A 72,089-nucleotide genomic window follows, 5' to 3' on the forward strand; every position below is an offset into this window, starting at 1 on the left:
TATATATATATATATATATATATATATATATATATATATATAAATAAAGTATCTTCAGTACTAATGCACCAACTATTAGTAATAACTAGTACAGAAAATAGCAAATTGGGAAATTGCTTACTTATGAAATTCACTTATTGCAAGAGTTTTGTTTTTTCCATCACAACTCCATGAGTTTGTTGATTGATATTCCTTTTCATTAAATTGCCTTTAGGACTTCTCATAGTTTGAATGTCATGAAAAGAAACATTCAGAGTTCCTAGTCTGAAATGTGTTTGGCTGTTTTCTAGCAAGACATGTTGCTGACAAAGCTGCAATTAGTGTCATTAGCACTTTGTGCAGCGCCAACGGGACAGCCAATTCTCTAGGAGAAAAATATAGCTTAGATTGAAACCAGCAGCACTGACATGTGAATTAATAAAACCTATCTATGGCATACAGTATCCTGTAAACAGCATGATATAAGACAAGAAGAGGAGTCGCTTACAATCTGGATTAAAGGAGTATTTCTATTTATTAACATAGATCTATAGAAATATACACTATAGGCATATGTGTTTTGAGGAGCAAATAGAGTACATAAATTCATGTTACTTATGAAAGTTTTAATTTATTCATGATATTCAGTATCTAAGTCCAAAACAATTTGACTTGCTGAGTAAATTTGAGTAGGTTTCACCAATAATCTGAGAAGTTCTTCTGATGAGTGGTAAAATATTGTTAAGGTTGCCACTTACTCACTAATAGATACTTTGCATGTTGCCTTTTTTAAAAATAAAATCTGATAGACTTCAACACTGTTTCTCAGCCAGTTTAACTTGATGATAGGGCACTAAGAGTTACACAAAGTTTTAAAAACAAACAAGGGCTCTCTATGTTTATTATGTCCTGCTCCTACTTTTAGGAACACTAATCTTTCCCATTGACAAAAACATCTGCAACAAATACACCTTAACCTGGACAACATTTTTTAATACCACTTATGAATATATTAAGTCACCAGTGGCAGTGGCATAACTAGAGTGCTCTACAGAGATTAACTGGCCCTTGCAATGTTTAATCAAATTCAGACTGTAATCCCACCTGCATTGTTCACACTCGTGACACCTCTATTGTTCACACCCTAAAGCCCTGTACTGTTAACACCTGAGACCCAGACTGAAACTGCCCATATTGTTCACCTGTTCACACCTTATACAAAATGCTAATGGGGCACCAGCATTGTGTCACTGTATGTAGTACATCTTAATGTGGTCCTGATGGGTTTCCCTGTCTCCTGCTCTGTTCTGCCTGCCATAAACTCCTTGTGTGTGTGCTATACTCTACCTGCCCTATGCTCCCTGTTTGTGCCATACACTGCCTGTGGCACATAAGAATGGTATTTGTTCTGGGGGTTTGTTAGCATTTGAAAATTATTGTTAGGGGCCCCTAAGGTGTTTAATCATGTGCTGGGGGTGCTGTGTTATCCACAGGGTAGGAGGCATATGGATTTAAGGGTAGATCTTAAAGGAACAGTTCAATGTAAAAATAAGAACCAAAAGACCAAATGATTGGTGCTCACTGCAGGGATATCATTTATCACTCATATGTGAAAAAAATTAAGTCAAAGGAACAGTTCAGTATAAAAATAAAAACTGGGTAAATAGATAGGCTGTACAAAATAAATGTTTCTAATATATTAAGTTATCCACAAATGTAATGTATAAAGGCTGGAGTGAGCGGATAACTATCAAAAGAGAAAAGAACACTACTTCCTGCTTTTCAGCTCTCTAACTTTGAGTGGAAACCAAGAGAGCAGCAGAAGTAGTGTTCTGTACTGTTATGTTAGATAGAGAGGTGTAGATTGTGTGTTTATTGTGATTGTTATGTTAGATAGAGATGTAGATTGTGTGGCACAATGCAATGCTTTTTATCACAAACACCAGTGGATGGTCTGGGTGATCGATATGAATGGAAATTTGACACTGATGATACTCTTTAAGAGAATAACAGTACACACATAGAGCGTTACATTGCAACAAGATACCAATGATAAGGATCAGGGGAAATCACTGGATATGTGAACACAATGGTGACAGATGGGATGTGTTTATTCGCGCACTATATAAGAAAAGATAAACAGTTCACTATATGGGAGGAGGTTGGGGTGGTGCAGGGTGACGTCACGCAGGGGTGGAAATTTTGAACTACCCACCAAACATTCAGAATATAAAGGCTGATTAGTCAGACATGATGTTTAACCCCTTAGTCAGACATGATGTCTGACGTAGGGGTCCGCCCCCGAAACGTTACATCACTGACGTGAATAAACACGCAGGGGTTTGCCCCACTTTACAAGCCTTCAAGTGTTCAAGTAATTCTTTGTATACTGAATACTCTTTAAAACATACACCGATCCTTAAATAGACATTAAGAGCTGAGAATTGAGGGAAGAGTTGAGGAACACACAAACAAGCACTCTAGTATAATCTCTAAAGGGTGGGGGGGTTCACCTTTATGTTAATTTGTATATGTTATAGAATGGCCGATTCTAAGCACCTTTGCAATTGGTCTGTATTTAATTTTGATAGTTTTTTTTTAATTATTTGCCTTCTTCTTCCAACTCTCCAGCTTTAAAATGGGGGTCACTGACTCCATCTAAAAAACAAATATTCTATAAGACTACAAATATATTTTTTTTGCTACTTTTGATTACTCAACTTTCTGTTCAGGCCTCTCCTATTCATATTCCAGTCTCTTAAATGTTGTCTACTTCACAGAAGGGAATCAGCTTCAATCTGTTATAGTTGTATCCCAATCAGTTACAATGATAGAACTTGCCTCCTAACTTCAAAGTCTGGATAATGAGCTAATGGGCTTGATTACAATGACAATTAGAGCAGCAGTCACAGAGCTGGAAACAGAAATTGCTTCTTTGGATGAGAGGACAGATAATCTGGAAGCAGTGTCAGGCAAGTTATTATAAAGGCAGGCAGTCCTGGAAGATGAAAACACTGCCTTGAGAGGGGAGGAGGCAGAAAGATCTGGAGAATAGAGAAAGAAGGCAAAATGCCCACAGGCTTGTACACCTACAGAATCTTAAAACTATATATAGAATTCTATCTGAAAATGTGATTTACTTGGAATATAAGATAAACCATGGCAAATCAGAGGCTCTCTGAATAAAGATATCCCCCCAGAATCAAAAAAAAAAGTATTAAAATAAACTTCCCTCCCATTATTCCATCCCAATTAGGGAGTAAATACAAAACCGCTAACCTTAACATGGCTAAGAAGGTTAAGATAAATCAAAACTACTATATGTATTTGACTCTGAACAGAAAAAAGACATAGGATCACAATTCACACATTGTACATAAGGAGGTCTAGGATTTCCCAGCTGTGTAAAATATATATTATCAATAATAATAATAACAATAAAAATGTACAACAGCACAAGGTAGCTGCTGTATATTAAGGTAGCTAAAGGGTGCTATACACAAAAAAGGGATATACACAAGAGAGACTGATTAAAAATTGCTACAATATATTTCCCAACCCTGTAGAATAAGTCAGAAAGACAAAAATTATTTGAACTCAACTAAAACATCTTTATGCACAGCTACAAGGAAGGACATATTTAGAATAATGATGTGTTGGTAAAATTCCTCCCTTATGCACAATTTCCCCCCCAAATAGCCAATGCAGGGCTTTTGGAGGTGCAAATATGCTGAGGAAATAAACCATATTCTAATATCTTCTGTGTAGCTAAGCAAACAAAGCCTTGTATTCAAAAGATACACTTATAGAAAATATGACTGATTCCATTCCTAGAACCTAGGGATGAAGAAAAAGCTTATATGAGAAAACAATAACAGATCTCATTTAACAGCTACACTAGTTGGAAATCTGAACATTAATGAGGTATCATTATCATTATTATCATTATGTTAAATTTATGTAGCTTTAAGCATTAATTGATCTTTGTGTATAACCTTAGAAACATTGCCCAAATTTATTTAGCCATAGCTTAAATCGCTGATTAATATTATCTCTAACTAGTAGGCTGGTTTAGCTTATCCGACTTCAGTAGGAATAGACCAAACTAGAATTTTGATCACATAACTCAGATCCACTCTGCAGAGAATGACATCCATTTTAGAATTTGAGAGATGGTAATTGCTTGTGTTCAGCTTGGCTATATCTGATTTGTACTCCTTCCTGCCATTTTGTCAGATAGTCTTAGTCAGCTTCTTTTTGTATCTCCAAAGGCTCCCATAAAAAGGCTGAAGCAATAGGATTTACTGGCCAGTAACCTAATGGAAGCTTTTTTTGCAACAGGGCTGTTTGTCATAGTCTGTGACACAACACACAGTTTTAGAAAAGTAACTTAGATGCCTTTACTGCTTTAATGCTATCATGCTAATACTTATTTGGATGGTGCAGAGTTCTCTGTCTTTAGACATTGTTGAGTCTCTGTTCTGTAGCCTAAAAGGAGTCCTGTAGTCAGGCCCAGATTTGTGGAGAGGCCACCAAGGCCCGGGCCTAGGGTGGCAGGCTGCCCAACCACACCCACATTGGTTCAGAAGCATTGGTCATATGCATGAGATCGGGTGAAACCTCCGAAAAAATGTAATAATAAATAAGCGTTAAAAACCAGAGTGGCTTAGATTGGAGTTTGTAGCAGCCAATATTGAGATATGTTTGGACCTTGATAACTAACCCCCTTAGTGTCGGCATTGATACTGGAAGAGAATGTGAAGGAGCAGAAGATGGTGCCCAGAACTCTGTTGCGCTGCTCTGCATTGTATGGTCAGGTTTATTTTCAGGGGCTTCTTTTTGACTAATGCACAGTGCAGGGAGGAAGAGGGGTCGAGGCGATGGGGGGGGGTTGTTACTGGGGGTTAAGTTCTCGTTTAAAGGAAAATAAGTAGGTTAAAAGTGTTGTACATAATGTTTTGGGCTACTGTACCAGCCCAAGGGAACCACAGCCCTTTGACAATAAAGATATGTGCCTTAAAAGATGCCCAGTAGCTCCCCATCTTCTTTTCTGCTGATTCGCTGCACATGCTCTGTGCTGCTGTCACTTACTGAGCTTAGGGACCCACTCACAATATACAGTAACATAGAATATAAATGTCACAGTATAAGGCTGATTAGTAATTAATACAGTTAATTACTATGTCATCTCAGAAATCAGTACAACTAGCATCAGAATCTAAAAATGAGCCCTGTAGCATCAGCTTATATTACAGACAAACCTCATTTAATGCTTGTAAATTTACAACAACGCCAAAGCTTATTTTCTCAACAGCTTCTCGGAGCAATATGGCATTTTTTAGGGTTTATTTTTCCTTTAATAATCGGATGAGCTGAATTTGACCACGTGGGTGGCAAATTCAGACAAAGATCTACATTGGTAAACTTGCCAAAGGAGCGCATTTATTCTAGGATGGACAGATTTAATATTCTTTTTTCATTGGCCTTACCATACAATAAACAGAAATGTCATGTTGAATATTTTAAAAAGAAAATATAAAAAAAATAAAAGATAAAATATATGTATCAAATTGTTCTGAAATGTGTGACTGTTCACAATGTCAAATATTTGAGTACTGTCTAAACCAGGAGATTGGAATTTATAAAATACCTTGTTTGTCAATGTTCTACAAGTATAAAGGTTCTACAAGTATAAAGGCCATAATCTGGTAAACCGCTCTCTCATAGTATCCTCAGAGCTGTATTTTCTAGAGTAGCAGAAATGAAGTGTTGTTTAGAGTAGATTTTGAAAAGGTACCTCTGTTGTCTGGTGTTTCCAAATTGATTTCTTAAGTGGATGAAAGCAATTTTTTAAAACTGCAATTTAGCAATCTATATAAAGCCAAACATAGATCGATGATGATAGTGTAGATGGAAAGAGATCCAAACTAGTTTATCAGTTTATGATCAAAAAGACATTGAAGGACTGCAGAAAGACATGGTGGAGAGAGAACCTTTAGTAAAGTAAATAGAGCTCTACATCTACTATAAATGCTACATAGCCTGGTACAAATCACCTGGGATGTTTCTTAGAGTTCATCCTGGATAAGATTATCTAAGAGCTATTTGTCGCAATAAATAGAGTTGGAACCTCTAAAACTGTGTGTGAGGAAATGGGCATAGAACCAACCTATAATATGTATATATATATATATATATATATATATATATATATATATATATATATATATATATATATATATATATATATATATATATATATATATATATATATATATACAGTACTGCTGAAAATCACAGAAATAAGAACTTGTGCCATAGTGAAAAGACATAAAACATTCCCATTTATGAGCAAATACTGAAAAGAAAGGTGCTTAGGATTTGTTGGCATTCTCCATACTGAAGCCAGTAATATGCAAACCATATGGAGAATGTCAAAGCTTAACATAAGAATAACTCTATTGTCAGAACATTTTGCAATAAAATAATGCATATCATGGCATATAACATCAGTTGCATGTTAACTCAGAATGGTAAACAAATAACCAAAGACCTGAAGTAGTCATTTCAAAGGAGTCAAGTTTCACATTTTGTCAAGTAGCAAGAGAAACAGGTTGTACAGCCTGTTGGCCATAAATTTAGAATTTGTGGGTTACCTACAGACAATTATGTATATATGTATAATTTTATGTGTAATCACTGTACAGCAGAACAATAAAATAGTAGAACAAACAGGGGGTCATTGCAATAATGAGTACAAATGAGTAGAAAAATACAAGACACAAAGGTAAAGTATAGTTAAATACATATTAAACTCATATTGTCAAGGAGACAAAAGGATGGAGGTCCCTGCCCATAGAGTTAACAGTCTACATGGGAGGGTAACAGATACAGATCGGTGGGATATTAAGTGCTGTAGGTTACAGTGGGTGACACTGCCATAAAAGTGCCAGTTACCAGTTCACATGTTATGCAAGTGCTCCAAGAGGTAGTCTTTGAGTTTAGTTCTGAAGATAATAAGGGAGGATTCTCTCCTGAGAAACTCAGGAATGGTATTCCAAATATAAGGAGTAGCTAGAGAGAAGGGATTGATGTGGGAAACAGCAGTAGTAGTGGGGGGGGGTACAACCAAGCGGTTGCTCTGAGAGGAGCGGAGGATTTGTCCAGGAGCATATAAAGAGACAAGAGATGAGATGTAGTTAAGTGCAGATGAGTGAACGGCTTTGAAGGTTATGTGTAGGAGTAAGTTATTTTTCTATGGGAAGCCATGATAAGGACTTCAGCAGGGGAGTGGCCTGTACCTTTTTGGAATAATTCTGGCAGCAGTATTTACTACAGACTGTAGAGGGAAGAGATGGGAATTAGGGAGCCCAGTTAGTTTAATCTTACAGCAGTCTGCTCAGGATAGGATGAGAGCAGGCACAAGTGTCTTGGTCGTAGCAGGTGAAAGAAAGGGACAGATTTTGGCAATAGTGCATAAGAAAGTGACAGGTATTGACAGTGATGTTAATATGATCAGAGAAAGAGAGTGAAGATTCAAAGATTATCACCAGACAGTGTACTAAATTGACAGGATTAATGAGCATGCCATCAATAGAGATAGTAAATGGTGAAGTAGGACCAGGCTTAAGTGCAAAGATGATTAGTTCCATTTTTGTTAGGTTGAGTTTAAGGTGGTGCTGGTTCATACAGCTGGAGATTGCTAGGAGGCAGTTTGAGCATCAGTTTGAGCTGTTAAGGAGTGGATTAATTTATTTGGGTATCATCAGCATACAGATGATAATTAAAGCCAAATGAGTGGATGAGACCTCCCAAAGATCGAGTGTACATGTCGAACAACAACAGGCCAAGCAGAGCCTTGAGGCATTACTATGGGTGACTTCAATTATCCAGACATTGACTGGGGTAATGGGGTTGCCAAGACAGAAGGTTTGTAAATATGCTGAATGACAACTTTTTATTCCAGCTCGTTTAAGAACCTACTAGGAATAACTTTCTTTTGGATCTTGTGGATCTTGTAATAACTAATAATACTGAATTAATCTCTAGAATTATATCTCTGTGTGGGTGAGCAATTAGGGAATAGTGATCATAACATGGTCTCCTTTGCGATTATGTTGCAGAGGCAATTCTATAAGGGAGTAACTAAAACACTAAGTTTCAGCCATGCAAACTTTGACAGTATAAGGGCATCTCTGCAACATGGGAAATGCTTTTTACACGGTTAAACACAGAACAAAAATTGGAAGCCTTTAAAATGCTTCTTAAAAGCAAAACCTTTTTGGTTCAATAGAAGTGTTGGTGTTGTGGTGGGTAAGAAAAAATGTGCTTTTAAGGCTTTCAAGCTAGCTGGTCAAGCCAAATCATTTATAAGGAGGCCAATAAATCATGCAAAAATAAATCAGGCAAGCGAAAATTGATATGGAAAAGGATATTGCAGCAAGCAGTAAAAAGAAACCAAAATTATTTTTTATTTATGTTAATAGTAATACATGAATCAGGAAGGGCCTTAATATCAGAGGGGGTTCAGCTGGTCGATGAAAACAAAAATAAAAGCGCAGATTCTGAACTCATATTTTTCATCTGTCTACACAATTGAGGAACCAGTAAATGAAGGTTTCCTTCTTAATAGTCACAATTCTAGCAATACAACTAATGATGCATGGTTCACACATGAGGAAATTCAAAAGAGACTAGAAACTTTTTTTCAGAATTTATTAAACCCCTAGGCTGGAAAACTCCCGGCATCTCAGACCTGTCGAGGTTGCATATAAGTCAATGGGAGAAGTCCCAAAGATTTTATTGATGTGCACTGGGTCTCATGCCATACCCCGAAGTTTTCGTGGTATTGTGATAAACAGAGTTTTTACCGCAAAGCACATTTTCTGGAAAATGTAATAATAAATAAGTGTTAAAAACCCGAGCGGCTTAGATCGGAGTTTGTAGCAGCCAATATTGAGATAAGTTCCGACCTTGATAATTAACTCCCTATGAGTTTGTGCCAGCATGGTTTTATGCGTAATAGATCTTGCCAAACTAACTTAATTTCTTTTTATGAGAAGGTAGGCAGGGACCTCGATTCTAGGATGGCAGTGGATGTGATTTACTTAGACTTTGCTAAAGCATTTGATACAGGGCCACACAGAAGGTTACTGGTTAAATTAAGGAATGTTGGCCTGGAACATAGTATTTGTACCTGGATAGAGAACTGGCCAAGAATTAGATTACAAAGAGTGGCGGTAAATGGAACATTTTCTAATTGGACCAGTGTTGTTAGTGGAGTACCGCACTCTGTACTAGGTCCCTTGCTTTTCAACTTGTTTATTAATGACCTGGAGGTGGGCATTGAAAGTACTGTTCCTATTTTTTCAGATGATATTAAATTGTGCAGAACTATAGGTTCTATGCAGGATACAGACACTTTGCAGAGTGATTGTCTAATGTTGATTAATGCAAAGTTATGCACTTTGGCAAAAATATTATAAATGCAAGTTATACTTTAAATGGCAGTGTGTTGGGAGTTTCCTTAAATGAAAAGGATCTAGGGGTCTTTGTGTCATTCTGTGGCTACTAAAGCAAATCAAGTTCTGTCTTGCATAAAAAGGGCATTAACTCAAGGGTTGAAAACATAATTATGCCTCTTTATAGGCTCCTGGTAAGGGACTTAAATTATGAGAGTAGACTGTGAAGGTTGGGGTTGTTTTCTCTGGAAAAAAGGCACTTGCGAGGGGACATGATTACACTTTACAAGTACGTTAGAGGACATTATAGACAACGTAGGTGAGGACAGTGAGGACAGTGAGGTTGTGGAATGCACTGCCAGCTGATGTTGTGATGGATGATTCTGTTAATGCCTTTAAGAGTGGCTTGGATGATTTCTTGGACAGACATAATATCAAAGGCTATTGTGATACTAAATTCTATAGTTAGTATAGATATGGGTATATATAATTTATGTGAAAGTATGGGGTGTGTGTATGGATGCTGGGTTTTCATTTGGAGGAGTTGAACTTGATCTTTGTCTTTTTTTAAGCCGATTTAACTATGCAACCCCTACATTGAGGAACTGAAGATGAGGTTTTGTTAGCATAAGAGTCAGTGAATGAATGGTAAGAGACATAAGAAGAAAGCCGAGATGCAACTTGGTTATGTTAACCAAGCCAATATAGAATTTGCATCAGGAGAGAGTGGTCAATGCAGATGATAGGTCAAGGAGGATGAGGATAGAGATTTGAACTTTTAGCTTTGGAAACCTGAAGATCATTTGTAACTCTGCACATGCAGTCTCAGTAGAGTGTGCAGGTCAGAAACCAGATTGCAGAGCGTCCTTCAGATTATTGTTGTGTAGAAAGTAATATGGGAGAACACTAAACATTCTAGGAGTTTAGAGGCAAGTGTTAGAAGTGAAACAGGATGGTAATTCAACAGGCAAGAAGGGTCAAATGTGGCCTTTTTAAGAATAGGCTTTACACAGGCTTGTTTGAAAGGAGAGGGGGTGTTCTAGAAGCCAGAGAAGAACTGAAGTTCTGTGTAAGTGCTGGAGTAAGCTGAGCAGCACAATGTTTAAGCAGAGAAGAAGACATAGGGTCAAGGGAACAAGCTATGAGTGAGGAGGACAAGAGAAGATTAGAGACTTCAGACATTACCGGAGGGAAGGAATTAAGACAGAAAGAGGGTGGAAGATCTGAATGGCATGCACCTCAAAAGAGTTGAATGAGAAGGCTTAAGTATTAGGAATATGTTTTAATAGACAGCAAGAAGAGAGGAGGATTCCAACGCCCCCACAGCGTCCAATGCTATGGGGGGGTAAGAGAGACCACCATGAAAAAGTGGAGCCTCAATGACGGTATCATTCTGTGAAAGCCAGGTTTCCTTTAGTGCAAGAAGACTATATGATTTAGAGCAATCCTTTACCCCTCAGTTATCAGTCAGCATCTACATTTGTGGTCAGTTAGGGGTATAATAATAAAAACATTTATTAAATGTTACTTGGCATATTTTAACGAAGACTGTTTTAACCAAGAAACATTAACTAAATATATGGTTCATAACAATTAGTGTACCATGACAGTCTGTTCTAGTACAAATACAACATCACCTGCATCCAAAGGTTAATTTCACAGTCACATTCATGTGCTCCTTATACTCCATGACAGAAGAGAAACATCCTTTTTCTTTATCGTTGTTGTGCATGCCATGAGTACTATCCTCCAGAAGGACGGTGAAATGGAATAGTATATATTAGAGGCCTTGTATGATACATGTTTACCTACTGTACCAAACATACTGCATATTTTTGTGGTCTACACATAATGAAGTAATCCATTTTTTTTCACACGATTATTGCACTCTTACTTTACCTTAGCTTTGGTGTTTTTTTGAGAAGGGAAATCATTGCCCATTTAACAAATCCAGAAAAACTGTATTCTCGTTTAGATCTGCTAGCTACTAAAATGCTGACATTCTATAGGGAAGGCAAAAAAAGTGCCTAACTCATTTTGTTAAAACAGATTAAACTACTGTATACAAAAAATATTAAAAATAACAAATCTATTTGCAAAAGGCTGATATTTATAGCCAACAGTTAAAAATACATGTTAAGATAGCATTCATCTACCCAAATTTATATCATAACCCCAGAGAATTCTTCCTCTGTACTTCTTTTATTGTAGACGTTTGAGATATTCAGGGAACAAAAGCACTTAAATATTAAAGTGTCCAAATGGGATTATTTTCTAAATCTGTAAAACTATCAGGTGCTTGGTGAGTGAAAGCACTTGGTTCAGGGCCAGGGAATTATTAGGCCTTATCAAAAAAAATTCCATTTACAAAGTCAATTTTCTTGCATATTACCTGTACTTGATTTTGAACACTTGACATAATTTTCTACAAAACTGTGCTGGAACATTGAGCAATTTGTTTTCAAAATTGTTTGGTGCAGTACGCATTTTTTCTCTTTTTTAATATAAAATGCTAGTTTCTAAACATTCACAGCTGAAGATAGTTCAATGAAATAGTTCCTTATCACTTGTGTAATATGCATCCAAATGTACACTAGTAAAAAGACACATGGCTATTAAAACTAGATTTACAAAAGCATTTGATACTTTTTTACATGACAAATTGATGCATGAAGTACCTACCTCTCACTACCTCTCAGTGTGTCCACAGTGTACACAGTGCCATGGGTTTGCCATAATGTTCATAATGCTAACATAAATATGTTGTGACTTTATTTAAGAGTTGCACAAGATAAGTAACAGTTTTTAAGCATTGAGCATTTCTACATCAATTTTGTAAATAGGGTACCACATGGAATAGTACTGGTGTTAGTCCTTTTCAATATTAGTATTCAGTCATTCATTCATTTGTATTCATAGTATTTTATAAATTGCTGACTATTGCACATGACACAAAGGGGGTTGTTTATTAAAGCCCATTTTTTTCTAGTCGGAATTTTTAAGGGGAAAAACACACAACAAATTTTTAGAGATTTATTAAACCCAGATGGTGTTAAAAGTCAGAATAAAAAGTGCTCAAATTTGGACCTGCCAAATTTATGTAGAAGTCAATTGCAGATGTCCACTTGACATTTTGAAGATATCCTGATCTGCTCTGGGTTTCATTCAATAATCAGATTTTGCGGTTTCGGGTATCAAATCTGAAAAAGATTAAGGTTTTAGGTGTCAAATCTGAAAGTCTCAGTTTTCGGCAACAAATCTTTAATAATCATATGATTCAAATGTTTTCACGATTTTATCAAGTCTTTTCCTGTACAATAATTTTTTTAGAAATTGTATTGATAATTAGGGAGGAAAAGTCTGTGCAGATTTGGTCAGAGTGGTTTTTAGAAAATAGTGAGAATATTTTCAGATTTTACTAAATAACCCCCGAAGTAGGATTTAAAGGTATTCAAAAGGTATTCAAAAGGAAAACTAAAGCTTAACTAAAGAATGTTTTACATTTAGGGGCCCATTTATTAAACCATCTTCTTTTCTTGCTGATTCACTGAACATGCTCTGTGCTGCTATCAGTAACTGATCTTAAAGGATCAATACACAAAATACTGAATATATACAATCTCAATCTCACAGTGTAAGGCTGATTAGTAAATAAATAAGATTATTGACCAGCACAATGGGCATCAGAATTTAATAATCAGCTGGCCCGGATTTGTAGCAAGGCCACAAAGGCCTAGGGAGACAAAATTGTAGGGGCGGCATGACACATAGCAGCATCCTTAAAGAGCACTGGAGACACAAAGCTCTAGAAGACAAGTTTAGAGGCATACAGACCAGATTACTGCCAAACAGAGCCTCCTTTAGTTTGTCAGTCCACATAGGGGCTACCAAATAACCAATTGCAATCCTAGGAATCTTGTTCATGCTTGCATTGCTCTCCAACTTTTTCATATTTAAATATGGCTCACGGGTTAGAAGGCTGGGGACCACTGCCCTAGATCTATTTAAATTTGGTTCTGCTTAAAAGTTAGTCAACAAGAATTGTATATTTTTATGTTTCTAATTCAAGTTAATTTCTGTGTTTCACTGATCAACAGATCATCTCTTACTATAGGTTAGGTTATGTATTGTATTACCTTTGTTACAAAAATGTTTGCTAATGGCATCAGATTATCTAATCTAACAGTGTAAATTCTGTTTGCAAAATAACCTCCTCCTCCACTTCCAATACCTAATATAATTTCCAGGTAAAAGAAGTCAGCTAATGGACATGATCAATAGTGTAATGGGTTTGCTATTCTTCTGCAAAGTGGTAGCATGTCAGTGGTGGGAAGATTATGACATATTAGAGCTATAAGTACTTCAATGAATATTGATGGACAAAGACATTGATATAATTACTTGGTGTGATTTTTAGTTCACTAAACACAGAGACAGAAGATGGAAATAACTACAGTTGTGACACCTTTTGATAACAGAAAATAAGTATGTTCTCATGAAGAACATTGTGGGGTTTTAATACTAGCAATTTTTATGTTCCACATTCAAATGTAAAAAAAGTCAGGGAGCAACACAAGCATGAAAAAGTCCCTTGTGGTTCCAAATAAGGGCTGTGATTGGCCATTTGGTAGCACCTATGTGGACTGGCAGCCTACAGGAGACTCTACTTAGCACTATACTTAGTTTTTACGCAATTAAAACTTGCCTCCAATACTGGAACTCAAAAATAAGCACCTGCATTTAGGCCACTGAGAGCAACATCCAAGGTATTGGATGTTGCTAACGGGCTACTGGTTGGGGATCCCTGTTCTAGAACATCCTGTGATTATCTATTTAGATTGAGTTTTGTGTGGACTGACATATTTAATTCCTATAGTTCACTAATGCAGGACCTCACTATTGGCCACTTCCTTTTGGTTTATCTAATTAGATTTTACTAAAAATATACAAGGGCATTGAGAATGTACTACTTAGATACAATTATAACCACACCAGAAACATTGGATTGGATAGTAAGAATCAGCAAAGTTTTTGGCCCGGTATAGTTTTGCAGCACAATTTGCATTTTTGCTAGCAGTGGAAATGTGAAAATACACACTAAACTTTCACCATGCATTTTGTTTTCCTGGAAAAAAGTGGGGTTTGCACTGAAAAAAATACTCAAAGAAAAGGTCATTGACATTATTATGCGTCCTTTGTCTTCCACATCAACCAGATTAGAGCCTCCCTCCATCTGTCTAAAGGTGGCCATATATGGACCTATGAAAAAGCTGCTTAATCGCCTTTGTATGGGGCCCTCCGATGGGCTTCCCCGATCGATATCTGGCCAAAAGTCAGGCCAGATGTCGATCAGATGGGACTAAAAATCCAGTTGGATTGCGGTCGCATCTGTTCGTTGATGCGGTTCCACGATCCGACCGCCCGTTACCCATCGTTAGGATCCGATCGTTGGGCCCTAGGGCCCACGATTGGATCAGCCCGATATTGCCCACCTCAGGGTGGGCATATCGGGAAGAGATCCGCTCATTTGGCGACATTGCCAAACGAGCGGATCTCTCCGTGTATGGCCACCTTAAGAAGCTGTCCAGGCACAGCATTTGGAAAATGGCAACATGGGAGTCTTTTTTTTCTGTAAAGAACATTTGTAACATAATGGAAAGGAGCTTCTCCGCAATGATGTCTTAATAGCTGTGTAATTTTACCTTCCCTAATTTAAATGCAGTTGGTGGAATTTCACTGTCTGTTTTTTTTGCTATTTTTTTAGCAACACTAACTGAGCCAGTTTTGTTCATCTCTATTGGACCTTCAATAACTTTTCTTCTATTTAAAACCCTTACATTCTTGACCCAAAGTCTGCACATCGTTTACCAATAGGGATATAGATATATAGATATACAGCTTTGGGCATTTACTATACTGTTTCATATCATTTTTACCATTAGCGCAGTTGGAGCAAACTCAGTAGGATAAAAAAGATTAAAGAGAAGTCCCACATTCTCTCTTCTGATTTAAGCTGAATATTTGTCTGAATGTTTTTCCCTGTTTAAAATAAATATTAGATTTAAGCAGAAATGAGTTCTAAGAGAACCACGTCTATTGGCACAAGATTTTCCAATGATAACATTGAGGAATAAGCTCCTTTATATTTTTCCTTGCTTTGGACAATCTAGAATGGTCCAGACACAGATAAGCAAATCTCTCACAGTAGTAAATTCCACATTTGTATACATTTCTCTGTGAATATCATTAATATTTTTTTCATTAACTCTTGGAAATAATTATGAATAATGCTTCATTAACTCTTGGGGTGCCCATCAAAACCAAGTGCTGCAGTTAATAATGATTGAGTCGTATATCAATGGCCATTTTTTCTTGCAAAATACCTTGAAGTCAATGGGTGTTTTTTCTTAGGGAATTCTTCCGAGAAATTTCATTGGACATTTCAAAGTTCTCTAAAATATATGGTAAATATTCTGTATATAACCACTGCAATAAATGCGTGTTTATATTTCAACACAAAGTAAATTGAAACAGAAAAAAACCTGCTTGGAGTTACTTTGGCAGAACAGAAAATCAGATTTATGTTTTACCTGAACTATTTTATTTTGTAACATGGAAATGGAATGTTTCCCTTGACTGCTTGTCCTCTGTGACACATCAGTCTAGATAATCCATGAGTAGGAACGAATATCAAGGTCAGTGTAACATTGTAAAGTCTCCATACAAAATGCAAAGCCCGGCATTTAATAACACATTGTTTTATCATTCCTTGTTTCTTAAATGTCAAAAGCCGTCGCTAGATCCACATCAGACCTTTTGGAAATATCTATGCCGCACACTGTTGGTAGACCTTATTCACCAATCAATATTGAGAACATAAGTCTTACAAAGCTGGATTTCTGGTTTTTATGATAATTATGTTTTTTCTTTCAATGTTTGCTCTCTGTTGTTCTGTTTCAGTAAGAATAAAGGCAAAACAGTACAAATACGGCCAGCCAAAGGATTCCTTGCAAAATGGCACAAGTGAGAACTTAAAGGAATTGTTCAGTATAAAAATAAAAACTGGGTAAATAGATAGGCTGTGCAACATAAAAAATGTTAGTTTGGCAAAAATGTAATGTATAAAGGCTGGAGTGACTGCATGTCTAACAAAACAAAACGCTACTTTCTGCTTTTCAGCTCTCTTGGTTTCCATTGACTGGTTACGCTGGTGACCAAGCAGTAACCTGGGGGGGCACATGGGCCATAACTGTTGCTTTTGAATCTGAGCTGCATGATAAGGATCAATTGCAAACTCACTGAACAGTTGTGTTCCATGTGGTCCTCCTTCAAGTCACTGAAGTCACTGACTAACTCAGAGTTAGAGAGCTAAAAATCAGGAAGCAGTGTTCTGTTCTGTTAGACATCCAGTCATTCTAGCCTTTATACATTACATTTTTGCCTAACTATATGAGAATATGTTTTTTTTTATTTCGCACAGCCTATCTATTTACCCAGTTTTTATTTTTCACTTAACTGTTCCTTTAAAGAAGGCAAATATAAATAATAGAGGCAAGAGGGCAGGATTAAATGAAGCAGCTGGCTCTTCTCCTACATTTAATAACTGACTTCATAATTAGTCTTCAAAATAACAACAAGAATCAACCTTAACAAATAAACTATCATAGAGGAGTCTTGTTAAGTTAAGAAATGCACTTTTTTTATTTGGCGTGAGACTAGATTTAATACAAAGTATAAGTGAGCCCTCTGGTGTATCTGTCAAACTCATATAGTATACCTATTATAGTATTAGCTGTATTCTGTATGTGTTCCTAGTACAGCATTACCTGCATAATTCACTGTTAAATATGTTAACCCTGTTCTTCTGAAAGTGTTCTTGGCAAGTATTATTTACTACACTTTAACATTGTCTCCTTGGATTTTATTAGACATGCACTGGCTCTGCCATTCATCATGTGTTGCAGCCTGTGCATGCTCTGTATTCAGCACTAAAGCACATTCATTTTAACTTAGTGTACAGTTCATTGTTATGCATAACATGCCTTATCAGGATTTATTCATACATCAGTACCAGTCACCCTGTAGCTCACCCTGTGGTACACTGAGGTGCTTATAAAGTGCAGAGCTGTATAAAAAAAAGTGACCCCAGTTTTTAAGGAATACGAACATTAAAACGTGTCTTAAAATATTACTAAAATATTAATCTATATTAGTAATTCAATGCTTTCTGGATAACGGGTTTATGGATAACAGATCCTATACCTGTAATAATAAATTTGTAGCTTTACAGAGCACTTTGATGGGATCATTGAAAACTTTAAGCCAAAAGCAACTGGACCAAGAAAACCACACAATCAACGCTCAGACTAGGTAATGCAGTCTCCTGTAACCCACTCCCCCCACAGACTCTAGTCTATTAAATTGCTTGCATATTGGGTTGGCTACTTCTACTTCTTTGAAGTGCTGGAGAGAATCCATAGAAAAATAGTATCGCTATTTTTTTCAACTCCCTTTTTCGTCACTTTTCTTTTTTTTTTTCCTTTTCCCCATCTGCTATTTTATGTTGATTAGTGACTGTATATTATGTAGATTACAGGTGTCTTTCTAATTTAAATTCTAAATTAAAATACAATAAAAAGTGGCTTGAAGTGAAGAATAAAAATAACACTTAAAAAGGGATAGACTACTTCTGGCTATCCATCTGTTGCTGAATGGAAACCAGGCTGAAGAGATGTCTCCCCCCACTGCAAAGTTATTTAATTAAACACACCATGTAAAGATAGCCGAAAATTCATCGATTTCACCATTGTTCCAAATATTATACCAGCTCTTTTTTACAAATTGAAAACACTTTCCAAATGTTAATTTACTTACACAAACAAAGTATGCTCTTCTGAACTTCAGTAATTTTTTGATGGGACATTCACCATTGCTTTATTGTTAAATGGGTCTTTCATCTTTGAGTTAACTTTTAGTTTGATGTAGAGAGTGATATTCTAAGACAGTTTGCAATTGGTTTTCATGTGTTATATGCGGGGTTTGGGTTATTTAGCAGCTGTCAATTTTAGCAATCTAGTTGCTAGGGTCCAAATTACCTTAACAACCATGCTTTGATTTGAATAAGGGACAGGTAAATGAATAGGAGAGGGAGTGAGTAAAAAGATGAGTAATAAAAAGTACCAATAACAATAAGGGACAGATTTATCAATGGTCGAATTTCGAAGTGGAAAATACTTCGAAATTCGAGCATGGAATTGGATACTACGAAATTCTAAGTCAAATTCATAGGATTTTTTGCATCGTACGATCGTATTCCGATCGTATTCCAATCGTACCTATCGTACTTCGATTCGTACGATTTGAACGATTTTATCGTATGATTTTTCTTCGAATACAAAAAAATTTGAAATATATTCTGGAAGGTCCCCATAGGCTAACATAGCACTTCGGCAGGTTTAAGTTGGTGAAGTATTGAAGTTGAAGTTTTTTTAAAGAGACAGTACTTCGATTATCGAATGGTCGAATAGTCGAACGATTTTACTTCGAATCGAAGTCGAAGTCGTAGTAGCCTATTCGATGGTCGAAAGTATCCAAAAATTACATTAAATTTCGAATTTTTTAACTTCGAAAATTCCTTTGATTTCACTTCGATCCTTGATAAATCTGCCCCTAAATGTGTAGCCTTACAGAACAATTGTGTTTTTGAAGAGTTAAGGGACCCCTGTTTAACAGCTGGAAAGCATCAGAAGTAGAAGGTAAATCATTAATAAAACTATTAAAATATAAATGAAGACCAATTGAAAAGTTGCTTAGAATTGGCCATTCTAGAACATACTAAAAGTTAGCGTAAAAGCTACCCGCGATGTTATATGTGTATTTATTCTATGCCTATATAAAGGTGACATTTTATGGGCATGTATATTTTTTCCTATAGAATTGTGCTAGCCTGAAGAATAAATGTAACAATTGAATTCAGTAGCAGTTTCACCATACACTGGCAGGTGCGATGCCAACAGATAAGATCTTCCAACATGGCAGATCCCTGAACCAAGGATATTGATATTAAGGGTTATACATGTAATCAAAATCATAAAAAACTTAAATTTGTATGATATTATTATATAAATATATAAGCAAAAAAAAAAAAAAGAAGGCAATTTGAAACCATGCAATAGAAATCAGCCTATTTTCCCAGTAGGATGTTTTGAATGGGGTTTTAATTTTTTTTTTATTATTACAGTATGAATGTCTTTAACCCTTTCCATGCTTGTGGTTGACTCTGACCTATGTCACACAAATGACATCAAAAATAAATGACTGGACCATATTATGGCAAAAAACTGCAAAAACTTGTATTTTAGGAAAAGATAATTTGAAGACTATATATATATATATATATATATATATATATATATATATATATATATATATATATATATATATATATATATATATATATATTTTTTTTTTTTTTTAAAACCTCCTTTAAAAGAGGTTGAAAGTTTTAAAAGGTCAAAACTGCAAAAAAAAATTTGAAGAACCATTTCTTTATACTGTATATATATATATATATAAATCCTCTCATCTACAAAACCACTTTTTCCTAATTATCACTCTCTACATTCATGCCAGCTGTCCGTTTTAACTTCAGAATTACTTTTTTTAAATGAATAACTGAAAAAGGTTTTTATATATCCCGAGGGCTCAGTCTTCAAGGTGATAATGAGTTACAGAAAGGAAATGTGCAAAACAAACAGAGCATTTAACAAACCAAGAAGTAAGCTTCACCTGCAGAACACAGCAAACAGCAAGCATATGGACAGGTGTTTACTACACACACTATTTTATTTAGTAAAATCCTTTTCCCTAATTGGACAGTAAACATGTCAAAATGAAACAACAAGCCACTATTTGGTCTATATTTTATTTCCCATTAGAAACTTTAACAGGATTGTGTAGCATTCCTTTTGCTCTATCATAATCTCCTTATTAATCATCAGAATAGGGGGGTCACATTATCACATCCCCAAATATACTTATCAATGAAAGATATTGGAAGTATTTTACTGGAATATTAATTTTTTTCCATTTACCTGGTAACTGTAATGATAATTGTTGTGACAGACGCAACATTATGAAGAAAAACAGGTGCATTTTTTTCACGTTTTTTTTTCTTCTTAGAACGACTTCTACCAGAACTAAGTTACAAAGGTGTGAAGTAGTGTAAAGTTGTAAACCTGTCATATTGACACATTTCAGGTCACTCTTTTAACAGGAATAGGACACAGAGATAGGACATTCATTTGCTTTTATTGTGAATATGGGAAATTGCTGTATAGGCAACAGGTTATTTGCACTTTGATGGTGTTATCAAGTGCCTATTTCTTAAGCTTCCTCCATATTATTGCACCACTGCCAAACACAATGTGTATGAACTTCAGAGGTCCAAATTAAATATATTTTTATATTTTATCAATGTAAAAGCTCAAGAGGATTTTACAGTCCCTTCCATTCAACTTCCATTTCAACTGAACCTCAAAGAACATCATGTTTGGTTTCAGCTGACACAATCTTTACTTTATATAGAAAAATACATTTTGCTGGAAGTATTCAAAACTTCACACACTTTAATAGGTACAATATGTGACACTGGGACTCCACTTAAAAACTGACAAGTCAATGGGCGCCTATTTAGGGGCACATTTACTTAGGGTCGAATTTCGAGGGTTAATTAAACCTCGATATTTGACCGTCTAAGTAAAATCCTTCGACTTTGAATATCGAAGTCAAAGGATTTACCGCATTTCCTTTGTTCGTCCATCGATCGAACGATTTTTCTTCGATCAAAAAAAGCTAGGAAAGCCTATGGGGACCTTCCCCATAGGCTAACATTGATGCTCGGTAGGTTTTAGGTGGCAAAGTAGGTGGTCGAAGTTTTTAAAGAGACAGTACTTCGACTATCGAATGGTCGAATAGTCGAACGATTTTTAGTTTGAATCGTTAGATTCGAAGTCGTAGTCGAAGGTCGAAGTAGCCTATTGATGGTCGAAGTAGCCAAAAAAAGACTTCGAAATTCGAAGTATTTTTTATTCTATTCCTTCACTCGAGCTAAGTAAATGTGCCCCTAACTGTTGCTGGCATCTAAATTGTTGTTGGCATTGGAATTGTCAAAATTCACATTTCACGTATTTTTCGCCGTTTCGCGGATTTTTCGGGGAATTACTATTGCTGAGAGAGAAATTTTCATGCCAATTTTGCGAATATATTTGCTGGCGAATTGCAGAAATTTGCAGCGAATTCGCGCCTGTTGAGTAAATTTGCCCATCACTACTCAGCATCTGTTTTTCTTCATTCTGTCTTTATGCAGGAGTCTAATTTTGATTAACAGTTGGTGGAAGATTTATCAAGGGTCGAATTTCGAAGTGGAAAATACTTTGAAATTCAACCATCGAATAGAATCCTCTGAAATTCAAATTCAAAGTCGGAGGATTTTATCCATCGTACGTTCGTACACCGATCATACTTCGAATCGTACGATTCAAACGTATGATCGTACGATTTTCCTTTGAATATAAAAAACTTAGAAAATTGCTCTGGAAGGTCCCCATAGGCTAACATAGCCCTTCGGCAGGTTGAAGTAAATTCGAAGTCGTAGTATCCTATTCGATGGTCGAAGTATTCAAAAAATCACTTCGAAGTGACTGTCAACTCCTGCCTGAGGTGAGAATGAAGAGAGACAGATGAGGGATGGTGAAGCGTAACTTGCTTATTTAAAAAATGGTACATAAAATTTAAATTAATTATATTTAAAATGTTTTCTATTTCAGTATGATGAAGCTTTTTTCATTTAGTAACAGTTGCCCTTTCAGCCACATCACCCTTTACTCTAGCAAGGGCTCCGTTGTGTAAGAAGGTTGCGCCAGTTCTACTAGTAAAACAGCTGTGTCAGTAAGGGATTCATTTGAGCACTCTTTCCATAGGGTTACACATTTAATAGATAAATTACTTAGATATATTAGTCATTTGCTCTTCATATAACAATATCAATAATACAATGTAATCTATGTGAATGCTGTCAGTTTAAAGCTAACTGCCTTTTTGTTGAAATATTTGTAGTCTACTTACCTTTGGCTGTTTACACCTTTATCATTCCTACTTGTCCTGTCATGTTCTGCTTTGGTTAAGAACTCAACTCGTCTCCAGTAGAGTTCAGAAGGGACGTCTGGTGAACCACATTAACTATAGAAAATTGTCAAACAGCACTTTTACTATTCATATATCTGAACACAAATATATCATTAGTTGGTATTGTTTATTAGAGCTGGGCATGCAGTGCACATTGTGGTGTTTATACAAATGGCCTGTAGATGTCACTGTGCTCAGACTTATCTGTGCATACTTCCTGTTAGCTTAAAAGTGAAAGCTTGCTGTTGTGTAATGCCTGCATGACTCCGCAAATAAAGCACTGTTATACTCTACTCATCTTCGGCTACCCAAAACATTACAAATGGCAACAAGGATAGCTCTTCTACCTCTGCAGCAGCCTGCACCTTTTCTTCCGAACCCTGGTGAGCCTACCATACCTTTTACTGCTTGAATCCGTATGTTTGAAAATGACATTATTGCTGCTGACCAAGGGGTGATTTCTGCTGCTAGAAAGTGTGCTTTACTTATTCACTGCCTGGGAGCAGAGGGACAGCGTATATTCTATACATTACCATTACCTGATGAGACTTATGAAACTGCACTTACTGCTATAAAGAACTTTTTCGTGCCAAGAGTAAATGTGGTTGTTGAAAGAAATAAATTCCGCCAACGTGGACAGCATAATGGCGAATCCACAGAACAATTTGTAGCAGCTTTGAGAGAGCTGGTTGTTACCTGTGAGTTTGAAACTCTAACAGATGAAATGCTAAGAGACCAAATAGTGGAAAAAACAAACTCACCTCACATTAGAGAGAGACTGCTCCTAGAGCAGGATTTAAGCCTTGCAAAGGCTGTTCCAGTTGCTAGCCAAATTGAAACAGCAGTGGCAGAGGCTGAAACTCTCAGTCAGGGAACTGCTGGGAATGTACACAGACTGTGAATTCAACACTGTGGCCTAATAATGCACAGTCACAGGCAAAATACAGTGCTAAGGAAAGGGATTCACCTACACTGCAAAATCGTGCAGCAAATACAAATAGAAAATACTGCTTTCGCTGTGGTTCAACACAACACACTGCAAATTCTTACATGTCCTGCAAAAGCTTTACACAACTGCACAAAAGTAGGACATTTTGCTAAGATCTGCCATAGTTCTGCTAAAGATGTTCATGAAGTCACTACTACAAATGTTACAGTATTAAGTGTGGATAAAGCTGGTACATTTATTCCAGACAAGTTTATATGCACTGTCAGTGTCAGTACTGCTTCTGCCTGACAAGGGACACTCCATTAACCTGATGTTTGATACAGGTTCAGCTGTTTCTATACTACCAAAGGATATTTTCTTGAAATACTTTGCAAAAGATCCGCTTGTTGCACCTGCCCTGAAACTGGTCAGTTACTTAAAGGATCCAATCCCTGTGCCTGGTTGCTTGCCACTGACTGTACAATTTGAATCAAATACTGCAAAATGTGACTTTTACATTGTGAATAAGGGTACTGCTATACTTGGAAGGGATCTCTTTGCTGCATTAAACCTACAATGAATTGATTGTCTCATTACTACAGCACCAGTGCCTGCCCACACAGCCAGTGTCTAAAATTTCACCACAAAGCAACACTTCACTGGGCTGGGCAAAGAACTTTGTACATAAAATTTAGTTGAGACCAGATGTAAAACCAGTACCATTTCCTGATTCAGCATGGGAAAAACTTGCTAAACTTGCTATTGATATTGTCGGTCTTTTTGCAGATGCTCTGCAGATTTGCTATAACCTTGATGGACTATTACAGTAAATGGCCTGAAATTGCATTTGTTTCTCATATAACATCAGCTATAGTAATAACATTTCTGTCATTTCTGTCTTCAGCAGAGAAGGTAATCCAAAGGATTTAATATCAGACGGACTACAGTTTGTCTCATCCGAGTTTGAATTCTATCTGAGAGACAGGAATATTGTGCATAGGAATTCTTCAGTGTATTACCCACAAGCAAATGGAGAAATTGAGTGATTCAACAGAAGTCTGAAAAAAGCACTACAGACAGCAAATCTTACTGGGAAATCTTGGAAAGTATTTACAACACAGTTCCTACATAACTACAGAGCAACGTGCCATGCAACAACCCAATCATCTCCTGCTGAATTATTACATGGCAGACAGATGCGCACTAAGTTACATGTTGCAGACATCAAACTTCCACAAAATAATGTGCCTACAAAATCATCTACTGCTGACATTGTGAAACGTCAACAAGCCAAATGTAAGGCTTATACTTACAGAAAACCTGGTGCAAGAGAAGTACACTTTCAGCCTGGATCTTTAGTCAGAATTAAGAAACCAGGAATACTGAAACAAGGACAATCTAAATTTACTGCACCACTTGAAGTGAGACGCCAGCGAGGACCATACACACGAACTGTCTGATGGGCGCATATGGAATGAAAGTCGTCTTGCTCCTGTTAGATATGACTTTGGAGAAGCTCCATTTGATGAAGGACATTTTCCTACTCCTGTTGCCAACTGCAATAGGCCTGAAGAAAGTGAACCTATAAAGTGTACTGAGAGAATCAGAAAACTACCTGCATGGACCCAGGACTATGTGATGTGAATAATGTATATTATTGCTTTAAGATGCATTGTTGTTGTTTATTATAGTTGTCCAAATGCTTTCCTACTATAGGGGGAATATGTGGTGTTTATACAAATGGCCTGTAGATGTCACTGTGCTCAGACTTATCTGTTCATACTTCCTGTTAGCTTAAAAGTGAAAGTTACTGTTGTGTAATGCCTGCATGACTCTGCTAATAAAGCACTGTTATACTCTACTCATCCTCGGCTACCCATAACATAACACACATTTTATTAAACTACTCTATTAGAACTCTATTAGAATTCCACCCAGGAACTAGAAAATGACCAAAGTCATATTAGCGGACCCTTCAGTACTGAACATATTCTTTATTTTCAGGGATGCAAGTACACATGGCAATATGAAGGTCACACTATAAAATTAACCTCTATTTGACAAAATCAAATACATGTAATTTTGCCCACTACTTTTGTTTTCCACTGAATCTAGGCCCCTGTACCATTTTATACCCACCTCCCAAGACTTCCAATTGGTTTTCTTGAATTGTAATTTTTTTACCATTACAATTCATTCTGTTCAAGTAATAATTGGATCAATATTGCTTTTAACGACAGTGATATTATAAAATTGGATTTAGCAGCTTGATGAGAAATAGATAATAATAACAAAGTTTGAAGCAAAATTGCTTTATGCTCCAGTTTTCCAGTAGAAGCAGCCCATCAATACCATACAATTAAGATGATATATTGTTGGATTCATTGAAGTTTGTCTTTTGCAAAATATTGGCATTATACTGTATTTTGTTTTGCTTTATTTGTACAGTGGCACAGAGCAGCTTTTTTTATTACCTTCTCTTGAGCTATATCTTAGCAGTTCACTGGATTGTCCTTGACTTATATAAAAGATACAAGTAATTGATCATGAGCTTTCTTTTTCCATCTGCAGAAGCAACTGTAACACTAACCTGGAGCTTCTTCTGAACATGATATACATTGGTCTTACCATTTGACAAAATTTTTTTGCAAATGATCTGTCTGGTTCACAAGAGAACAAGGGAATATTTCTCCAACTGCTGAGATATGACAGTGGTTTGGGATGATTAAAATGTTAACAGTGATGCAGTAGCTTTTGTATTCTCATTGTTTCTCATGGTTAGAGACTTAAAAAAAGATTCAGCCGAATACTAAAATTTAAATGCATCCCTAGTTGCAACCAAAAAAAAAAGTCACCCCCACTTAGCTTGTAACCTTAAGATACGAGATATGAAAGACTTTCTCTTAACAGTCGACGTTTATTGTTGTGATTCCTTCATAATGTAGACAGCAACACAACCTTTTCTGCTTACCTCTCCCTAACAAAAACTGCTGTCCCTTCCTCTATCACTGCTATCATGGCCACCCTATTTCCTTTTCCTGTTTTCTTTTATTCACTTTTCATTACCAACAACTTTCACAGTTCAACTTAGGAAGCACGGCACCATAGTGGACAAACTAATTATATATTAACTATTTAATAATTCACATTTTGCCTTCTTACAAGCTCATAAGTGGATTATAGATGTTTCACATCATTACTGTATCAGCAAGTCATTATCCCATTAATAAATAGAATAGTAAATAAGTGTTCACACTTAAATCTGGACTTCCAAGAATATCTAAGAATGCAAATAGCTGTTCTTCTTAAATCTCTCTTATCTAAGAATGCAAATAGCTGTTCTTCTTAAATCTCTCTTATCTAGCCTTTAGTCTGAGCAGCCCTAGGGGGCAGCCCCAGAGTTTGTGAACTACGAGTATAATGTGAGATGAGTGAAGAACATTTTCTAAAGCTATCATCATCTGACAAAATCATTCCTTTTTGCAGAGAATGTGATCTCTAAATTCAAGCAGAGATGGATGTGGGAGTCAGTTATTGACTTTATTCACTTGGGCTCAAAGTATTGCTGTAAAAAGGAAATCTGTGCATAGATGACTTTTGATTTCATTGTTGCTGCTCTGCTCTGCCCTTATAGTGCTAAACTGTGGAACACAAACCCCTCCAGCTGGTGTTAACTGTGATTCCCACTGACTGTCAGAAAAAAAAAAATGTTTAGCTGTGAAATATATTGGAATTCAATGATTGGTTCAGGATTTATCTTACATGTATGTCAGAGGAACTAGTCATGCTATATGCATGCATATTATACTCAGAGTCTAATATAGTCTAATCAGTCCAATATTATACTGTATTTTGTGGAAAGCATGGTATATTGATTGTGTGACGGTCAGCCTCTGATGTAAAGCCCCATTTCGATTTTAATTAGTACAGCACATACAACAATACTAAATTCAAGCATTAGTACAAGTGTAGTCAGAATACCCTTTTATACTTTAGTATTGAGCCTGCAATTTGATGAGGTTATTAAAGTGTAAATGCAATGATAAGAACCCTATTATATCAGTTCACATCAGGTTCACTTTCAGCAGAAGTCTGCTTTTTAAAACTGATCAGTTCACTGAGTACATTTACGTAGATGCAAGGTCTTAGCCTAATATTCAATAACTTAATTTATACCAGACTGAAGAGACTTCAGTTTATCAATAGTCTATTGTAAACCTCTCTTAAGAATGTAAAGCTCTTAAATGAATATGTTCTTAGGTAAGGATTGCATTGACAACAACCTTTTCTTAATAGGGTGTCTTCTTCATTGCTGTATGTAACCAACAAGCATATATTGTGTTTCTGCGCCTTTCATATGCATTTTGTGAGATCAGCATGCATTTCTTTATTTTAATGTATTCTAAACTCAATTCTAACACATGAAAATGCAGCATTTAGTGTTAAAATTTTTAATTAAAAGGCAACTGTGCTGAAATGCAGATCCGAAAACTCATGGGTACAGCCAGGCAACATTAAATAGAAATAAATGAGCTCTTGCTCACAAAACAAATGTCAAATAAGTAAAAAAAATGACTACATAGAAGAGCCTTTAAACTAAAGAAAGTAAACTAGAAAGAAAAAAAAAATCAGACAGCTTAAATTCAAGCATCCCTGGAAGTTCATTTAATAATCTATGATTGATGTTTTAACCTATTATTTATTTGAGCTCAAAGGCATGCTAATAATTGATGTTTGCATCAGTCTAATGAGAACACCTTCAGACTTTTAGAATTCATTGTGGGACTTCAAAAATCTGCATGATGTCTGGGTCATTTCCTTATTTTAATAAGCCACAAATCCAAAAGACCTCAGAGTTCTTTCAGAGTAGATGACAATCATTTAGAAGCAGCCTTCAAAGAAGGTTTATTAAGGGACAAGAAGCACGTAGCCTGTGGATTATTATTATCCCCTTCAGGGAGAATTTGTACATGTCATCAGCTGCATCATACATAGCTGAAATTCAGAAAAACATACAGGAAAACAGATGAAAAAAGCATCTACTTTAAAAAAAACAAAAAAAAAACATTTGTACAAAAATGGTTGCTGCATGGCATATGATTCCAATACTGCTTGACAGATGAAGCCTGTGCAACCTTAACCTCATTTCCTGAAGCTGTCATATGAGTTATCTTGTGCCATGTGCACTATGTGCATAATCATAACACTTAGGACTGCATTTTTTAAATGCAACGTTGTGCATTTGTGTGAGTTCCAAAAGCAGCATTTTACTTTATTGTCTTTTGAAGCAGATTAAGTGCAAGAGAATGCAACAAGTTGTACCTTAAAAAATGTGATGAATGATGAAATGTGAACGTAATGAAATGCAACTCTGGACGCTCAAACACAACCAGGCCCATATTTCAAAGTTATGCGCCCCTAGCCAATCACACACCAGGCCTGCCGTCTCCTCCTACACTATCAGTGTGTTCCTACACACTTAACATGTGTAAAAAACAACCAATATGAGGTCTTGTACACCCCAAAAACCATTTATTGTAAGAAACAGCAGCCAGGGGATTTGAAAAACAGACCCTATTTCAGCTCCCCATTAACGTGGCAAGTGACATGCATGCCACCTCTGATTGACAGTTTAACACATCAGGTGAAAACTAGTGATGGATGAATTTATTCGCCAGGCGCGAATCCGCAGCGAATTCCCGCGATTCGCCGGTGTCTGTTTTTTTGGACGCCGTCACATTTTTCGCCAGGGAAAAAACGGACGCCGGGATCAAAAACGAGATGCCGGCGCCGCTTCATGAATTTTTCGCCATTTCGCGAATTTCCTGCGAAGAGAAACTCCCCAAATTCAGCCCATCACTAGTGAGAATGTCACTTCTGGGAGCAGTTGGAGCAGGAACTTGAGTGAGGGGATTGCTGGCTACCCAAACACTCCAAGCCAACATCTCACCAGCATCTAACTGTGAAGCGATCAGTTTTTAGCACAATTTTAAGTGCATTACTTTTATACTTTTTAACAAATAAAAGGTTTTCTCTGGCGGCGATGCACCATTCTCCTCTTAACTTTGATTTTAGAGATGCCAATAAGAGGGAATTCTACAGCAAGCAAGACTAATCTTTGAAAGGCACTGGAAGAAAATATGAGTCTGTGAGTAGGTACTCCTTCTGTACATATTGGTGAAAAAGCATGCTGTGGAGACAAAACTATAACTAATCCTCATTAGAGATGGCGCGAACTGTTCGGGTGTTCGCGCTCGCCGGAAGTTCGCGAACGTCGCGCGACGTTCGCCATTTTGGGTTCGCCATTGTTGGCGCTTTTTTTTGCCCTCTCACCCCAGACCAGCAGGTACATGGCAGCCAATCAGGAAGCTCTCCCCTGGACCACTCCCCTTCCCTATAAAAACCGAAGCCCTGCAGCGTTTTTTCACTCTGCCTGTGTGTGCTGAAGAGATAGTGTAGGGAGAGAGCTGCTGCCTGTTAGTGATTTCAGGGACAGTTGAAAGTTTGCTGGCTAGTAATCGTTTTGATACTGCTCTGTTATTGGAGGGACAGAAGTCTGCAGGGGTTTGAGGGACATTTAAGCTTAGGTAGCTTTGCTGGCTAGTAATCTACCTTCTACTGCAGTGCTCTGTATGTAGCTGCAGTGGGCAGCTGTCCTGCTTCTGATCTCATCTGCTGACTGCTGCAATAACAGTAGTCCTTGTAAGGACTGCTTTTATTTATTTTTTTGTTGTTTTACTACTACTACTACTACTACTATAAGAGCCCAGTGCTATTAGTCTAGCAGTGTTGGGGAGTGGGACTGGTGTGCTAATCTGCTGCTCCTAGTAGTTCAGCAGCACCAACTTTAATTTTTTTTTTTTTAATATTCATTTTTTTTTTTATTTTACTTTTTTTTATTTTACTACCGCTGTAGTAGTGTATAAGTTGACCTTTTAGGCATTATTTGCCCTGTAGGCATTTTTTGCCTAGTGTGTTATTCAACCAACTGCCATCTAGCTGTGTGACCTTGTTCACATTCTGTCTAAATATCCATAATATTACCGTCTCCAGAAAAAACACCGGAGTGACTTTTTTCAAGCAGCCATAATATATTTTACGTAATCCGTATCCATCGCTGTAGTAGTGTATAAATTGACCTTTTAGGCATTATTTGCCCTGTAGGCATTTTTTGCCCAGTGTGTTATTCAACCAACTGCCATCTAGCTGTGTGACCTTGTTCACATTCTGTCTAAATATCCATAATATTACCGTCTCCAGAAAAAACACCGGAGTGACTTTTTTCAAGCAGCCATAATATATTTTACGTAATCCGTATCCATCGCTGTAGTAGTGTATAAGTTGACCTTTTAGGCATTATTTGCCCTGTAGGCATTTTTTGCCCAGTGTGTTATTCAACCAACTGCCATCTAGCTGTGTGACCTTGTTCACATTCTGTCTAAATATCCATAATATTACCGTCTCCAGAAAAAACACCGGAGTGACTTTTTTCAAGCAGCCATAATATATTTTACGTAATCCGTATCCATCGCTGTATTAGTGTATAAATTGACCTTTTAGGCATTATTTGCCCTGTAGGCATTTTTTGCCCAGTGTGTTATTCAACCAACTGCCATCTAGCTGTGTGACCTTGTTCACATTCTGTCTAAATATCCATAATATTACCGTCTCCAGAAAAAACACCGGAGTGACTTTTTTCAAGCAGCCATAATATATTTTACGTAATCCGCATCCATCGCTGTATTAGTGTATAAATTGACCTTTTAGGCATTATTTGCCCTGTAGGCATTTTTTGCCCAGTGTGTTATTCAACCAACTGCCATCTAGCTGTGTGACCTTGTTCACATTCTGTCTAAATATCCATAATATTACCGTCTCCAGAAAAAACACCGGAGTGACTTTTTTCAAGCAGCCATAATATATTTTACGTAATCCGTATCCATCGCTGTAGTAGTGTATAAATTGACCTTTTAGGCATTATTTGCCCTGTAGGCATTTTTTGCCCAGTGTGTTATTCAACCAACTGCCATCTAGCTGTGTGACCTTGTTCACATTCTGTCTAAATATCCATAATATTACCGTCTCCAGAAAAAACACCGGAGTGACTTTTTTCAAGCAGCCATAATATATTTTACGTAATCCGTATCCATCGCTGTAGTAGTGTATAAGTTGACCTTTTAGGCATTATTTGCCCTGTAGGCATTTTTTGCCCAGTGTGTTATTCAACCAACTGCCATCTAGCTGTGTGACCTTGTTCACATTCTGTCTAAATATCCATAATATTACCGTCTCCAGAAAAAACACCGGAGTGACTTTTTTCAAGCAGCCATAATATATTTTACGTAATCCGTATCCATCGCTGTATTAGTGTATAAATTGACCTTTTAGGCATTATTTGCCCTGTAGGCATTTTTTGCCCAGTGTGTTATTCAACCAACTGCCATCTAGCTGTGTGACCTTGTTCACATTCTGTCTAAATATCCATAATATTACCGTCTCCAGAAAAAACACCGGAGTGACTTTTTTCAAGCAGCCATAATATATTTTACGTAATCCGCATCCATCGCTGTATTAGTGTATAAATTGACCTTTTAGGCATTATTTGCCCTGTAGGCATTTTTTGCCCAGTGTGTTATTCAACCAACTGCCATCTAGCTGTGTGACCTTGTTCACATTCTGTCTAAATATCCATAATATTACCGTCTCCAGAAAAAACACCGGAGTGACTTTTTTCAAGCAGCCATAATATATTTTACGTAATCCGTATCCATCGCTGTATTAGTGTATAAATTGACCTTTTAGGCATTATTTGCCCTGTAGGCATTTTTTGCCCAGTGTGTTATTCAACCAACTGCCATCTAGCTGTGTGACCTTGTTCACATTCTGTCTAAATATCCATAATATTACCGTCTCCAGAAAAAACACCGGAGTGACTTTTTTCAAGCAGCATTCATATATTTTACGTAATCCGTATCCACCGCTGTAGTAGTGTATACGTTGACCTTGTAGGCATTATTTGCACAGTGTTTTCTTCAAACCGCCATCTAGCTGTGTGAGCTTGTTCACATTTTGTCTAAATATTGATAATATTATCGTCTCTAGAAAAACCACTTGAGTTACTTTTTTTCAAGCAGCATTCATATATTTTACGTAATCCGTATCCACCACTGTAGTAGTGTATACGTTGACCTTGTAGGCATTATTTGCACACTGTTTTCTTCAAACTGCCATCTAGCTGTGTGTATTATCGTTTCCAGAAAAACCAACTGAGTTTTTGTTGTTGTTGTTTTTTTAAAAATAATGCCAGGCAAAGGCAGGCCGCCACGCAGAGGCCGTGCTAGGGGCCGTGCTGCTATGCAATCCTGTGGCCCTAGCAAATTGCCCAGTTTTAAAAAGCCAATGACCCTGAACTCCCAAAATGCTGAAGAGGTAGTTGACTGGCTTACACAGCACACCCCATCCTCTACCGTTTCTAACTTTACCACAACATCCTCCTCATCCTCCACTGCTATGGCCACCCCACGTAACACTTCCTCCACCACCGGTGCCCCTTCTTCACTGGAGTCAGAGGAGTTATTTTCCCATGAGTTTCTTGAACTGAGTAATGCGCAACCATTATTGCCAGAAGAAGATGAAGGAGATGAGGACGTTACACCAGATTTAATTCTGGCAGAGAACACGATAGAGATGGACATAATGAGTGATGAGGAGGAGGTCCCCGCTGCTGCTTCCTTCTGTGATGTGTCAGAAGAAATTGATGCATCTGAGGAGAATGATGATGAGGAGATTGATGTTTTGTGGCTGCCTAGTAGAAGAGAGCAAGAGGAGGGTAGTTCAGATGGAGAGACGGAGAGTCAGAGAGGCAGTAGGAGAATAAGACTTAGAAGAAGCAGGGAGGACAGCCCGCAGGGATCAGTAGGGCAACAACATGTATCGGCACCTGTGTTTCAGCCGGCCAACGCACCCGCCATTGCCGCCAATGCCGCCAACTTCTACTGTTACCGCCAGATCGCACACTTCCAAAAAGTCAGCAGTGTGGGATTTTTTTAATGTGTGTGCCTCTGACAAAAGCATTGTAATTTGCAATGAGTGCAGTCAGAAACTGAGCCTTGGTAAGCCCAACAGCCACATAGGTACAACTTCTATGCGAAGGCACATGAGCGGCAAGCACAAAGCACTTTGGGAGCAACACCTCAAAGGCAACAGGCAAACTAAAAGCCACACTCCTTCTGGTCCAGCATCTTACTGCTCTACCTCTGCTCTCCTTGACCCGTCTGAACCACCCTCCACTCCGCCTTCCACCTTGACCACCTGTTCCCATTCCCAGTCATCTGCCACCAGCCAAGTTTCTGTGAAGGCCATGTTTGAGCGTAAGAAGCCAATGTCTGACTGTCACCCCCTTGCCCGGCGTCTGACAGCTGGCTTGTCTGCACTCTTAGCCCGCCAGCTTTTACCATACCAGCTGGTGGACTCTGAGGCCTTCCGCAAATTTGTAGCAATTGGGACACCGCAGTGGAAGGTACCCAGCCGCAATTTTTTTTCTAAAAAGGGAATACCACACCTGTACCAACATGTGCAGAGCCAAGTTACCGCATCTCTGTCACTTAGTGTTGGGCCAAAGGTCCATATGACTACTGACGCATGGTCCTCCAAGCATGGTCAGGGCAGGTATGTCACCTACACTGCCCACTGGGTGAACTTGGTAATGGCTGGGAAGCAGGGAATGGGTAGCTCAACAACAACAGTGGAGTTGGTGTCACCGCCACGGATTGCACGCGGTTCTGCCACCACCTCTACTCCTCCATCGCTCTCTACCTCGTCTTCTTCCTCTTCTTCTTCTTACTCTGCTGCTGGGTCCTCCTTCTCCTCCTCCACACCTGTGCACCCCCAGCTCCCCCTAGGCTATTCGACGTGCCAGGTACGCCGTTGTCACGCTGTCTTGGGGATGACGTGCCTGGAAAGCAAAAACCATACCGGATCTGTACTCCTGTCATCTCTGCAGTCACAGGCCGATCGGTGGCTGACCCCACACCAACTGCAGATCGGAAAAGTGGTGTGTGACAATGGAAGCAATCTGTTGGCAGCGTTGAGACTGGGCAATTTAACACATGTGCCCTGCATGGCACATGTGTTAAATTTAATAGTCCAACGTTTTGTCTCCAAGTACCCAGGATTCCAGGACGTTCTCACCCAGTCCAGAAAGGTGTCGGCCCATTTCAGACGTTCCTACACAGCCATGGCACGCCTTGCTGACATTCAGCAGCGCTACAACATGCCAGTCAGGCGTTTGATTTCTGACAGCCAGACTCGCTGGAATTCAACGCTCCTTATGTTGGAACGTCTGCTGCAACAACAAAGGGCCGTCAACGAGTACCTTTTTGAACTGGGTGGTAGGACTGGATCTGCAGAGCTGGGGATTTTTTTCCCCCGTTACTGGGTGCTTATGCGCGATGCCTGCAGGCTCATGCGACCTTTTGAAGAGGTGACAAATATGGTCAGTCGCACCGAAGGCACCATCAGCGACCTAATACCCTTCGCTTTCTTCCTGGAGCGTGCCGTGCGACGAGTGACAGATGAGGCTGTAGACCAGCGTGACGAGGAGCTGGAAGCGCGCGATTTCTGGTCGGAATCACCAGAACGAACCCAGGCACCTGCTGCAACGCAGGGAGAGGTGCCAGAAGTGGAGTCAGAGGAGGAAGGTGGCTTTGTGGAGGAGGAGGAGGAGGACCAACAGGAGCAGGCTTCCCAGGGGGCTAGTGGTGACCTTTTGGGGACCCCTGGTCTTGTACGTGGCTGGGGGGAGGAGACCGTGGATGATGCAGTCCTTGATAATGAGGAAGCGGAGATGGATAGCTCTGCATCCAACCTTGTGAGAATGGGGTCTTTCATGCTGTCATGCCTGTTGAAGGACCCCCGTATCAAGAGGCTTAAGGAGAAGGACCTGTACTGGGTCGCAACGCTACTAGACCCTCGGTACAAGCATAAAGTGTCAGAAATGTTACCAACATACCACAAGTCCGAAAAGATGCGGCATTTACAAACCAGCCTGCAAAACATGTTGTACAATGCTTTTAAGGGTGATGTCACTTCAGGAACTCATCAACATTCCAGGGGCAGAGGTGCCAGTAATCCTGCCACGAGCACACCTGCAAGGACAAAGCCTTTTGGCCAGTCTGTAACGTCAGACATGCAAATGTTTTTCTGTCCAAGGCAGCGCCACAACCCTTCTGGATCCACCCTCAAAGAACGCCTCGACCGGCAGGTAGCGGACTACCTGGCATTAACTGCAGATATCGACACTCTGAGGAGCGATGAACCCCTGGACTACTGGGTGTGCAGGCTTGATCTGTGGCCAGAGCTGTCACAATTTGCCATGAACCTCTTGTCTTGCCCAGCCTCAAGTGTGCTCTCAGAAAGGACCTTCAGTGCAGCAGGAGGGATTGTAACTGAGAAGAGAACTCGCCTAGGTCACAAAAGTGTCGATTACCTGACCTTTATTAAAATGAATGAGGGGTGGATCTCGGAGGGTTACTGCACGCCGGAAGACTTGTTCTGACTTCTATGCAGCTGTCCTTCTCTTCAAGCCTCATGACTCCACACACAGCTGTCCTTTAGCGTCCTCCTCCCTCCGCCACCGTTACAAACTAGGGTGCAAACCCTACTGGTTTAATTTTTTCTGGCCTCTGTGCTTCAGTGGCTGCAACCAAAAAAACTGGGCAAACAATGTCTACAAGGTCAACGTATGGCAAAAAATGACTATTTTCAGCATTTATATGGCATATTTTTTCTGGCAACTGTGCTTCAGTGGCTGCGTCCAAAAAAATGCATATTTTCTGCATTTATATGGCATAATTTTTCTGGCCTCTGTGCTTCAGTGGCTGCAACCAAAAAAATGCATATTTTCAGCATTTATATGGCATAATTTTTCTGGCCTCTGTGCTTCAGTGGCTGCAACCAAAAAAATTTATATTTTCAGCATTTATATGGCATAATTTTTCTGGCCTCTGTGCTTCAGTGGCTGCAACCAAAAAAATTTATATTTTCAGCATTTATATGGCATAATTTTTCTGGCAACTGTGCTTCAGTGGCTGCGACCAAAAAAATGCATATTTTCTGCATTTATATGGCATAATTTTTCTGGCCTCTGTGCTTCAGTGGCTGCAACCAAAAAAATGCATATTTTCAGCATTTATATGGCATAATTTTTCTGGCCTCTGTGCTTCAGTGGCTGCAACCAAAAAAATTTATATTTTCAGCATTTATATGGCATAATTTTTCTGGCCTCTTTGCTTCAGTGGCTGCAACCAAAAAAATTTATATTTTCAGCATTTATATGGCATAATTTTTCTGGCAACTGTGCTTCAGTGGCTGCGACCAAAAAAATGACTATTTTCAGCATTTATATGGCATATTTTTTCTGGCCTCTGTGCTTCAGTGGCTGCGGCCAAAAAAACTGGGCAAACAATGCCTACAAGGTCAACGACGTTGACCTTGTAGGCATTGTTTGCCCAGTTTTTTTGGCCGCAGCCACTGAAGCACAGAGGCCAGAAAAAATATGCCATATAAATGCTGAAAATAGTCATTTTTTGCCATACGTTGACTCAACGTATATGGCAAAAAATTACTATTTTCAGCATTTATATGGCATATTTTTTCTGGCAACTGTGCTTCAGTGGCTGCGACCAAAAAAACTGGGCAAACAATGCCTACAAGGTCAACGTATGGCAAAAAATGACTATTTTCAGCATTTATATGGCATATTTTTTCTGGCAACTGTGCTTCAGTGGCTGCGTCCAAAAAAACTGGGCAAACAATGCCTACAAGGTCAACGTATGTAAGTTGTTTAAAGAGAACAGTAGATTACTAGCCAGCAAAGCTACCTAAGCTAAAATGTCCCTCAAATCCCTGCAGACTTCTGTCCCTCCAATACAGAGCAGTATCAAGCAGATTACTAGCCAGCAAACTTACTATCATCTGTCCCTGAAATCACTAACAGCTCTCCCCCTACACTATCTCTTCCAAGCACACACAGGCAGAATTTTCAGATACATTTTTGCCCTTGATCCCCCTCTGGCATGCCACTGTCCAGGTCGTTGCACCCTTTAAACAACTTTAAAATCATTTTTCTGGCCAGAAATGTCTTTTTTAGATGTTAAAGTTCGCCTTCCCATTGAAGTCTATGGGGTTCGCGAACCGTTCGCGAACCGCTCGCATTTTTGCGCAAGTTCGCGAATATGTTCGCGAACTTTTTTTCCGACGTTCGCTACATCCCTAATCCTCATACACCCATGTTCATGGTCTGTGTACACTTCACAAGTGGTGATTGAGTTTAAATGTAAATACTTCACTTCTTCACCAGCCTTAGGGAGCTGATCATTATTGTTTGGTTTGAGTTTCATTGAATTTTTATTTTTTAATAAAAATGAGAAAAAATAGGTTTTAATAAATACCCCATCTACATAATCACTATCTTTTTAGCAGCACAAACATAAATTATCCCTATGAATTGGACTTCTGTATTCTTTTTTTGCTATAGAAGGAATATGAACACATCACGCCTTGCAAACAGCTTTAACAAATCCCCCTTCCACAACCGATTTACTTCCTTCTTTGTGTATGCGGGCAGGAGCAGTGGATATGGTGGCGGGTGGGAGGTGCAGGAAGAGCCGTATAGGTGCACACCGGACCCTTCTGAAGATATTTCTTTGCAGGGTGGGGGGCACAGCGTTGTTACACCTCTGATAGGAACAATACACAACTGGCTGTTTTGTTTTAGTAGATGTAGAGGGATTTCCTAACTTAAGTAATACAGTTTATCATGATTTACTATTGTCTTTCTATTCTATTCTTATATAGTAATCATTTTCAACAAATCGGGAGGAAAAAATACTAAATATAAATTTCACATGGAAATTGTATTAAAAGTCAAATTAGACATAGGTAAGGATTTATGTTAACAAAGACAGACATACTTCCTTTCAGAACGTATTAAGAATGGCTGAACTGTTAAGAGCATATATAAATTGCACAGCTCATGATGCCTAATTATTATTACCTGTCACCACTTCTCGGGATTCCTGATTGTTGCAAGAACAATATCTTTATTGTACAACAGAGAATCATAAAATTTAAATTATTACTTTGGCTTCTCCACTTCAGAAGGATAATTATGATATGTTTCAAGCTACTTTTATGTGCTGTTGAAGAGAATGACAATGTATGACAGGGAATAGACTGCAGACACTGAGCTGTCTGCCAGCAATATGTAAGCACCTAAACATGTAGATAGATACACAGCTCAGATGTATCTCTCCCCATAATTATAATCCAGCAAAACAATCAAACTAAAACAAATTACAGAAAAATTATACTTGGACAGTTATAAGCATTCTATAAAGGAATTACTAAAGAGGCTATTTGTAATAGGGTAAGGAGTTCTAAAAAATGATTTATTAGTTTCCATTTTAGTAATGTCAAGATAATGACAAAGAAAAAGCAACTTTACAACAGTTCTGCTACTATTAGCAGATTGTGCCCCAGAAAACAATATAAAACATTTAACAGCTGAAAGCATATCCACTGAGAACATACTATGTTTAGGGTTTGCCCTCTACTGGGGTAAGTTATAAGAGAGGATCCACTATTAGATGGCAATAAAGGCTGGTCAAAAATTCACTGTTTGGGTAAGGGGTTAGGGTAGATACCTTTTAGGCAAGGTGGTTGTAAAAGTTAATTTCTTTGTAGGAAGGGAGCCTAATTATAGGGAAGAGGGTGAATAATTGTGGACACATCTGGAAGGGAGCCTTATGGAAAGGAGAGTATGTAAATGTGTCTGGCACTTATAGTTAAGGTTGCACTGTTGGGGGAGATAGAGGGGGTAAAAGCATGTTCTGCCCAAGGGTATAATTAGAAATCATGTACAGCTTTTGAAAATAAAGGGAATGGGTTACACCACTGGGCAGAGGGTGGGAGGCAAGAAGATGCACTGCTATGTAGGTGCAGGATAAAGAAGATGCCCAGAAACAATAGAGAGTGAGGATGCATTGCTGATGGTGGTTAGTTATGGTGCATGTGGGGTGGGGAGATGGGAGGGGATGGAATTCTTTGTGTGCATTGTTTTGGTTAGGTGAAATGAAGTGTAGGATAAATTGCAACTACTTCTATAGAAATATGTTTATGGCTGGGAGAAAATGGACACAAGAGCATACACAATTGTTACGGCTTGTAGAGGTTAGGCCAAAAACACCAGAGACCAATGTGGATTGAAGTATCAATTCTAGCTGGTGGAAGTAGATGCAGTAATAAGAACTGGTACCATGGTACAATAAACAAACACTACTCAGTGGGCAAATGATTTATAATTGGGACCAGGCGCAGGATAAAGTAGAGCTATGGATGGTGACACTGCAAAGGTGGGGCTAGTCTGAACTAACCAGTATCACATACCTGCTGTCCTGTGAGTGGGCAAAGATGAACAAGTAGTGCAGAAAGGAGTCAATGTGGGGTGGAGATAGAATCTGCATGGAGAATGAAATGTGGGGTAGGCAAGTTATGAAAGTATAAATCAGGGCCGGACTGGCATTAAAAAGCAGCCCGGGCAAAAAAATCAAAGCAGCCCACATGTAAACATGCATTGGTCTTGTACTCATCCACTCATATATTGGGGTAAAACTGCAAAAAATTATGTGCATAAAGAGCTGCCTTTCTCACACACTTAAGTTTAATTAAGTGTAATTAATGTAAAGTATGTTAAAGATTCTACAGCCTTGAGCCTTTATATGGTCACGGAAACCCCTCAGTGACTTCTAATATCCTTATCATTTACTGTAGGGGGTACATTATCCCTTATAATACATCAGCGATACTCAGAGTTCCCTGTATAACGCAGCCTGCAGCCTTGTGCCTTTATATGGTCACAGAACAACCCCTCAGTGACTTCTAATATCCTTATCATTTACAGTAGGGGGTACATTATCCCTTATAATGCATCAGCGATACTCAGAGTTCCCTGTATAACACAGCCTGCAGCCTTGTGCCTTTATATGGTCACAGAACAACCCCTCAGTGACTTCTAATATCCTTATCATTTACAGTAGGGGGTACATTATCCCTTATAATACATGAGTGATACTCAGAGTTCCCTGTATAACTCAGCCTGCAGCCTTGTGCCTTTATATGGTCACAGAACCCTCAGTGACTTCTAATATCCTTATCATTTACAGTAGGGGGTACATTATCCCTTATAATACATGAGTGATACTCAGAGTTCCCTGTATAACTCAGCCTGTAGCCCTGTGTTTCTATATGGTACACTGTAGTAGTTAAGTACATATTCTCAGCATCCAAAAGGGCACTCAGAATAATAAAAACAGCAGTACTTACATATTAATGTATGTGCTAAAATGGATCAGTGCAGTTGCTTATAAAAATCAGTCAACAGTTTGAAAATTAAAGTGAAGGTCTAAGTGGCTGTTATGGGGAACTGCTCCGGAGCAATTTAGCATTATTTAGTAAATCACCCCCAGTTTATTTATTAAAGGCAAGATGCCAAAGACAATTCCAACAATAAGGTACAGTATGTCCATAATTCCATAGAGAATAATTCATGAGTAATCATACAGAATAATTCATTAAAAAATCAACTGGTCATTATTCATTATTTGTGGTTTTTCAGTTATATATTTTTTTGTTCAGCAGCTGGTTGCTAGGGTCTTATTTACCCTAGAAACCAGGCAGTGGCTTGAAAGTTGCTATAGGATTTTTAAAGGCATATTTATCAAAGGGTGAACTTACGAATCCCATAGAAATGAATCGAGAGAGGCGGAATTTCACACTAGTGGACTGTGGTGATCTCTAACTTCACTCTTTGATAAATATACCCCTATGAATAGCAATACATGAGTTACTTAATAACAATTCATTTGTAGCCTTTCAGAGCAATAGTAAGTGACCACCATTTGAATGCAGAAATAGGTAGCAAATAATTAAAAATAAAACATGAAGACCAATTGCAAAGTTGCTATAAATAGGACATTCTATAACACACTCCACCAAAACTGTGCAGCCTCCATGTCACACTTATGACTACAACATTAGGCTAATATCATGTTTATCACAGCTTCTTCCTGATAATAAAACCGAGCTCCCAACCTCTCCGTCTAAATTACAGTCAAACCATAATTTTACATATCTGCTTTACATTTTCTTTTTTTGCTTTTTTCTGTTCCACTGGAAAATGAAAAATCAAGCTTTGTCTGTATGGCAAAAGCTGTGGCCACAACACAAGTGAACAGTATAATTCAATGCACCCCCTACCCACCAAATAATTTGAAATACTGGTCACTTGAGAGACTTTGCTGCTGTTTTTTCAGACTGCTGAGACACTGCTGGCCCACTCTCCAATCCACAGGCCCACTTTCAGCACCAGCTCTGCTTTGCCCCAGAAATAAATACCTCTCACCAGCTTCCCAGAAGAATAATTCAGCTCTCCTGTTTGTTTGTAAAGAAAGCAGCCTGTCGTGACATCACACAGGTGTCCTGTCCACTAATTCAAAGTTTCTGCAGTCCTCCTCCCTCTCTCTCTCTGCTCTGTTACATTACACTGCTATATGGAGGTGGGAGGAGGCTGCAAACTTGAGCGTCTTGCTGCCATTCCAGAGAGTGGGGGAGGAACACGGAGACAGAGCAGAGGGATGATTACATGAAGCAGACGCTGCTCACGGATTAGTAAACTAATTAGGTGGCCGCGCTGGACAGATCAGGTACTGACGCTGGCGGCTTTGATTAATAGCATAGTGAAGCAGTGCGCCCCCGCATCTTGTCAGACAGCGAGCGGCCCACTAAAACACACAACAGAGCAGCCCCTCGGGCAAATGCCCGAGTAGACAGATTATCAGTCCGGGCCTGGTATAAATATACCAGCAAGAGTGATAGCCTGACAATGATGGGGTTAATCTGCTGGTTGAAACTCCTTTACTGGCTTCAAGATGATATTATAAGTGGTTTTAAGTATCATGATGTGTAAAACATTGGCGTCAGTGATGTTGCCCATAGCAACCAATCATTTTTGTTTTCAAACTTGCAGATGACTCTTGAAATTATCCAATTGCTGATTGGTTGCTAAAGACAACATCCTAGGTGATGTTTTTCTCAGCATGATAAAAGGGCCCCCAAGCGATCAGATGTAGGAGCGAGCAAGGAGGGAGGAGTGAAAGTGCTTTGATGAGACTATCAATAATAATAATAATAATAATAATAATAATAAAAATCTGTTGGAAAATAGCTACTGTAATCTGTAACTGGTAAATCTATATCATGAATACATTTCACCATTGTGCAAGGGTAAGTTAAATATATGCAGCACCAGAATTAGGCAAATGTTAAAGTTCTCAAGCTTTAAATAACCTAGTATAGCATTTCCAATACAAACAGCTTGTTTTCTAAAGGAATTCCTTTTGAGTTCCCCACTGGTTGGAGAGGATGATGGCAGACTTACAAGCTCAAAAAAACATTTAAGGAAGAAGTATAATCTATCATTTACAGTATTATAGATAAGCAGGAAAGAAATACACATTTCTTTTTACCAATAATAATATTTGCTTTCACAATTTGTCACCCACATGGGGTGTATCTAGATCTAAGACACGCTCTCTGGATCTCTGCCAATGAGAATTCTGTCACCAGAGCTCAGAAAAATAGTAGCCAATAAAGAACGTAGCATATACAGTAGCATGTATAATTGACATATGGACTGCTGGCAAAGAGCTCTGAGTTAGTTCTAAATGTGTTTAGTTGTCATTTGCAGCGTTTGGACTCAGGGGGGTCTGAGCTCAACTCCCATTGACAGCTCCTGTGTTTCCTTTATAACTGAGAAGTCTTTCTGTAAAGAGACATAATCCCCTTGTACCACAAACAACACATTTCGATTTCAAGATCTTTAGGGCAGGGACTCATTGTGAAATAGATATTCTACATACATTCCTGCATATAGTTTGTCGTCTTTTATAAAAGTAATTTAAAACCTTTCTCTATTCATGCAATAGTAACTTTTCATTGATACTTCTCACACAGTAAATATACATACATACACAGTTGTTCCTGAAGGTGCTTAACAAGAATAAAGCTTTTTCAAATGCAAATTTGACAAAAACCTTATTATGCTAGAATTTTACTTGCTTTTGAGCCCAGCAGTAATCCAAACAGAACTTTTGAATTTGCATTACATTAGTTAACCCTATTTATTCATCTTTTTCTATATACTCTATAGAGTAATCCATATGGAAAGTACTTGATCTTGTCCCTAGGCTTTGATTGTAATTGACGTAAACAACTGAACAATCCAATATTTGTATGCTAAAAAAAAACAACAACCCAATTTTCACTGAACTTGGTGCTTCTCAGCAAGTTGACAAAGTGCTGGACAGATCTTCAGGTCAAGTATATAAAATTCTAGTGTAATGTTACTATGAATATTTAAGAAAATCTAAAAAAACTTATGGGTCTTAAATCAGTTCCATAAACTATAGTTGTGATATATATATATATATATATATATATATATATATATATATATATATATATATATATATATATATATATATATATATATATATATATATATATATATATTATATTACATTATATATCACAACTGTAGTTTATGGAATTAATTATCTTTTCTAACAATTTTTTACAGGAACTGGACCCCTTATCCAGCATTCTGACTATAATTCTCGAAAAACAAGGAATCAACAGGGCCTGCAGTTTATTTCAAGCTTAAGCAAAATCCACTCCAAAGCCAGATTGTGAGCAATTTGAGTGTGTTTCATGCCTTGCCTCACCATTTCCATACAAATTTAATTTGACCATGTAGGGTCAGGCCACACGAGTAGATTTGGGGAGATTAGTCGCCCCAGCGACAAATCTCCTCTTCTTCGATGCAACAATCTCCCCGAACTGCCTTCCCCATGCCCTTCCCCGGTTAAAATGAAAATCGCCTGGGGGAAGGCACATGCGGTGCTTCCTTTTCCAAAGTCGCCCGAAGTTTTCTCGTGAAGCGATGGGGCAACTAATCTCCCCAAATCTGCTTGTGTGGCCTGCCCCTAAGAATAACAGTTGCAACTATGATGAGAAAATATATATAAATACAGTGGCCTTACAAGCGATTCAAGGTTGATAGAAGGGTAGGGTAAATGATAAAATAATTAGTAAATGAAAAAATATGACAGAAAACTCAAAATAGACGACACTTCTGGACAGTTTAATAATAGTGATGGGCGAATTTGTGCGAAAAATTCACGAAACGGCGCCGGCGTCTTTTTCTTGATGCCGGCGCCCGTTTTTGACGCGAATTTTCGAAGGCGTTTCGCGAATTTATTCGCTGGCGGCAAATCGCGCAAATTCGCCGCGAATTCATGCCTGGCGAATAAATTTGCCCATCGCTATTTAATAAGGCAGGTTGCTTTTCGGGATCAAATCCCTTAATCATAGGTTGGGATTTGATCCCGCAACGCGTTAGGTTTTTTCAGCAGCCTGCCTTATAAAATTGTCCAGAAGTGCCATCTATTTTGAGTTTTCTGTCATTGAATATATTGGGGACGCTGGAGACTGAGCACCTGGCAGGGGGAGGAACTCTTATTTTTTGTTTTTAAATGAAAAAATAGCTAATTTCAAAGCTTCATTAGTGGTGTTGTTCCTGTATACAAATTTGCAGTAGGTTTTTGGTGATGTGGATGCCCCCTAAATACCTGGCTCGGTATCACAATACACAGAAGAAAGATAAATAGGAGCTGCACACACATTCAAGTTACATTATAAAGGTGCTTCACCAATTTATTTGGCCAAAGTGTTTCATGTCCACCCAAAATGTTATCTCTGTTTTTTTACAAAGAGAGAAACAAAAAGTTAGCATTTCAGATGGACAAGCTTCCCTTCAGTCAGACAAAAATCCTTATTTCCACCCATAAAGTTCTGTTGTTAGTTGTAACATTTTTCCCAACCTTCACTCTCTATCTAAATTTGCCTTATAACCATCTTGATTCAGAGCTTGCCTTGAATGGTTATGGGCACATTTCAAAATGTTATGCAGAAGGTTTTATTGTGAATAGGAAGGAGCAAAGCCAAAGCAGATACAATTGAAAAAGTGCATTTATTCACTGAACATGTTTCGAGTTTAAAAACCCTTCATCAAGCGGCTCCTTCCTATTCATGCTAATGTTTTACTAAGGAGTGAGCGTCTGGTCGGTACGTGGAAGGGTATAGTTTGTATATGGAAATCAACTGATGTTATGCAGAATGTTTTACCAAATGCTGTTATCCTTTCTGACATCCTATATGGTATTTATATTATAATTGCTTACCTTTTATATGCTTTATTTGTTGTGGTGCAATGCCATAGCTGGGAACATGTAATACATATTTTAATTATACCATAAACTCTGGTTTTGCTTTAATTTAATGTCAAAATCCTCAGTATACATTTTTTCATCTTATTTCTCTATCCATGTTTCCCGGACACTTCTTTTTTTGTTGTTGTTTTTTTTCATTCTTACATCCCCATTATACCTGGCAGTAAGGTTAATCTATGAAAAAGTAACAAATAATGCAATCCTGCACATACTTTTGCAGCCACTCTTTAGTGACACCTATAGATTATTGGAAGATGTTTTAGAATGAAAATCATTAACTGAATACACTCAGTACTGCTTTCGTATATACAGAGCATATTAATGTATTTTAATAAACCTGTAAAGAAATGACTTTTTAAAAACCAACACGGCAGTAAAACACAGTTATTGATATGCAGCTTTCCTTTTATATAGGTTACAAAGAGGCATTCAATATTGATTTAAGATGCCCCTTACAATTTGAACATAGCCTGAATTTTAAAAGGTCAGACAAATGTACTCCGCTTGCTACTCATTTGGTGCAGTCTGACCTCTCTTGTGTGCTTGCCCCCAACTCTTTTACAGATTTAATAAAAGCTTTTCCCCATGCAGAGTTCCCACACTTCTGAACAGAAAGTTCTGCAGCCTTGTGTCTGGGATACTTAAACATAAATTTAACAGCTTGTATTGAAAGAACGAAATGAAGACCTGGCGGGGAAACTGTTTCAATAGCTTTGTCTTTTCTTGATTTGAATTTATAGTCACAAAAGATAACAACATCTATATGCAAATCTCCTTAAGCTAAATGGAAATTGAAAAACTCATAAATTAGATCTTCTCAAAAACTTTATAGCTTAGTGTGAGGGCAGGAGAATCAACAAAAGAAATTCCTCAGCCAGCATATACAGAGGTATGTATGAAAAGTATTCAGTTACTTTCCAAACAAATTTGACAAATGGACTGAGCAGCAATATTCTTCTCTTATAAAGTTTGAATGATTGGAAATTACTGATAGTTGTATCAGTAGTGATGGGCGAATCTCTCCAGTTTTGCTGAAAAATTCGCGAATTTCCTACAAAATTCACAAAATGGCAAAAAATCTGAAAGTTCACAAAAAAATTGTGAAATTCTAACGTTTTCACAAAAAATAGAGCAACTCGAACGTTTTCAAGAAAAAATTGAGCAATTCGAACCTTTACACGAAAAAATCGTGAACATAGGAATCGCGGGAATTCGTCACAAATTTGTGCTAGGCGAATTTATTCGCCCATCACTACTCTTCAAGCCATACTACCAAAAAAATTAGATTGCAGGAATTAATAAAGGGAAAAAAGTTTATACAACAGAATGTTTTTAGTGAGCAAGAAGATTTGACCTGAAAATGCTTGGAAGTAGTGTCTTTATTTACATTTCCAAAAGTGCAGAGTGCAATATACAATTTCAAACGCAGTTTTTCCAATGTTTTTTTGCCCACGGTGCAGAGCTTCCCCCCACAATCCCACCATTGTTTCGCTGCGTGGGGAATTGTGTTCAATGTAAGTGTGGATAATGCATCACATCAATGCAATTGTGTTTTGATGCAAACTGTGTGCAAGTTGCGGCTAAAATATTTGTAGACTGCCTTTTGGCAAAGATCAAGTGTAGTATCTTCAGAGAACCACTTTATCCTCTGGCCAGGGGCCATGGCATTATGAAAGCCCGGGGCATTTTCCCCCTTTGGGAGGTACATGTCTCACTATGGGTCTTGCACAAGTACACTGCAATTTATGGCTTTTATTTTGCTTTTACTTCTCCGCTCAGGCCTTTTGGCTTGAGGGAAAATTTTTTTTATCTCGGCCGCCTGCCAGATCCTTACTGCACTCTAAGCACTTATTTTTAAGCACTTGTTTTTAGCACATATTTATTTCAGCACTTATTTTTTTGTGTTTTTCTATGTGTGTCTTTTCAAGGTACACAGGCTTTGGTAAGCACTCAAGTCCTTTTGGGCTCTGCTCCCAGGCCAAGGAGTTGGTGCCCCAGGGGAAGCTTTGGCGGAACCCGGGGTAAAAGGAATCTCCCTAGCCATGAGGCGAAGTAGAGTCTGAAGACCATTGTCCCCTGCCTGTGCCTTTTGTGCCGTAGGGTGAAGGTGAGCCCGCAGACTTTAGATCCCATCAGTGCCTTTGGCCTGGGGCCTTAGGTTTTTTTGGAGCCCATGCTCTTGTGGTAGGACTCACTGCGGACACCTGCACCTTGCACTGTGCACTTTGGGTGTTTTTAAATAAAAAAAACTGTAAACTTAATTCTTTGCACACAAGTTTTAATAAATAAATTAGATAAAAAAAATTTTTTTTAAACACTTTGAATTGAATTCGATCAAATACGATCTAACTTCGTTTCAAGCAATCGAATACAGCCTATTCACATGCTAAAAAGCGTAAATTTTTAAAATAAATTTTGTTTGGTCTTTTTTTATTCAAATTTTGAAGTTATGGGAGTTCAAAAAGACTCCCAATACTTTAAAATTCAACCGTTGATAAATCTACCCGTAAATATTGGTTGGTCAATAACTAACATACTGTACTTATGAAAATCAGAAACCCTGTTTCAGTCATATGGATATGACACTGAACAAATACAATGCATGCTTTCGATTGCATGTAAAGCTGGCTTTACACATGTCATATATGGCATCTATGGCTGGCTGTCCATTTGGTTGATAACCCTGCTAGTTGAATAGCATACACCAGTGCTGTCCAATTTCTGTGGTATCGAGGGCCAGAAATTTTCTGGCCTATGTGGTGGAGGGCCAATAATGGAAGCCAGTGTTGACCACACACCCTTAAACCACACCCATTTAAATCACACCCATATTATCTCAAGAACTTTTAAGACCATGACCACGTTAATGGTTGTTACACACCAAAAAACAAAAACAAATAGTTGGCGCTCACTACAGGGATATCACTCATATGTGAAAATTAAAGTCATCCCCTTAAATATACTATAAACATACCCTTAAATCCATAACACAGCATCCCCCCCCCCCAGCAAATGATTAAACACCTTAGGGGCCCCTAACAACAATTTCCAATAGCTAATAAACTCCCAAAACATCCCACATGGTAGAGAGTATGGCACACACAGGAAGCATAGGGCAGGCAGAGTATGGCACACCCAGGGAGCATAGGATAGACAGAGTATGACACATAGGGAATGCAGAATAGAGCAGAATAAAGACAGGGAAATCTATCAGGACAGCTCATACTTTGTTACATACAGTGACTCAATGATGGTCCCCCTGCAGCAGTTGTGTGAAAGATGTGGGCACTTTAAGTATGGGATGGAGATGTGAACAGTACAGGGCTTTAGGGTGTAAACAATAGAGGGGTTACCGGTGTGAACAATGCAAGGGGAACTACCGGGGGAGCAGGTGGTGCGAGCGGGCCAGGGCCCGCACCCCCTCAGGGCCCCCCGGCTGCCCGTGCACCACTGAAAATGCGGGCCATACGGAGGGGGGCGGAGCTCGGCTGCACATCATGCACCAGGGCCTGCCCCCCTCTAGTTACGGTACTGCAGGGGGGTTACAGGTATGAGCAATCCAAGATCTTAATGTCTGAATTTGTGGCGCAAGGCCCAGTTAATCTTAGTACTGATACCTTTTAAAGCTTACACAAGGTAAGAAATCACAACAGTATAGTTGAGAACACTTAGATGTCAGGCGCTCAGATTGCCCATGTAGTCGGCCCTGCAGACTGGTCTCCACTCCAGTCAAATTCAATGTAGATTAGTAGGACAGCTCTCCCCAGGCATTGAGCATTTGCTGACTCCACCTCTGATGAAGTGCCAGAACGAGGCATGAAACGCGTCAGGTGATCACACATGTCTAGGAGATAAGTTTCATATAGCATACCTATATATTGTTTATTATGCAAGCTTGGTAATAAAGTTTTTTTGAATTTCACTTGTGGCTTAAGAAAGCACAGTAGGCAAACTTTAATGTGCGGGCCGCCATTTGGGCAGCCCTGGCCTACTCTGTTATACAGTGTAGGCCAACTTTATACAGATCAAGCTCCTACAATACCCTCTAAATTGGTCAAATTACCAGTCAAAACTAAAAGAAAATGATAAATTATATCTAGTTACAAATATGCCATCAAATGTACAGTACATGTACAGGTTTAAATAAAAAACACAACCAGTATGTGAGCCAGGACCAAAATAACCAAATTATTGAGTCCACCACAATATATTTAGACATTGGAAAGCTCCATTGTATAGTAAATAGTTAAATACCAAACTCTTCCTTCTGTATAGTCCCTGATATCTCTGTTCTAAACAATTAATTTGCTGGACTGTTATAATTATTGTGTTTAATTTCTGTATTAGACACGGTGGGAATTTACACACAGAACAAGTTGACTGTAGAGTTAATGTAACAAGATGAAAAGCTGCCAGCTCTGCTTCATGTGGCTATCTCAACCATAGTGCAAAGGATACGATCTGACCTGCTACAGAGGGTGCCCTCTAATGTCAACAGTGCTGCATAGCAATAAAATGAACACAGAATAACAAACATTTCCGAAACAAGCTGCTGTTTTACACTACAGGAGTGATGCTCGTTCACATTATGGAAGCCATTCATTATAGGTCCTCATACTCCCTAAAATTATTAATCAGAGTCAGCCCACCAGTAACTATTCCCACATACACATTGGGAACAAGAGGTGCTAATCCCAATATTAACTAATTCAGCTACATCCACTTCTTCAGCAGGACATAAAATAATCTGAAACAAAGCTGCGGTAAGTGCTAAACACACAGGAGAGTTGGGTGATAAAGGTATCAGCATACATTGCCTCTACACTTGTGTTCACTGTATTGTCCGGGTAAGATACTTCATATGGGGTAATAAAAGGTGCAACATTTGCTATTGGGCAAGTCATCTATAGCAACCAATCTGCAGGCAGCATTTACTGTACACCTACCTAAATCAGAAAACAAGGGCTTTTTATGCCATTCCCAGAATTCACTCAGCTATGGACCACCTTCATTGGACAGCTTTATAAAGAGACAATCTTTTGACTTAATTTACTATGAGTTTCTTGCATGTATATACACAACATCATTTATTTTATACTATACAGGACTGAGAATAATTTTTGAAAGAAAAACACCATATAAATATTACCACCACCCTGCAGTGGAAATACAACTGAGGATTACTAGGATTGTCACCATTGCAAATATTCTGAAGAAAAAACAATAGTAATTTTAAAGAACATTATAGAGCAAGTACTTTATATTTCCTTTTAAATAGAAATTATTTATCTTATTCTTAAGAGTTTTCATAGCTTGCATTGTGTGGTAGGAGTCTGCGCCTATAAAACTGTCGTTGTACATACAGCATATGGTGTTGCAGCCCACAAAAATGCAAATGAATTGGTATTTAACTTCAATTAAAATTAGTGGGTAGGGGTGACCACTCATGTAAAACATTTGTCCTCTGTCCAGGAGAGAATCAATCCGCAGTGTTGGTTTGGTAAAAAATGAACAGTTTCTGCTTTTGGTTTCTGAAGAAAGTTTGGATCAATGACACCATATGGGGAAACGCCAGTCTTTTTATACTACAGTGGAATGATCCAATTAGAAACCTAGGTTTATTTGCAAATAAAACGAAAACTAAAAAAGAAAATGTTATGAATAAGGAAAACATACAATACTAGGGTGTGACAAATCTTCTTTTCCACTAGGGTGTGACAAAAAATTATTTTCCACGAAAGGTGGTGCTGCAGACAATGTTAACATCGTTGTGGTGACCTGGCAGCAGGTAACTGCACAAGGTAACTTGCTATATGGTGAGATAATGGCCTATAACCATAACATATGGGTCTGTTTCACTGAATTATTGACTCATCCTTCCTTTTTAGTCTGGTGATATATACAGCAAATAAATTCAATGCAACTTTAAGTGAAAATATATTTCAGAAATAAGTAAGCTTTTCTTGTTAATTAGAAGTTAACTGGCAACCAATTTGCTGTGCCTGTCGTTTTCCATGGCTTAAGCATTCTTCTGTATTACAGACTGGCTTTAATTGTTCTCCAATCAGTAACAGGAAAAAAATTTAATTTCCGAATCAGCATGTCAGTGTGTGCTGCTTCCTAATTGTAGTGTGCACAGTGACCTTCTTTGCCTGTCATATAGACTTAACACATGTATTTATGACTCCCTAGTGTTTGAATATCTTATAGCAGAATAAGGTTAACATTTGAAATTCCAAAGAACTAAAGTGTCCCAAATGCTAGATAATATGAATGTTTTTTTAGCAATAGGCTTTGCTTAAAATGTCAGACTTGACTCCAGCTTGATTGATACCTATAGTTTATTCAATATTCTTTGCAGGTCAACAATAACAATCTTGTCTCAATATATCCTGATCCCATTTACAGTAGTATTAATTGGCTCTGTAATCTATAAGCGGATAAGGCTATAGATACACAAACTAGTGGGAAAGATGAGGCTCTGTTCGTATCATATTAAAGGGTCAGTAACACCAAAAATAATAGAGCTTCAGATTCCAAATTATAAAATGCTGGAAGACAGATACTATACCATGATGTATAAATGGAAGTCATGTTTGAACACTAAAATGGAGTGCTGATCCATTGACTGGATCAATAGATAGATATAGAGATAGATAGATAGATAGATAGATAGATAGATAGATAGATAGATAGATAGATAGATACATTTAAGGTCTCCCTGCTCATGGGCTCATTTATGTCTGAATTAAAGGTACATACTTGCGTCAAAATGCATTCCTTGAACTTTTGTGTAGGTATAAATGCACGTTATACACTAAATGGCAGTGCGTTGAAAGCTTCCTTAACTGAGAATGATCTAGGGGTTTTTGTAGATAACAAGTTGTCTAATTCCAGGCAGTGTCATTCTGTGGCTACTAAATCAAATAACGTTCTGTCTTGCATAAAGAAGGGTATTAACTCAAGGGATGAAAACATAATTATTTATTATATTATTATTTATAGGTCCCTGGTAAGGCCTCATCTGGAGTATGCAGCGCAGTTTTGGACTCCAGTCCTTAAAAGGGATATAAATGAGCTGGAGAGAGTGCAGAAACATGCAACTAAACTGGTTAGAGGGATAGACAACTTAAATTATGAGGGTAGACAAGTCAAGGTTGGGGTCGTTTTCTCTGGAAAAAGGCACTTGAGAGGGGACATGATTATACTTTACAAGTACATTAGAGAACATTATATAGTGAATAAAGTACCCCCTATTGTAAAATATAAGGATATTATAAGTTACCGAGGAGTTCCATGACCATATAAAAACACGAGGCCGAAGGCCGAGTGTTTTTATACAGGTCAGGAAACTCCGAGGTAACTTCTAATATCCTCATATTTTGCAACTGGCGGTACTTTATTTATTATAATACACAAGTTTGGGTGAGTCATGTGACAGAAATTACATCAGAACTCACCGTTTATAACTGATGACATCAGAACTCACCGTTTATAAGGATATAATTTACAGGATATTCATGGCTTTTGTGTATTATAGACAAATATCAGCTGACCTTTTTACCCATAAGGATCACCACACCAGAGTCCACCCCTTCAGACTAGAGGAAAAGAACTTTAATTTGAAGCAACATACAGTAGGTAGTTCTTCACAGTCAGGACAGTGAGGTTGTGGAATGCACTGCCGGGTGATGTTGTGATGGCTGATTCAGTTAATGCCTTTAAGAATGGCTTGGATGATTTTTTGGACAGACATAATATCAAAGGCTATTGTGATACTAAACTCTATAGTTAGTATAGATATGGGTATATATAATTTATGTGAAAGTAGGGAGAGGTGTGTGTATGGATGCTGGGTTTTCATTTGGAGGAGTTTACCTTGATGGACTTTTTTCAACCTTATTTAACTATGTACTAGACAATGCTCAGTCCTTTCTGCCTCCTGTTTCAAATCAACCACAGTTGCACCCCACAGATGCACAACAGATGCACAACTGCTACTACCAGACCAATAGGTAGCTCCAGGGTTCCTTCAGTGTTCTGCATGAATATGAGCTGTACACTTGCACCTAAAGAATTGGGCACATGCGCCATTTTCACCCCCAATACTGGAAATGACAGCAATAAAATGGTCTGATTTACAGTGAAGTGGGAGCACAATTGTAATAATTTCGCCATATTAGCCAAAATTCTGTCAGGCTCAACACCCCATGTGACCAAGACAATGCTTGATTTCTAGGGGGGAAATGCATTATATGATAAAAAACCATGGCAATTACTGAAAAATTAACACACTTTTCCATTGCACTTGCAGACATAATTGAGCCATCTAATGTGCTCAAAGTACACTCAGGTGCTGATAAAGAGACAAAGGCCATTATTTGTTCTCACAAATGAGAAATTGGACTGCTGCACAAATGTTTCTGCCAATAAATAATTTTTGACATTTGTCAAAAAATACATATTTTTACTTTAGTGGTCTTTAGGAAATGGTGGAGAACAATGGTCTATGGTAGGTTTAGTAATTCTGTTTTAGTCAAAGCAATATGGTATAATACATGTCTAATTTGCTCCTTAAAGAAATATTGAAACAAAACTGCATTTAAAATGTTGTGTAGCTTTCATTTTTTCAAAATTATTAGTTGGAGTGCTAGTGAGTCATACAATTCCATAATAGCCCTAAAACATCTTCAATGAACCATTTCACACTGTCACATCTGTTTTATTCTTGCTCCGTAACCTGTATTGCATTATCCAAAGAACTCTACAATCATGTTCCATGTAATTTATTTAATCTCATTCCTTGTACTATACCATTATCTCCTTTTGTGGAATTACATCTAAATCATTGGATGGCATACAATAACTTTATTGACAAGCTAGAGGGGAAAAAACACAATAATGGGCAAGTAAAAGTGTTTTGTTTATATGTTGGGATCAATAAACCAGGTCAAAATCAGATAAATTCTAAATGGAATTCAGCCAATAAAATGTTTACCATACAAATACAACTGGTGAAATAGTATCTTGCCCAAGGAAACGTATTAGTAGATGCTAAAGGTCTATTGTTTGCAGCACACTGTGCACTGAAAAAATGAGCTGCATCACTGACATTACTAATGCAATTTACAATTAAACCGCACCTGCTGTATTGGCCAATTAGTCCTTGGGTGCACGTCCAGAGACCTGTTCACAAGGGTTCTCCACCATACAAATATTTTCTTCCAATAGACAACACTCCAATAGTATTAAAACCGTCTTTATTGTTTGTAGGACAGCAGCACAGATGCAACGTTTCGAGCGGCACTCCACTCTTTGTCAAGCATGAAACACTCCACCACCACCTGACCTTAAGTACCATAGAGCACAGTGCCCCCTGGTGTCACCACTTATTTTAACAAAATATAAAACATTTTAAAAAAAAGAGTTACAAATTGTCACATGTATCCCTCTACATCACATGGGTTAATTATCTTCAAATGTATCCATATTATCATATCAGGAAAGGACTTATCTTGAATATATCCATTGCTGGTTACAATCCCAAAGAAGAGATACAAAGTATCCATATGACAACCTATAAAAAATAAAATCATTTTAAAATCAGCAGCTATTTCAATAAAAATGGGTTCAAATCGTATTCATGGTTAAGTCCATTTGGGGACAGTGACCCTAATCTCCTTATCCATTGCGCCTCCTTGCGCAATAGTTCCTTATCTCGGTCACCCCCACGACTCCTTCTTGGGACTGAATCTAAGATTTGAAACCGTAGCTGACTTATAGTGTGACCATTTTCATTAAAGTGCTTAGCAACAGGTTGATTTAGTTTATTCCTAATGGCTGACTTGTGTTCAGTGAGTCTATCCCTCACGCTCCTAATTGTCTTTCCTATATATATTTTTACACAAGGACACTTGATATTGTACACCACATATGTGGATGCACAAGTGAAGAAGCCTTTAATGGGGATACGGGTACCCTGTAGGGGATGATATACCCATTCTCCTTTCAACACATTACTACAATGACTACACCCACAACAACGGAAAGTCCCATTTTTAGGCGTTTTAAAGAAGGTTTGTTTACATTTCATAGATGGACCAAGATCAGCTTTTACCAATTTATTTCCAATAGTATCTGCATTCACGTATGACATCACCGGCGGAGATCTAAAAGCAACTTTATCTGGAAAATTTCTGGTCAATAAACTCCATTCCTTCCGTATTATGCCCGAGATCTCATTACTCAATACATTGTATTGATTACAAATGGGATCCTCTTTCTCCCTGAAATACTGTCTCTATCTGTTCTCCTAGACTCAGCTTCAACTCCTTCCAAAACCTTGTTAGGATATCCCCTTCTTCTAAATTTTTCTTTTATTTCCTCTACTCTCTTAGTCTGTTGATATTCATTTTGGACTATACGTTTCACCCTTAAAACCTGTGATCTGGGTAAAGATTTTTTTATATGTGGAGGATGGAAGGAATCATATCTCAATAATGTGTTCCTATCTGTTGTTTTAACATAAAGATCAGTTTCAAGATGACCCCTAATGGTGTTCTTTACATCACATCTAGGAAGGAAATACTGTCTGTATCACAGTTTATAGTAAACTTAATGAAAGAGGTACATCTATTCAATCTCTCTACAAAGTCGATGAGCTCAGAATGTCGTCCCGTCTAAATTGTGAAGATATCGTCTATATAGCGATACCAACACTTACAGTTCTGTTGAAATCCGTAATCAGTATAGACAAATTGATTTTCAAATACATCCATAAATAAATTTGCATAGGACGGGGCGACATTCGAGCCCATCGCTGTGCCTTTAATCTGTAAGAAGAATTCATCCTGAAATAAAAAATAATTTTTACCCAGAACAATCTGCAGTAGTGTAACCAAAAACTTTTTTTGAGCTCCATCCATTGTGATGTCTCTATCCAAGTGATGTAGGACTGCCTCTACACCCCCATCATGGGGGATGGAGGTGTAGAGGCTTTCCACATCCAAAGTCACCAGTATGGAGTCAGGAGGCAGATCCTTGATCACATTGATTTTCCTTATAAAATCCCCAGTATCTCTGATAAAGGATTTTGTGTTAAAAACATACTCCCTAAGTATTTTATCCAAAAATTTTGCTAGAGGACAAAACACTGAGTTAACCCCAGCCACTATAGGCCTCCCTGGGGGTTTGTCCAAATTTTTATGGATTTTGGGGAGCTACTGTTTCAAATCCTAGATTCAGTCCCAAGAAGGAGATGTGGGGGTGACCGAGATAAGGAACTATTGCGCAAGGAGGCGCAATGGATAAGGAGATTAGGGTCACTGTCCCCAAATGGACTTAACCATGAATACGATTTGAACCCATTTTTATTGAAATAGCTGCTGATTTTAAAATGATTTTATTTTTTATAGGTTGTCATATGGATACTTTGTATCTCTTCTTTGGGATTGTAACCAGCAATGGATATATTCAAGATAAGTCCTTTCCTGATATGATAATATGGATACATTTGAAGATAATTAACCCATGTGATGTAGAGGGATACATGTGACAATTTGTAACTCTTTTTTTTAAAATGTTTTATATTTTGTTAAAATAAGTGGTGACACCAGGGGGCACTGTGCTCTATGGTACTTAAGGTCAGGTGGTGGTGGAGTGTTTCATGCTTGACAAAGAGTGGAGTGCCGCTCGAAATGTTGCATCTGTGCTGCTGTCCTACAAACAATAAAGACGGTTTTAATACTATTGGAGTGCTGTCTATTGGAAGAAAATCACTGACATTACTATACATGAACCTTAAATACATGTTGAGCCAACAGACACTTCAAGCATGTCTCACAAATAAGAAGGAAGATAATTGTATTGCATTTGATATATTATATATGGATGTAGAAATGTGTTCTCTGTTATATGCCTTTTTAAGTAAGGGTGGTTTCTAGAGTGTCTTTGGGGAGACAAACAGGGAAAAAAATTTACATACATAATGAAAGAATATTAAATCTGCTGACTAAACCCTCAATACGTTACCCCCCCCTCAATCTATTTTTATGGTGGTAATATAATGAAATTAAAAAGGAGTTGAATTCTGTTTTAAGGGTTTAAATTCCTTTAGGAATTTTAGCCCCTATCAATTGGCATTTGCTAGGTTGCTACTCAAAGCTAATTTACTTAGGTCCGAATTTTCACTTCGGAAAACTTTGCCATACTTCGCACAACTACATCGGACGCTTAATTTACTACGACTACACGTATTCATCAAAATGATAAAATTTGTCCCAGCTAATTAATGCTGGCGTATTTTCGCAAAGTTTCTTACCGAATTATTTCTAGTGTTACTTTCTTCCTAACGAAACTTGTTAACATACGCTTACATTCATTTAAATATGGTGACTACATACAGGTCATATGTATATCTTGATTGGTGATGTTGGTGAAATTGCTGTAAGTGGCCAGTTATTAAATATGTCCAAGAAAGCAAAATAAATATAAAAGAGATCCTTTATTGTACTAGACATGAGCCTGCCCTAAAACAAATGTGGCATGAGCTTTAAATGGTTAAAAAGTGTAAATAACATATTTAACAGTTACAACTAGTGATGGGCGAATTTCTCGTTTTTGACGCCGGCGCCCGTTTTTGACGCCGGCGCCCGTTTTTTTCGTAAATTTTTTTTTGACGCTGGCGAATTTTTGCCGCGAATTTTAGCGGGCCTTCCGCGAATTTATTCGCCGGTGGCAAATCGCGCAAATTCGCCGCGAATTTGCGCCTGGCGAATAAATTCGCCCATCACTAGTTACAACTTTTAAACATAATACATTAAAAATATAAAAAAACATAAAAAACTTTTTTATTACTCTTTTGAATACAAGATATGATGTCACTGAAGTAATGTTGAAGATGTAGTTTCATCTTAAAGGAGAAGGAAAGCTACAGAGGCATTTTATTGCCAATAGATTAGCTACAATAGTACAAGCTAGAATGCTATATCTATTCTGAAGAATGTTTTACCATACCTGAATAAAAAGCTCAAGAAGCTCTCTGTTTGTTTAGTATAGGAGCTGCAGTATTAGTCTGGTGTGACATCACTTCCTGCCTGAGTCTCTCCCTGCTCTGGGCTCAGATTACAGTAGAGAAGGGAGGGGGGGGGAAGAGCAACAAACTGAGCATGCTCTTGCCCAGGGCAATGAGGTTTAAGCTGAAGGCAGGAAGTCAGATACAGAAGCCCATGTGTACACAATAGAAGGAAAGAAATGCAGTGTTTCTTTTGACAGGGGACTCAGAGCAGCATTACTTTGGGGGTTTACTGGTATATTTAGATGGACCTTTCTGATAAAGCTTACTTAGTTTTTACCTTTCCTTCTCCTTTAACAATATGCCAGGTAGAACCAGACAAAGTAGACTTTGGTGAAAATGGGTGATGTATTGGAAAATTTACACTTTTGATAAATTTGAGGATTAACAATCGTTCACCTAGCAGAACTCCCAAAAAGTTCTCTAGTGTGTAGTTTTTTTGCGAGCAAATTGTCTTCTTTGCCTTTCAGTAAATAGGTAATGTCGTTGCAAATTGTTGTTCTGTTGGAAATAAACTCACAATTCGCCATCGCCGTGTGTGTGTGTGTACGCACATTTCCCCGCATAATTGACCCAATTATTCAGCTTTTAACTAAATATTTCCTGTGTGATAAAAGTTAAAAATATGCCCATTGAAGTATAGGATATTTCGTTGTCAGATGAACCAGCCAAATCTTTAATATATGACATGATCTTATGAACATAGTCATATATAGTACAAGTGCCTTTGTATTAGAAACTAACTAAATAGAGACTAACTAGCAATTCGCTTTAACCGGTCTAGTATAAGTTAGAAAATGAAAGCTAAGACCTAATTATTCCCTTTTCCTAAATTAGGTCTCATGTATATTATAAAACGCACACTGCACTTTACAAACATTATACAAACTGTAGGCCAGATGTGGCCCTCCAAAAATGATATGACCCCTAAGCTACTCAAGAGCTCCAATGGCCTCTTCCGATAAGCCCATTTTATGAAAATCCAGCCTCCAAAAATGTATTATACCTGGACCACTTTGTTGAAACTCTCAGACAGCACTTGCTTAGTAAGATTTTCTCTTGCTCAAACAAATGTTATATTTGCTATTCAATTAGATTTCAGATCATAGTAGTTGGTATTTAAGATGCAAAAGGCCTACTTAAGAAGAGGATGATAACAGTGCTCAACATTACACTGTAAATACCCACCAATGTGTTGTATGACTCCCTAGGAACAAATTGTCCCTAGTAATTTAAAATGTTAGAATTACAGCAATGCACAATTTGTTGCAAAATGACCTTGTAAGATTTCCAGCTGGGTTACATGTACTCAAAATAAAATATAATACCAAGATAAGAAAACAATGGATTGGCTTTTCAATTTACATTTGTATGATATAAGAGGCAGAAATATCTAAGTGTTTTAAGGATGCAATGATTATGTGTATTAATTGCCTTGTTAGCACATTGTACTCAGCCTACATAATTGTTCCTAGCACTTTCTCCCTTCAAAGGCCATCTTGCAGCTCCAGCAGCATCGTCATTGTTATTTAGCGTGTGATTCTCCTGGGCAGACACTTCCAACCTTAGACAGGTTTATGCACTTCCAACAAGTCTAGCAAGCACTGTCAATCCAGCCTATACAGAAAGAATGGTTTTGGTTTGTGTGTCTGCAGGGATTTACACCCAACATCAATGGAACATCTCTGGAAAGTTATCTATCACAGCTGGTGTCCCTGCTGCACTCAACCCTGATATAGTGCCAATCTCCTTTAGAATCTTTCTCTGTTAAAATGAAAAAAGAAAAACACTGTAAAAGCACTAAAGCTATTGCAGGAAGAGCCTGAAATATTCAAGCAAGTCTACTGTACCAAACATGTTGGTTAAAGAACAATTTCATGTTGGCCAATTAAGAATCAACATAAAAAAAACCCATTATGCTTAATCTTTCTGTTTTAGAAAATTTGAAAAAGCTGAACAATACTAAAAAAAATAAATATGCTCAATAATGTGTGTAGGCCAACTTGCTCTTTATTGTATGACAATAACAGCCAATTACTGAAAACCTTGGAAGAGAATTTGCAGAAAATAATATGGCATTGAATTTTAAATAAGAACTTGATCAAGGTGAATTTACAAACTAAAATCTCCCCTGGGCTAAAGTGGAGCTGCACACTTATGACAATGAACCTGTGGATCTTTCAGTTTTAAAGGTGATTAAAACCTTTTTAACGGTTTGATCACCTTTAACGGTTTGTTCTATAAGGTTTTTATTTGTTCTATAGACAGTTAGAAAAAAATAAAGTCTAAAAATATGGTAACTATAGTTATACCTAGTAATATACTATATTTTCTACACTGGTTTAGTAGTAAATCACTTTGGCAGAAAGTTTAACTTTTGTAGTTGAACTATACTATACTTCTATGGCTTATTTTAGTGAGTTCATGAGATTAAATACAGTAAAAACATGTGCAAATTTACATTTTCCTGGATTATTTGCTGTTTCTTTGCAGTTCTGCTGATGTATATATACATGTTTATATATGATGTTAATTTTTCCTGGATTTTACATTTGTATTGTCTGGTTTGTAAAAGAAATGTAAAAGTGGGGTTCTATTGTATATGGTTTAGTTTGGACACAACCATAGCTGCATATTTTAGGTACATGAGAATGTGAGTGAAAAGTAACATGCTTAGTTGTCGTCATTCGAACTCATGACTAATCTAAGGACAAAACCACAAAATCTGTCAAGTAGATCATGGAGCCTCATTAGCAAAATGTGTGGTTACTGGGGGTCATTTATAAATACTGGGCAAATTTGCACATGGGCAGTAACCCATGGCAATAAATCAAATTGCTGCATTTAATGTTTTACTTGCAGCTGGCTTTAAAAAGCTAATCACTGATAGGTTGCTATAGGTAACTGCCCATGGGCATATTTGCCCATTGTTGATAAACGAGCCCCACTGTGTTTGATGGACCACATGTTGCTGTTGTTACAATGCAAATCTATCTACCTATATTACATGCTGTGACAATAATCAATGGAGTACCCAGTCAAACGTTGGAGATTCCCAAATTTCTGAGCAAAGTGTTTATTCACTATTCATATAAAAGGTGTATTTGGCTACAAGAAGGGCCATATTTATATGTATAGGCACTAGAGGGTCTGTGCAAAGGGTGGCAGCTATGGGTTAGCAAAATTTTCACCTCGAAAATTATGCCTATAGACTTCAATGAGTGGAAAATTGGTCTAGTCTCAAAACACCAAGTTTTGTCGAAGTGAAATGGGTCAGATTCGCCCATCACTAGTGGCAGCTTTTGGGGGAAGCCCTCAGGTGCCCATATAACTGAATACAACTGAAAATAACTGAAAATTAAAAAATCCCCCCTCAGCTTCAGTGGAACTGAGGGGTTGGGTGTAATTTACAGGGCCCATCGTAGTGAAAACCGGAAACAAACTTTTGGCTGACATGACGGCACATGCACCCGTGCGCTTGACATCACTTCCATACTGGTTTGGTCCAGTGCTATTGTGGCACAGGGCTTAAATACAGCCCTATCTTAAGTCACTATATGAAGTTGCCGAATTTAAAAATTTAAAGCCTAACTGAGTTTTCAGATCCATACATTTTTCAGTAATATTTAATCACTGTAACCCCAAATGATTTTACACACCATATATTTATGCAGATATGTTATGCCAGCTCAATCTTGAGAATAAGTACCTATAAAATAATGCAAATAGAATTTATATGCATCACTTATCTTGACTGGTTTCACAAAACATGTAACTGTAGAATAAGCAGAATGTGCCTATTTGTAACTACCCAAGTAAACTGCACTAAAAACTATCATGAAACTTGTCAGTAATTACATAGTGTATGTGAAAATAAATGGTGCCCCTGGAAGGCTGTTTCAGAGTGACAAAGCAGTGGGCAATGTATTAAGATACATGGGATGGGAGACTAGCTTCTGATAGCTAATAATATATTTATGACCAGCAGACATTTGGTTCAAATAAATGGAGGTGCCTAGTTAGAAGGACTTCTGCATGGGGATGCTGCTTGTAATACATGTAGAATAGTGTGTTACATTTACCTTAATATGAAACACAGGTGTACTGGGAGATCCACCACAAGAGAGCTGGTCCGCATCTGGGCCCAGGTGCTTGGGGGACTGCCTACTGCTTACATAGACTACTTAGATTGTGCCTGTTTAGAAGGCTTTGGGTTTAGTGAGATCAAATTATAATGTAAATGTGAACCTTTTGGCAAATAATCAGATCAGTTTTTCTATATCTAGCATAAAAGAGGCAGGTTGTGTTCAACAGTTATGCTCGATATAGGTTGGCGGCTGTGATGTTTGTGAAATTGGCAGCCTACTATGTTTTATTACTGTTTTATTATTTTTTTATTCAAACTGAATATAGAGTTTTAGTAGACCACTGATTAGGACTATCCATTAAGGGAATACTGGTATACCAGCACAGGCAGATCATAAAGAGGGCTGGAATATTTTTACACTGATTTATGTAGGTGTTCTGCTATGAGGATTTTCACAAATCATGGAGTATTTAATGGCCTGGGATGGGTTTATAGAGGAATCACCCTACCACTTGCATTTAGCACTGGAGGCCAAGGCCAATCAAATTGAAGAAGGGTCCTCTATCGGTCTACAAATAGACCAGGTTTATTTGTAGCAGGGCTCCCTTGTGTGTAACTTGTGTTTAACTGTTCTAGAAATGGACAATGACAGCTCTTGATACTGTATAGTATATGCTCACAACATGCTTGTAAAGCAGTGGTCCCAAACCAGCCACTTGTGAGCAATGTATTTCTCACCAACCTGATTGATGTTGCTCCCAGTGGCCTCAAAGCAGGTGATTATTTTTTAATTACTGACTTGAAGTAAGTTATCATTGCGTAAAAAACATTATACTGCCAAACCAAGCCTTCTGTAGGCGGTCATTATACATAGGGGCAATAGACAATCACATTCCATATTTTGCACCCTAATAAACTTTCTTCATGCTTACAGTTTTTTAAATATCTATGCTTACAGTTTTTGTTAAATATCTTAGGGGCACATTTACTAACCTCGAGTGAAGGATTCGAAGTAAAAACACTTCGAATTTCGAAGGTTTTTTTTGGGTACTCGACCATCGAATAGGCTACTTCGACCTTCGACTACGACTTTGAATCGAACGGTTCAAACTAAAAATCGTTCAACTATTCGATAGTCGAAGTACTGTCTCTTTAAAAAAAACTTAGACTACCTACTTCGCCACTTAAAACCTACCGAGCACCAATGAGGACCTTCTTATAAGCTTTCTAAGCAATTTCTGATCGAAGGAAAATCGTTCGATCGATGGATTAAAATCCTTTGAATCTTTCGATTCAAAGGATTTAATCGTTCGATTTAACAATTTTTGCTTCGATTGTTCAATCAAAGTATTTGCATTAAATCCTTTGACTTCGATATTCGAAGTCAAAGGATTTTACTTCGATGGTCGAATATCGAGGGTATTCGAACCTTAGTAAATGGGCCTCCCAATGAAGCTTGTTAAATAAGTTGAGCATTATATTATTAACATTTTGAAGAATGTATTTTTTTAACTTTTTTACATTTTATTATATTTCCAATTAAATATCTAGCTGTTCAGATTGTATCATGAACTAAAACTGGACTCAAAAGAGAACTAAATCACTGGTTTGTTCTTCATTTTGAAGAATGTATTTTTTTAACTTTTTTACATTTTATTATGTTTCCAATTAAATATCTAGCTGCTCAGATTGTATCATGAACTAAAACTGGACTCAAAAGAGAACTAAATCACTGGCTTGTTCAGATGAACACCTGTATTATATAAAGCTAAATATTTGTCCAAGCAACAATAAGTTAGTAAAAGCATTAGCAGCCAGCGTATGTAATAATCCCACATTAGCCATTTCATCATTGGCATAGGGAAGCTCTGCGACTCCTAACAAAGCACATGCAAAACCAGTAGTGGTTTCTATAAAATAGATTGTGCCAATGCTTTGTTTCACAAAACGGAGCCACTGCAACCTGCTGATCTCTCTACTCCAGAAAAAAAACCCTGGCTCCTGTCAGACTGCAACAACAAAGCCATGCCACCCTGCAGCAGCCAGTGATATCTTAATTTCTGAGGAAAGCTAGGCACATCTCATCTGCAACCAACCAGTGTATTTACACTATAGAACCCTCGCCAACAGAATAACACTCACTAATGATCCAAAATACTATTTTATTATCTCTTAAATTACCTTTATCATCATCATCATCATTAATATAATCTCTGAAAACTAATTACAAAAAAAATAATTGTTAGGAAAATATTTTTTAAAAACATAGGTACAGAAAGCCAAATTTGTTAAATTGGATGAAAAAATATTTCAATGTACACATTTCAGCATCGCATGTACTGACAAGTTAGCTAGTCACCTCAGGTTATCACTTATTGTGACAGGACAGGGAGGCGGTGATTGTTTAAGAATGAGGTTTGCTAAGGCATCCCTAAGTAGAAGGCACTTTTTATGGTAGAGGAGACTGTAAACAGATAACCTATGGGGGGGGGAAAGCATCCACTTACTTCTGGATGACCGGTAAGAATTAGATAAACTCTGGAGACAGCAGGTGTCTTTTGTTGTGTGTGTTACGAAGCCGATATTGGCAGAGCTCCGAGCTGAGATGCTCTATGTGAAGAAGGAATAGCAAAGCACGCTCCATCAGTCATTCCCTCCTCCCATAGTGAATATCCTCTCTATCCCTCCTCTATGTCTCTCGATTCACCTTCTCCACCTCCTCCTCCCTCTTCTTTTTATTTTTGTTTGTTGTCTGTCTGGATCCGGAAGTAGATTCTTTGTTGCTTTCTGCTGCATAATGGACTCCTAATATCCCTGCTCATTTCCAGTTTGATGATTCCTTATTATAGTTACAAATTGTGAATGTGAAGAAGCAGAATGAATAGAATGGGGATAAAGGTTGAACCCTATAGTTAGCATTAAATACCTCCTTCTGTAACAAAGCAGCATTTAAAAGCATAGTTCGGGTGCAGGTGTCTATCAATATCATCCCTTTAGCACAGCCTTTGCCCTGGTTAACAGATGCCTCATTTCTACACCTAGGGAAACTTACTCAACCACAGACAATTTAGTAAAATTGCAAAAGCGGCTATGGTATGATTAAATGTAGCAGGTATCTTTTATCCAGAAGGCTTGGCACCTGGGGTTTCTGGATGGGGGGGGGTCTGCAAGTTGGATCACTATACCTTAAAAAAATTATACCTGGTTGTTTTGCCACCAATATAGATTCATGCAACTTAGTTGGGATCACATAAATGGTACTGTTTTATTATTACAGAGAAAAGGAAAATTAAAATGCACTCTGTGTGGGATGGGCTTGTTACAATTTGGTGATATCTGGATATTGGTTTTCCAGATAAGATATCGCATATCTATATAACTATTACGTGCTAAACTTTTCTTATCCCTCTCTTTATCACTCCAAATTGCAGCACAACAGTAAAAACTGAGGTTTATCAGAGCACATGTCACATGTCTGAGGGCAACAAAAACAATTGTTTTGTTGTGCAGTATGCTGTGGAAACCAGCCAATTGACTTCAATGCGTTTCTCAACTTTTTGCCATTTTGCTAATTTTTTGGCAAAATGGGACAGATTTGCTCATCACTACTTCTAAGTAACCCAAGCATCAATACTAAATACATCAATTATGAGAATTGAGTCTATTAAAAAAAGCCTTTACTATCAACAGTTATTGGCTTTTTTCCTACTCTAATCAACCAATTGTCCCCCATCTGATAACAAGGGGCATATTTATCAAGGGTCGAATTTCAAATTGAAAAAACTTCGAAATTCAAATTCAAAAAGCAACTGAAATTAAGATGAAGTTTTTTTTGTGGTCAAATATGTCCGTTTTCAAACGAATAGGTCCATATTCGGCCGACTTTGAATCGTACGAATAGAAGGAATATCGCATTTGACCAAATTCGATTCAAAGTTTTTCCCCAAAAAAACATTGCTTTTTTTCAAAGTCCACCAATTGACTCCAAATGGGTTTTAGGAGGTCCCCCATAGGCTAAAACAGCAATTTGGCAGGTTTTTGATCGAAGTACACAAAAAATAGCTCGAAATTTGAATTGTTTTCATTCGAAAATTCAACTTGATCTGTGATAAATCTGCCTCCAAGTGACTTTTTGCTTCATTTTTTAATATTTCCATATTTAAATAAATTTGGATTTTTGTTGCTATTTACTGCAATATACTTTTCCATCTCTCTTTTAGCTTTCTGATAGCTTGTTTGTATGCTTTATTGGTCTCCATGTACCTGATAAAAGTTTCAGCTGTCCCTAACTAACAAACTAACTCGAGTGCCATTGGGTAATCATCCTAATAATAATCACCCCCTGGAATACTGCTTTGTTTCTATAAAATATGTATTTTGTACAGCTCACATATAAAACCCTGCATCATGTACATAAGTCATTTTCATAATATACTTTTTCAGTAGTATGTGCCATTGGGTAATCCTAAATAGATAATTGCCATTTTAAGAAATAAGGGCCGCCCCCCGGGATCCACCAATTCAATTCTTTAATTACGCTTTAGTTCTCCTTTAAAGCATGTGACTGAAACCTCTCTCTCATTATGCCCTATTCAATATCAGTCATCTACATTAAGAGCCATGCACAGATAGTGGGTTTGAGCAAAGAGATTTACAGTTTTATAACTAACCATTTTTGTCAATTGATGGTCCTGCTTGATAACAGGGCCAGGCCAAGCCGTCAGGGCGCCCTAGGCATCCTGGTTGGCTACACCCGCCCCACACTTGTTCACGCAAGTGCCATAATAAAAGAGACAGGAGGGAGGGAATAATTCAATGAACAGTTGCTCACTGAGGGACCCTTAAAATAGAAATATGGAAAACAATCCACTTCTGAAGTTAGTGAAGCTGTACATAATTTGGTTTGGACAGGCAAAACCTTCATCAAAATCTGCCTGTGCTAACTGTTCATCATCTTCCAGCTGCTACTGTACTCGCCCAAAATTACAAATTACAAAATTTTTACTCAATAGACTCCTCTCAAGATTGTAAATTGATCGCAGTTTTGCTTTTTTTGTTCTAGTGCCTCTAAAGTGGCTATTTACTCACATCCACCACAGAGGGAAAGAGAGCCCCTTTCAAAATAACTTAAAATCTAAAAAAGAAGGGTTAAAACACTTGGGGCAAATTTACTAACTTACTAAAATTCGCCAGCGCCGACTTCACTCACATCGCAAACACTTCGCCAGGCTTAGATTCGCCAGGACAACGATAATCCACTAAAATCTGAAGTTGCGTCCAGGGCGCCGAACTCTGGGAAGTTGCACTATCGTTACTATCTTTACTGCGCCAAGCGAAGCAAAGTTGTGCTAGCGTTGGCTGATTTGCATACGGCGGGAAGTTAAAGTTGAATGGACGTATATGTTGCAGCAAATATATTACACTACACAAGCCCAGGAAACCATAATGAAATAAAATAAAGTTGTTATATTGCCCTACACATGTGCCCAGTGTATAGTTTATATGCCATATGTTAGGAAATGTATGGGGGAGCCCGGGTACCCAAAAAAAAATTTTACGGACTTTTGCAGCCTATCACCCTGAAAAAGTAAAAGACGCCAGCTTTTTTGGGACTTAGAAAATTTTTCAACTAAAAATTGAAGAAGCAGTATATACATTCCATTGTACTTCGCCTGGTCTGAGCTGACAAAGGCAAGTCTGGCGGAACTCTTAGTAATACTCTTTTGCCAGAGTGAAACTTCGCCTGGTGTAAGAGTGCTAAGTAGCGCTATAGTCTATCTCCTTCGCTAGCGAAGTTACGCCTGCGCCCGTTAGTAAATCGGTGAAGTCCCGAAATAACATCATGCTGGCAAATTTTCGCTAACGTTAGTCACTTCACCCTTTAGGGAATTTGCCCCAAGGTGTGAGGATGGGCAATATCAGCTGAGAGATGGCGAATAGCGCATTCAATTTGGCACCATTTCGTGTACAGTGATGTTAAGATAAAGAAATACTATATGTTTCAGGATGCCTTTGAACACAAAGAGATTGGGAGAAAGTTTGGCAGAATGTGGAAGAGAATTCTAGAGAAGGGGTGCAGCTCTTGCAAATAGGGATAAGTGAAAAAATTCACCACTGTTAGGCACAAGCTTTGCCCACAGAAAAGAAGGGTTATATTTGCGGTCTCTCGTACAATTTCATAAATCAAAAATGAAAAAAAAAAAGCATAAATCATGTCATTTTATTCTAAATAATTTGTGGTTTGCTCATTAAGCAACATTTTAAAAATTAATATTTTGTCTATCATTTCATGCTAATATATTCTGATATTTTATGATTCACTCATAGTTTATTTGTCCCACTCATACTGAAACTCCTCACTAAATCTTTAATTAATGCATCTACAGGGCTCCTTTTGGGAAGATAAATCTCATTCTTTATTGATTTTTCAACAGCTTGATCATCTGCTACATTTGTTTTTTACATGCACACAAATATCAAGTGTATCCACAATGTGAAAAATAAAACTATAATAGATTTAGTTTGATTAAAATTTGAGGCCGTCATACTGCTAAGCATACAGCTATTTCCCAGTGAGAGTACTGCAGGCTTCTCAGATAACCCCATGAGGGATCTACATTTGCCCAAATGCTAATACTGCCATCTCTGTAAAATACAAATAGTAATGATAAAGTGCCCTGCACCTGTATGCTCCAACAGTAACCACATGGTTTGTTCATTTCGTTTTGAAGTTCAATATACTGTTGTGCACCATAGTTTTTGTGATCAGCTTTGAGAGCAGGAAATGTATCCAAGCCAGGTTTGCTACCCCCAGGGGCCCCATACCCCCTCTAGGGCTACTACAGTGTCTTATTAGATAAGATTTTTAAGTTTATGGAAATATATATTTCCTTAGACCTCTTCACTCCTTTTTGTTCCCTATATTAAAGCTAATGTAAAATACATCAGTCATCATATAAAACTAATACGGATTCTCTTGACAGATAGAAAATAGAAAATGTTTATAAAACCTTATGCTAGACAGTGTTACTTTGACTCTTTGTTTGGAGGATAAATATAATCAACTTAATAGTAGGACATGTGAATAAATGAAAAGACTGGTAGTCGTAGCTAAAAAATGTATTTTTTATACTATATGGTTACCCTGCGCTGTGTGTTTAGTAGAAACACTACTTTAGTTAGAGAAATATGCTGCTCTGTAGACATGGGGGCAGCCATTCATGTAATAGGGCAAACAGGCACAGGTTTTACAGGTTTGTACAGCTTATAACGCGGGTGAAAATTTCTCCAGCGTGACGTAATTTTGGTACTTCGCTAATTTGCTAATTTGCTAACAGTATTTGGCGTAACTTTGCTAGCGAAGGAGATAGACTATAGTGGTACTTCGCTCCCTAACACCTGGCGAATTTGCACTCTGGCGGATGGACGTAACTACGCAAATTCACTAAGATGTGGATTTTACTGAAGGTTACCTCTTATGCCAGACTTGCCTTCGCCACCTCAGACCAGGCAAAGTGCAATAGAGTAGATAGGACTTCCTCAAAAAATAGTTGAAAGTCCCAAAAAACGCTGGCGTCTTTTCTTTTTTCAGGGTGATAAGCTGAAAAATAGCGTACAGTTTTTTTTGATGTATCCGGCTTCCCCCCCTACATTTCCTAACATATGGCACATAAACTATACAGTGGGCTCATGTGTAGGGCAATAGAACAACTTTATTTTGTTTTATTAAGGTAGTATAATGTATTTGCTGCAACATATACGTCCATTCAACTTTATTTTCCCGGCGTATGCAAATTAGCCAACGCTTGTGCAACTTTGCTTCGCTTGGCGCAGTAACACTAGAGCAACTTTGCCATCGTTCGACGCCCTGGACGCAACTTCGAATCTACGCCTGGCGAAGTGTTGCGCTGTGAGCGAAGCCATTGCTGGTGAATTTTCGGAGGTTAGTGAATTTGCCCCATAGTGGTTTTAGTTCTTACAGGAAGACAAACAAACAGGCCCAATGCCATTTATGGCTCTGTATAGGACTGCAGAATGAAACCATCTCTCATATAAAATAGGACGTTCTGATAAATACTTTATTTGTAGGTGCTCAATCAACAGGCGTACACTTTAAAATATAAGAATAGGACCCTTAAGTCCCCTGAAGGCAGAGTTAGAATTACCCATGACAACATTCCAAATATGTGTGTCTTACATATAAGCCCATTCCTAGTATTATTGCAGTGCTTATTTACCTCATAGCATGCCTATTTTCTGCTTGCAACTTAAAAGTCTTGCTGTTGCAATTCCTTTATTTAGCTTATAACTGATTTTACACTATTTGTATCCCACGGATTGTGTCTATTTTTCAAACTTAAATTTCTCAATATCATGAATGAAATTCATGTTTAGTCACATCTAGTAAACACAATGTCTATTATTTATGCAGCTCTAAGAGAGTGTCAGTGTGCCCGGGGGATCCATTGCATATTTTACCATAAACACTATAATGATGAATAAAATGATGAATAGCCCTACTCATGTAGCAGAAGAGAAAACAATTGACCCTTGTTGCCACAAGGTTCTCATCTATCCTTTATATTGTAGTATACTTGGTACAGTATTTACAAGGTCAAGACCAAAGCATTTGCTACACAACTACAGTATCAAACATTGGCCTCATTCTTTCTAGGTTCTTAAACAATACAAGTATTTAATACCATATAAAACATGACTGTTCTTCCTTCCATGGGTGTGGATGTTTACAGTGTGCATAAAATATTAAACATAGGAAATATTATATATATACATATATAGTAATTAAATAGTGTTTTAGGTTGAAAAAATATATTTTACTTCTTTTGTGTGTTATCGAAGATAAGAATAAAACATAAGTTAATACAGTATCACCAGAGAGCATATTAGTGTATTCTGCCTTACAGTTAAACACTGTAAAACTAAAAAGAACAGGTTTTCAAACACAAAAAAA

At 37.9% G+C, this 72,089-nt stretch overlaps 1 long non-coding RNA gene across 3 annotated transcripts; it reads right to left on the reverse strand.

Moving 5' to 3' along the window:
- Nucleotides 1–12,600: 12,600 nt before the first annotated feature.
- On the reverse strand, nt 12,601–42,450 carry LOC121402160. 3 transcript variants are annotated; one of them, XR_005966632.1, is made up of 3 exons: nt 42,014–42,450; nt 22,566–22,679; nt 12,601–12,640 (listed from the first exon to the last, which is right to left on the reverse strand). It is a non-coding gene; the product is annotated as an uncharacterized LOC121402160 (long non-coding RNA). The 3 variants fall into 3 exon arrangements; XR_005966631.1 differs by having other exon boundaries at nt 42,007–42,450; XR_005966633.1 differs by lacking the exon at nt 12,601–12,640 and adding an exon at nt 22,056–22,155.
- Nucleotides 42,451–72,089: the final 29,639 nt, after the last annotated feature.

Source organism: Xenopus laevis, chromosome 3S (assembly GCF_017654675.1).
Source record: "Xenopus laevis strain J_2021 chromosome 3S, Xenopus_laevis_v10.1, whole genome shotgun sequence".
In the NCBI taxonomy this organism is placed as follows: Eukaryota; Metazoa; Chordata; class Amphibia; order Anura; family Pipidae; genus Xenopus; species Xenopus laevis.